At 41.1% G+C, this 55,471-nt stretch overlaps 1 protein-coding gene across 2 annotated transcripts; it reads left to right on the top strand.

Moving 5' to 3' along the window:
* Window positions 1–8,179: 8,179 nt before the first annotated feature.
* PATL1 (PAT1 homolog 1, processing body mRNA decay factor) lies at window positions 8,180–42,867 on the top strand. Of its 2 annotated transcripts, XM_002709181.5 has the most exons (19): window positions 8,180–8,543; window positions 10,421–10,532; window positions 18,458–18,675; window positions 18,979–19,059; window positions 19,607–19,801; window positions 20,733–20,834; window positions 21,264–21,353; window positions 21,556–21,773; window positions 25,563–25,652; window positions 28,245–28,425; window positions 29,544–29,667; window positions 30,097–30,194; window positions 31,756–31,815; window positions 32,651–32,799; window positions 34,661–34,820; window positions 38,359–38,514; window positions 40,578–40,669; window positions 40,756–40,905; window positions 41,192–42,867. In XM_002709181.5, the coding sequence occupies exons 1-19, from the start codon at window positions 8,529–8,531 to the stop codon at window positions 41,211–41,213; spliced, it is 2,313 nt and encodes a 770-aa protein (XP_002709227.1). In that variant the 5' UTR covers window positions 8,180–8,528; the 3' UTR covers window positions 41,214–42,867. The 2 variants fall into 2 exon arrangements, with proteins under 2 accessions (XP_002709227.1, XP_069925988.1); XM_070069887.1 differs by lacking the exons at window positions 8,180–8,543; window positions 10,421–10,532 and adding an exon at window positions 14,340–14,753.
* Window positions 42,868–55,471: the final 12,604 nt, after the last annotated feature.

The following is a 55,471-nucleotide window of genomic DNA, read 5'->3' on the forward strand; positions in this document are numbered from 1 at the left end:
ATAAATAAAATAAATCTTAAAAAAAAAAAAAAAAGAAAGAAAGAAAGAAAGAAACCACCAACAAGCTGAATGGAGGTTTGGGGGCAAGGAGGTAGAGGCTAGAATGAAAATCAAGGTATATCCTCACAAAAGATTGTTAAGCTCCCAAATTACAAAAAGATTCCAAGTCATCCCAATTCTGTCCTACCTTCATACATTATAATGAACACAGGCAATGGTGTTGCTGGTCATGGTGAGTTTTTAGGAGGAGTAAAAATATACTTCCTTCTAAGATTTGCCCTTTGTTTCAAGGGGCTTCTTAGCTTAATTTAATAAGCTATGTCTCCTATTTTGGCTCCTGTGTCACATTGTATTTTCCAAAAAAATGGCAGATCCCTTTCCACATAGTCTCCTCACATTGTGATGTTGACAGTCCTCCCACCCATTGCAACTGGGCCCTCAGGGACACTTGCTCTTGGAACCTAACCATTGTGCTATGTGGAAAGCAAGAAACCATATAGAGCCCATGTACACATTGTCTGGCAGAAAAGTCCACAGAGTTCCTGCTGACAGGTAGCTCCAGCTGCCAGATAGTGAATGAAATTTCAGATGATCCTAGCTCCCAACCACTGAGTCACTCCAAGGCTTCACAAAGCGGAAATTAGCTGTTTCCATTGTGTCCTGGCCAAACTGCTGGTTCATTAGTAAAATACATCATTATTGTTTTCACTCGCTAAACATAGGATGGTTTGATTCACACATTAGACAACTACAACCTCCCCGAAAGTTAAAGATCTTGTGTTTTATGTTATAAGTATCATAACTCAATAGGGAGTGAACAAAAGAAACCCACAATAAACATGTACCCTAAACCAAAAATTTCCCAACTTAAATTTCAGCTAATGGTGAGGGAAACAATAGTGTCTGAGTTCTCAAACATCCCATCAGGCATCTATATCATTGTTAATGGGATGCCTCAAAACTTTTGTTCATGGAATTTGGACAAATTGTTCAGCCAAATGGGCCATCAAAGAAGGAGGTACCTTTTTCTGAAGGGAGAAGAGAACTTCCACTTTGACCATGGCCTTGTCTAAATAAGACTGGAGTTGGTGAACTCAAGAGGCTTCCATAGCCTTGGCAGCTCATGACAAGAGCCTCGGGTGATTACTGACGTCATAAATAAGAGTGTCAACTGTTAAATCAACAACAGGAGTCACTGTGCACTTACTCCCCAAGTAGGATCTCTGTCCTTGGTGTGTTGTACTATGTGAATTAACGGTAAAACTACTACTACTAAAACAGTACTCTGTACTTTGTGTGTGTGGGTGCAAACTGTTGAAATCTTAGTAAATACTAAGTAGGTCTTCTGTATATAAAGATAATTGAAAATGAATCTTGATGTGAATGGGATGGGAGAGGGAGTGGGAGATGGGATGGTTGTGGGTGGGAGGGAGGTTATGGGGGGGAAAAGCAGCTATAATCCAAAAGTTGTACTTTGGAAATTTATATTTATTAAACAAAAGTTAAAAAAAACAAAAACAAAAACAAATTGTTCAGCCAAGTCTTTCTTCTTTTTGCAAGATTTGCTCAAAGAAGGAGAGACAGCAAAGGTCCATCCAGTACATCAGTCTTAATCTCTCTTTGCTTTCCCAAGTGCCCCTCAAAAAGTTAGAAATTGGAAGATAAACTACAGGTGAGGGGAAAGACAGGCGATCAATTTATGCCATAAACACACTTGAGTAAGCCTCAGACCAAGGGCCTGATCAAGGAGTTAAGCAGTACCTGCTGTTGCCCAGGATTTGCTTCAATACTACTGACCTTATTTTCCTCACCCTCCTGTCTCACCCCACTTCCTTAGCAGCAGTAATAGCCAGAAGCTTATGGTTGACACATTAGACATACTGCTGGGCTATAAACATGATTTTTGTCAGATGTATGCATTGTGTACACATTGTACAATGACCAAGTCAGGGTAATTAGCACAGTCATCAATTTAAACATTCATCATTTGTGATGAGAACATTCCCAAAACCTCTCTTCTAGCTGTTTTAAAACACACAATGTGACTAGATATATGTAAATATATAAGGTGACTAGAGTTAACAATAATGTATTACATATAGCAAGGATATATTTTTGAATGGAATGATGCCACCCCAAGGTTGTTCTGGTGATCCTTCAGGAAATCAAAATAAGCAGATACTAAAGGTTCCTTGAACAGAACCCAGGCGGACAAGATAATATTTCCTATGTCTAGTTTGTAATTCTTTTTATTTTACCATTTCTGTCTCTATATATTGGTTTATGATTAAAAGAACAACTTAGGAGTCAATATTGTGGTGCAGCAGGTTAAGCTGCCACCTGTAACACCAGCATCCCCATATCAGAGTGCTGGTTCAAGTCCTGGCTGCTCTGCTTCCAATCCAGTTCCCTGCTAATGCACTTGAGAAGGCAGTGACAGATTGCCCAAGTACTTGGATCCCGGCCACCCTTTAAGGAGACCAAGATGGAGTTCCAGGCTCCTGGTTTTGGCCTGCTCCAACTCCAGCAGTTGTGGCCTTAGGGAAGTGAACCAGCAGATGAAAGCTCTCTCTCTCTCTCTCTCTATCACTCTGCCTTTCAAAAAGGTAAAATTAATCCATTTTTTTAAGATTTATGGAAATTATGGAGATAGATCTTCCATCCGCTGGTTCACCCCCTAAATGGCCTCAATAGCTGGAGCTGGGCCAGGCAGAAGCCAGGAACCAGGAGCTTCTTCCAGGTCTCCCACATTGGTGCAGGGGCCCAAGGACTTTTCCCATCCTCTGCTGCTTCTCCAGGCACATTAGCAGGGAGCTGGATTAGAAGTGGAACATCCAGGACTCAAACAGGCGCCCTTATGGGATGTCAGTGCCGCAGGTGGTGGCTTAACCTGCTACACAGCAACATCAGCCCCATCCAACAACTCATTCTTACTGTCAAGACCTAAGTACCTATTCTGTGGAACTCTGACAGCATGAGCCTTAAATTTCTCACTTTCACTGCTGCTTCTCCTTTTAATTACACTTCATAATTGACCCACTGACAGCTCCTATTTTTCATTTTTTCATCTTTAAGTAGTACATAAAACAAATACTTAAACTTTAAAATGTTTTCTCATCATACTATCAACAGTCATTTTGTATACCTCCAAGACTCATACACTGCACATGTGGCAGGCTGAAAAAAATCACTCCTCAAAAAAAAAAAAAAAAAAAAAATCCACGTCCTAATTCCCAAGACTTGGCAAAAGGACTGCAGATGTGTTTAAGTTAAGGCTCCTTAGATGAGAAGACTATCTTGATGATCCTGGTGCGCCCAATGCCATCATAGTTTTTAAAGGAGGGATGCAGGAGGGAGAGAAAAATGTGACAACAGATGCAGAGAAATTGGAAGATTTTTATAGCTGGCCTTGCAGAGAGTGGGGCCCCAAGTTAAAGGATGCAAGCAGTCTCTTGTCTAGAAAGTAACAAAAATGAAAACCAAAAAACAACAGTAACAACAAAAACCAGATTCTCCCCTAGAGCCTCCAGAAGAGATGTAGTACTACAACCCATTTTAGACTCCTACCTCCTGAACTGTAAGAGAATTTGTGGTGGTTTGATGCAGCAGCCACAGAAACCTAATAAACCACGATTAGCACTTAACATTTATCTAATAAACTACTCAGACCTTGCTCATGACTTTCCTTATAAAACATTGTTTCCATAGATCTATGTATAGAATTGAATTCCCTACAAAATTCATGTTTAATATAAATAATATCTTGCCCAGATATAATTTTCAAAAAGCTTAAAACATATTCTCTTCCAAATATATTTTGAGCATGTATCAAAATTTTATTTACAGGCCGGCGCCGTGGCTCACTAGGCTAATCCTCCGCCTTGTGGCACCGGCACACCAGGTTCTAGTCCCGGTCGGGGCACTGGATTCTGTCCCCGTTGCTCCTCTTCCAGGCCAGCTCTCTGCTGTGGCCCAGGAGTGCAGTGGAGGATGGCCCAAGTGCTTGGGCCCTGCACCCCATGGGAGACCAGGAGAAGCACCTGGCTCCTGGCTTCGGATCAGCGCAATGTGCTGGCCGCAGCGTGCCGGCCGTGGCAGCCATTGGAGGGTGAACCAACGGCAAAAAGGAAGTCTATGTCTCTCTCTCTCTCACTGTCCACTCTGCCTGTCAAAAAACAAACAAACAAAAAATTTTTTTACCTCATTAAAGAGAGAACTAGCATGATAGTGAAGCTGATTCAAAGGAGGATACAAGAAATTTAGAGCTACCATAATGGAAAAACATGCAAGAATAAGACTCGAGCTTTAATGTAATATGGATAAATGTCTTACAGGTAATAAAATTGCCCCCTTTGAGATTATCTTTCCCAACACAATGAAATCACTGGATAAAGATAATTTGCAACTTATTAACCTTCTATAAATTAACACCTAAATCTATTGAGTCTGGGACCTCACAAATAGTAATAAGTCTAAGTTATTGTCCACAAAACTTCAAATGACCCATAGGCAGAGTTGTTAGATGATGCTCTCCATGTAACATTCAAAAGGCATAAAAATGATCCTTTTCCCTTATTTTCAAGTTTCGTAAATTTTTTCTAAACGGACTGGTCCCAGTTACCTTTCAGTAATAAAGTACGGCAAAATTTTATGGCTTAAAACTACAACCATTTTATTATATATCACAGTTTTAGAGGTCATGAATTTGGGGAAGGCTTGTTGATTTTTCTGCTCCACATGATACTGAGTGAAGCTACTTAATATTTGCTTGATAGACAAGTCAGTATGGAGATTCCAAACAGCTGCTTCACATAGCCAGTGCCGACTGGGAAAGGCTAGTAAGCTGAATACAGCCGGACCCCTCTTCCTCTCCGTGTAGTCTCGGCCCTTTCCACGTGATCTCGTCAACAGGGTAGCTGGATATCTTAAATGGATTTAGGCTATCGACTCTCAAAGACTAGATCCAGAACTGGAATAGCTCTGCTCTCCCATTCATCTTTGGTCAAAACAGTGATGGAAAAGGGGAAATAAATCCCACCTCGGGGCTGGCGTTGTGGTATAGCTCGTTAACGCCCTGGCCTGAAGCACCAGCATCCCATATGGGCACCGGTTGTAGTCTTGGCTGCTCCTCTTCTGATCCAGCTCTCTGTTGTGGCCTGGGGAGGCAGTAGAAAATGGCCCAAATCCCACAATTTAAAAATAGATTGAAAATACTACCATGGATTATTTAGATTTCTGCAGAAAACACCAATTATACCAAATAAAGCCAGTGTGGTGGATTTCTCTGATTTGTTTTCTCAGCTCTCAAAAGCCTCTTCCACCTACTTGGAATGCACAAGAAATCTCCCTTCTTATTCCATCACCCACTCCTCAGAGGTGTCAAGTTATGTCTAAAGAATCACTTGCAAAATAACATATACCTTCTCCATCTTAATAATAAGTCTATTATGCAACTCAAAAAATACATTATTCTCTTACAGGAACTCTCAGTCTTCACAAACAGGTGTTGTGTGTGACAGAATGGAAAATTTTATTAATTCTATGACACCTTGTTTTCTTTAGTTACTATTTTGCATCAATTCTTTCCTTGGACTTTCTTTAGATTAACTCTACATTTTTTTATATTGAATCTTTCCAACTTGTGTATATAAGCTGCACAAACTGTATCCTAAATTTTTTGACATGCTAATATGCTTATCACTCAGTTCCAAACACTTTCTACTCTCATTGCCTACTTACTCTATAACTCATATTTTTTCTGAAACTAAGATAATTTAATCTATTTTTACTATTGATTTCTAATATAATGATGTCAAAACATGATCTGAAACATAACAATTCAGCAAACTCTTTTTATAAAGAGCAAGACCTGGTCTCCATTGTAACTCCTCAATTCTGCCTTTGTAACAATAAAGCAACCAAAGACAGTAACAGAAAAAAGTGAGAGTTACTACATTCCAATAAAACTATTTACAAATACAGGCAGCTTGCTAGAGCTGCCATTGTGACACACCAGGTCAAGCCACTGCCTGCAACGCCAGCATCACACTGAATCCCAGCTATTCCGCTTGTAATGTGCCTGGGAAAGCACCAGAAGATTGTCCAAGTGCTTGGGCCCCTGTCACGTACATGGGAGACCTGGATGGAGTTTCTGTACAGAGTGCCAGGCTCCCAGTTTCAGCCAGGCCCAGATCCAGCTGTTGCTGCCAGAGGATGGAAGATCTCTCTTTTTTGCACCCCCCCCCATTAACTCTACCTTTCAAATAAATAAACTTTAAACAAAAGTCACCTAGCAAATCATAGTTTGCCAAACCCTTGTTCTACAGGGCGCAAGTCTGGTTAAGACTCGCTATACTTAGTACATGAAGATTTATAATGTCCCATGCATTCTATTTTTTAAAAAAAATTAATTATTTTTTTGAAAGGCAGTTACAAAGAAGCAGAGAGAAAGAGAGCTCTTCCATCCACTGGTTCACTCCTCAAATGGCTGCAAGGGTGAGATGAGTCTATCCGAAGCAAAGAGCCAGGAGCTTCTTCCAGGTCTCCCCAAGCGCGTAGTAGGGGGTCCAAGCACTTGGGCCAATTTCTACTACCAGGTCATAGCAGAGCTACACCACAACGCCAGACCCTTCCATGCATTCTTGCATGCCAATTATTATGCATGCTTTTCGGTTCAGGTCTGGCCTACTGCTGACATTTGCTTTAAAAAAAAAAAAAAGTATTTATTTACTTGAAAGGCAGAGTTGGGGGTGGGGTGTCTTCCAGCTGCTGGTTCACTTCCCAGGTGGCTGCTACAGCCAGAGCTGTGCCCATACGAAACCAGGAGCCAGGAGCTTCCTTTGGGTCTCCCATGCTGGGTCTCCCATGCCGGTGCAGGGGCCCAAGCACTGGGGCCATGCTCTACTGCTTTCCCAAGCCGTAGCAGAGAGCTGGATCGGAAGAGGAGCAGCTGGGACTGGAACCCGCCAGGTATGGTATTCCGGCACTGCAGGGGGCAGCTTTACCCCCTAGGACACAGGGCCGCCCGCCAATATTTCTTTTGTTACTTTGGCCTAGTGATGGGATTTTAGAATAAGAGGATCCTCAGCTGCCAGCTTTGTCGCTTATCATTGAGTAGCTTGAGGCAAATTACTAATGTCTCTAATCCTATCCACCTGCAGAAAATAACAGTACCTACCTCATGGTGTGAACCTAAGGAATGACGCAATAAAATAACCCACACAAAGCACCTAGCCAAAGGATGGGCAGCCTTAAATCACTATTAGTGGTAGTAGCATCATCATGTCATTGAACCACTAGTCTGAGAAAAGTATAATTATAAACCAATTTTCCAAAGAAACTAAGGATCACTGATACTTAGAAAACTTGCCTAAGTCTCACCGCCAGTGACCAAGCGCCAATTCCCACCCAGAACTTCTATTTCCAAATCCAGCGTTGCCAGTACTTAAACTGATTAATCCAGTCACACTAACTCGAAAGGAATTTACTGGACACCATCCCCAGGCAAGGCTGCATTTTAAGACAGAGAAAGGGATTACGAAACACACAAGTGTTTATTCTTCATGGTGCTAATGTAGTCCTGGGGTGGGGGGGAGGGGAGAGTTCAGGGAGCTCAAACAGGATTAAAGCGTATGGAAAGTGCTAGACCAGGTGAGCAAACCACCAGTCTTTGGGAACCGGCTTCTAAACCCGGCAAACGTCTCCGGGCTGGATCCTTTAAGAACGTGGTGTCACCCACAGGTGCACCCGGGCTCCGTGACCTTGCCTCTCTGTCCGTCGACCCCGCTTCCCTGTACGGCTCTCCCGCTCCTCGTGCCTTTAGGCGCCTGGACCCTAAAAATATCACCCGACGTCACACCTCCCGGCTCTTGCCTTCGGCTTTTTAACAACCGGCGCCGTCATCCCTCTGAGTCACGTATCACAGCCCTGGCGCGCTGCTGATTCAGGCCACTGAAGGCGGTGACAAATCCTGCCCCTTTCGAGGGCACCCAGGAGCGCGTCCCCCACGTGAGGCTCCGCCACCAGCCCCAAGGCGGGCTGGATGTAGGAAAGCAACCCCAGGAACCCTCCTGTCTCCCGGCTCAGCCGTGCGACTCTTCCAAGCCTATCTAGTGACAATTGCTAAGGCTTTCTCCGCCCCGTCCATGACGGAAAACTCGTGACTGGATTCTCGGGCGCTAGGCAGGCGCGGAGCAACCGAGGGGCGGAGCCGCAAGCCCTCAGAGCTACAAAAGCCCCCGACGGGCGGCGCAGGCGCAGTCTCTCGCCATGGAACCTCCTTCCCGCCGCTGAGACTAGGAAGCGGGACGCCAAATCTGTCCCCGCGCAGCCGCCGCCGCCAGGCGCCGAGCCGGGTGGCCGCCCTTCCCTAGGTGCGCCTGCGCACGTTCCCACGCACGCTCCGGCGTACGGCGGCGGCCAGGGGTCGCGAGCCGGTGTAGGACCCGCGCGCGGAGAAGCTCGAGGAGTCAGCGCTTCTTCCCTCCCTCCCCCGTTCCCCTCCCCACTCCCTCCCCCCCTCCCCAAGAATGTTCCGCTACGAGGTGAGTTGTTGCGACCGGAAGTGACCCCTCCCTCCCTCACGCGCCCCTTTTCCTCTCACCCCCGACTCGCCGGTCCGCGGCTCCTAAGGGGGGAGGGGGTGGGCTGTGGGAGTCGCGGGACCGAGCGGAGCTCGAGCGGCTCGGCGTCGTGGATTGCTAACCCGCGGGTTGGGAGCTGGCTTCAGGGGGCGGGACTGCCCCATCAGTTGCCGCTGGGGAGACTTGGTCTGTTTTCAGGTGGGGAGGGCCCGCTAAGTGCTGAGACCGGACCACCCCCTCACCACTGACCAGGGTGAGCCCTGGAGTAGAAAGCCTTGCAGCTACCTGGTGCCTCTTCTTGAGGAGGAGTCATCAGGAGTGCCCAGCGAGGAGTTTTCCCGCCCTGGACCCAGAATCTTACCCCCCACCCCCCACCTCGTTACACACACGCCCCCGAACGCTCAGACAGCCTTCGGGTCCGGGAGGGCTGGACTTGCCCTTTGACTGGGACCCCAGGCTGTTGGCTACCTAGGGCTTGGAGTTGGAAGGGGGGCGTGTCCGGCCGAAGTTCCTTGTAGGCAAGTGTAGGGAGCCGTGGCTTTGGTGACGGTCCCGGGAATGTGGCAACAGCCTAGAGCCCTGACCCTGTCACCGACTCGCAGTTTGACCTTGAGCGACTCCTAATCACCGGAGTTTCTAGAGTGAAGGGACTGGTCTAGGTGATCTCTTTTTCGTTTAAAAAAGTGGTCGGGTTAAAGTAGATCTTTGTGGTTTGGGAAGGAGTGATGTGGAGGCAGTTGATTGTCTCATTTGTGCAAGTTTGTGAGGGCTCTGGGATGGGTAGGACTGCCCTTTGTTGTCCTAAGGTTTCCTTGAGGGAACAACCTAGCCAAGAGGTAGATAGGCAAGATATATCACAAATCTACCCACTGTAAGTGTGGAATTCTAATTCTGAATCTTTGAAAGTTGGGAACAGATACCCTTGACAGGAGTGATCCAAGACCAAACTGACCCAGTGTAAACATGTTGAGAGATGATGAAATGCATAGGCAGAAGTTGCCAAAAGACTTGCAGTTGAATAAAGTGGAAGAGAAAAGGGAAAATGGAGTGGAAAGAGGAAATGTTTACAGTAGAATACGTCTAAGATGTTGCAGTGATATTTAGCTTTTTGTTCAGCAATCCACAATCTTTGCCGAAATCTGTTTGCCTCTCACAACTGTAAAGTATATGATATTGTTTATGCCTTATGACTTAAGAGACTGAGACACAGGAGATTGTCCCAAGGTATTTGAATTAATTTTAAAAAATCAGTTGCTGTGTTAACACTACTTATAAGAGTGGAGACAAAACTTGAACTTGGCATATCACAGCTTTCTTGGAGTTTGTTTAGTTGTGGTTGAAAACTTGGCTGTTTTATCACTAGTATAGGCCTCTAGGAAGTAGAAGGCAAAAAGGGTGGAAAGTGAAGAGAAAGCTTTAATAGTTGAAATGATAACATGAATATAACAAGGAAAGTGAGAACTCTTTAAAAAGATACAAAAATTCAAGCAAGATAACAAAGTGTTCGTTTTTAATTACCACAACCATTCTAACAAGTGATAGGCATAATTTCTTGATTGCATGAGGAGTTGCTACTATTAGACTCTTGATAAAATAAAGAAATCGGGTGCTTGTGGGAGAAGATATTAAATGGAATAAGAAAGAGGAAATGGAAACCAAAAGAAAGAAGATAACTGAACTCTTCCAGTGTCAGGGAGATGGATGAATAGAAAAAAAGTCATCATTACAATAAGAATGAGATTATTGTGTTCATTGAGAAGGTGAGATGAACATTTTTAGAACATTTTAAAAATGAGGTGAGTTTCATGAATAGCTAATCCATTTTATCTTGTTTTTAGTCTTTGGAGGATTGTCCTCTAGATGAAGATGAAGATGCATTTCAGGGCCTGGGAGAAGAAGATGAAGAGATTGATCAATTCAATGATGATACATTTGGATCAGGTGCCGTGGGTAAGTGATTTCTTTGTCTTGTAATGGCAGTCTCTTGCTCTTTTCAGGTGCTCTTATTTATACCTGCTTTATCTTAGTGGGAGTAACTTTATTCACTAACTTTTCAGGGTAGTGCTCTATTGTTGACCTCAGGATACTATATTTTTTTACCCTGCTCCTTTGGGGCTCTTATTGCCTCACCTGTAAAACCAGATCCCTTCCAGCTGTATGATCTGTGGCTCTAGGGTGCCACAAGAAGAAATTCAAGTGTTTATAGAGAAGTAGATATTTACCAGAGATTTAAAAATAATCCAAGGGGAGGGGAATTTTTTATTTGTAGAACATACAACTTGGGGAAACTAATGAATAGTAGAACATTCAAATTCTAGAATGCAGATGTGTGTTTTAGAATTCAGTCCATTCCTAGTATATTAAATAACCTTGCTATATAACAATTTCAATAAAAATTAAATGCTGTTATACCAAGAATTTTGGTGATAGATAATCTTCATAAGTTAGAAAAGTGTTGTGTGCAGATGAAATTTTTTTCTGTCCCTGGATATGGGTTAATAATCTAGGAGATGGAAAAAGTATAAAACATTAAAGAGCCAAATTAAACTTACAAACCACAATTATAAATGTTAGGATAGAAAATTTAGGAAGTAGGTTAATATGGTAAAGTTGGAGGACACATTTCATTTGAATAAGTAGACTAACAGTTAAAATTTACTTCATATGTTGTAGTAACAGCAGGTTAAGCCACTGCTTTGGATGCTCACATCCATATCAGAGTACCAGTTCTGGTACCAGCTACTCCACTTCCAATGCAGCCTCCTAATGCATCCTGGGAGGCAGCAGATGATGGCTTAATTGCTCAAGCCCCTGCCACCCATGTGGAAGACCCAGAGGAAGTTCTGGGCTAGTGTCATTTTGCCTTTCAAGAAGATGAAAATAAATAACTTGTTGGTTTTTTTTTTTTTTTTTAATTAAAAAAATGAATAGGGAAAAGTCAATGTAGGTATTTTTGCCTTAACTGTTGGTGTTGGAAAATAACAATGACAGCGTTTATGTTGGGATGTGTACATATGTGTGAATCAATCGCAGCACTTCTGTCAGTGTAAGAAATGTTCACAGTTAAGTAATAAGGGAAAAAGGAAATTTGGCAATAAGGAGCACTCAAGATCTTCAGTATCAAGGACAAATAAGGATCTTACTGGTTTTGCAGTGACCTAAACAGCTTAAGTTTATTAAAACTTAGAGTTGAATGAACTGCCAAAAATGAAAGTGTTTCCTATTGTCAATCATTTATAAAATTCAGTAGAGAACTAAAACTTTGTCATGATTTCAGAGCAACAAAATGAATGTTGAAGGTACAAGGTAAGAGTGATTGTGAGGAAATCAAAAATTTTTTGGATTATATCCATACTGTAAGGAGATGAGATTGTCCAGAATGACATGATTTAAGATGCTATTGTCTCTCTCCATGGAGATCACAGGAAAAGGGACATAGAATTGCAAGTGCACAGAATTGTGAATTTTGAAAATTATGTTTAGAAGATTATTAATAATCTATAAAATAGAAGCTAGAAACATGTGTTTTTTAAACTTTTTCCATTAAAATAATGTTCTGAATGTTATCATTTTTCAGCAAATGAAGTTGATGGAATTGATTTATACTTATTAAGATAAAGTAATATGTCCTCATTTTTGAACTTGAAGAGAGAAGGAATTGTTTTGCCTCCTCGTTGACTTCCAGAGTGCAATGAACAATCTCTTTGTTAGTTTCTCTTTGATTTTTAATCCATGGAGAGATCATCTTGAGTAATAACTTTTAGTGCAATGGATATTTTAGATCACTGTCCACATGTTTGATATCACTTTAAGAAATTAGTGACTGTCTTCTGCATGAAAAAAATGCTTGCATCATGTTGGAGCAATAAATTATATTGCAGTAAACCCAGTTCAGTCTCTAAAAATAAAAGCTTACACTTATATGCTGCTTAGTATGTGCTAGGCACTGTTCTAAATGTTCTACATACATTACTAACCTTCACAGCAACCTTGTGAGTTGGATACTATTATTATCCTCATTTAAACAAATGAAGCAGAATAACAGAGAGATTAAGTAACTATAAATACAATTAGTGTAAATCTATTATGTTAAACAGTCTTTGGATAAAGTTTGAAAAAATTTCCTGTTTTGCTTATGAGGGCTCCCCGTATTCTTTCTATTTGCCTCTAAGTGAAAACTGCTATAATTTTAGGGCAATTTCAGTCCCTAATCTTAGAGCAAGAAAAATAAAAATGATAATGTATTCTACAGCATAGATCTTTGCTTGCACATTTAAAAACAATAACTCACAAAAAATCCATTTGCACAGAATGTGGCTGTTTAACCAGTATTTTTTAAATCTTATTAAGGACAAATAGAGTATCCATATTTGGTGGGATCTGGTTAAGTTAGCCAGAAACAAAATTGAGAACTGGGGACGGAAAGCAATGCATTAGGACCAATCAATTAACAACTTATTAAATTTTGGAAGTAAGTATTTTTAAAGTCCCTGAATTCAGGATTATAACCTCTTTACTCTTTTGGCATTGTTGGGTTAGTAAAATTGCAAACAACAGTTTATCCTTTCTCACTCACTCTTCCTCACCAAAAATATTAATTCCACAGTTGATTTTTAGTTACATTGAACCTTAACAGTATTCATTTCAGATGAATGAGCACTTAAATTAACAGTGTAATTTTCATCTAATAAAGATTTTTCCTTTTTTTTGAGCACATCAAGGTTATGTTGGTCAGGAAACTATCAAAATGAAAAGGATTCCTTAAGTTCTTTGCTGTAAGACAACATTTCAGGGGCGAGTGTTATGGCATAGTCCAGTCACTGCCTGCGATGCCGGCATCTCATATGGGGGATGCTGGTTTGTGTCCCAGCTGCTCCACTTCTGACCCAGCTCCCTGCTAATGACCTGGGAAAAATGTCAGTGATGGCCCAAGTACTTTGGCCCCTCCACATATGTGGGAGACTCAGAAGAAGCTCTTGGTTTTGGCCTGACACAGCCCTGGCTGTTGCAAATATATGGGGAGTGAACTAGTGGATGGATGATCTCTCTGCTTGTCTCTTTCTTTCTTCTTCACTCTGTGTAATTTAATTTAATACTCTGTGTAATTTTTTAAAAATAGATTTATTTATTTATTTGAAAGAGATACACAGAGAAAGAAAGGCAGAGAGAGAGAGACAAGTCTTCCATCAACTGGTTCAGTCCCCCATTGGCCGCAATGGCTGGAGCTGCGCCATTCCAAAGCCAGGAGCCAGGTGCTTCCTCTGGGTCTCCCACATGGGTGCAGGGGCCCAAGGACTTGGGCCATCTTCTGCTTTCCCAGGCCACAGCAGAGAGCTGGATCGGAAGTGGAACAGCTGGGACTCGAACCGGTGCTCATATGGGATGCTGTCACTGCAGGCGGTGGCTTTACCTGCTATGCCACAGCGCCAGCCCCTAAATAAATATTTTTTAAAAAGAAATAAAGATGGGGCTGGCGCCGCGGCTCAATAGGCTAATCCTCCGCCTTGCGGCACCGGCACACCAGGTTCTAGTCCCGGTCGGGGCGCCGGATTCTGTCCTGGTTGCTCCTGGCTTCGGATCAGCGCAATGCGCTGGCCACAGCGCGCCGGCTGTGGTGGCCATTGGAGGGTGAACCAATGGCAAAAGGAAGACCTTTCTCTCTGTCTCTCTCACTGTCCACTCTGCCTGTCAAAAAAAAAAAAAAAAAAAAAAAAGATGGCCAGAGCCGTGGCTTGTTAGGCTAATCCTCTTCCTGCGGCGCCGGCACACTAGGTTCTAGTCCCGTTCGGGGTGCTGGATTCTGTCCCGGTTGCCCCTCTTCCAGGCCAGCTCTCTGCTGTGGCCCGGGAGTGCAGTGGAGGATAGCCCAGGTTCTTGGGCCCTGCATCCCATAGGAGACCAGGAGAAGCACCTGGCTCCTGGCTTCGGATCAGTGCAGTGTGCCGGCCGCAGCAGCCACTGGAGGGTGAACCAATGGCAAAAGGAAGACCTTTCTGTCTGTCTCTCTCACTGTCCACTCTGCCTGTCAAAAAATAAAAAAAGCAAAAAGAAATAAAGATAACATTTCAGAAGAAGAGTGCCTCTTGCCTAGACACTCAGTAAGAGGAAGCTGTGGTTGACGAAGAAAACTTCGCATGATTAGAAAAAACGACCCATGTCCTAGAGGCTTAGGTAAGAATATTTTTATTGCTCTGTCCCTGTTTATCCCAGTGATGGCTAGGTGATCAGCAGTTTAAAGATGTGGTTCCCATAATTGGTGTTCAGGATTACAGTGCTTCCAAAGGCTTTAGACAATATATCCTATGATGTAAGAATTATAAATTTGGAAGTCTTTTTCCCATTTTTTGGGTCACTAGTGTAAAATATATATTGTTATATAATAAAAATTGCAAGGGGCTGGCTTTGTGACACAGCTTGTTTAGCCACTGCCTGTGACACCAGCATTCTATATGAGCACTGGTTCAACTCCCCACTGCTCCACTTCTGATCCAGGCAAAGCATAGGATGTCCCAAGTGCATGGCCCCCTGCCACCCACATGGGAGACAGAGATGGATGTCCAAGCTGCTGGCTTCAGCTCAGCCCAGCCCTGCCTATTGCTGCCATTTGTGCATTGAACCAGCAGATGAAAGATTTCTATCTCTCATACTGTCTCTTTCTGTTCTGTTTCTGTAACTCTGCCTTTCAAATAAATAAGTCTTTTTAAAAATAGAAGCAGCAAATTATAAATACTTAGTATGCTCTTGATAAGGAATTAGCCTCCTTAAATATTTATTTAAAAAATATATATAGGGGTAATACTGTGGTGTAGAGGTTAAAGCCGCCACCTGCAATGCCAGCATCCAATATAGGCTCCAGTTAGTCCCAGATGCTCTACTTCCGATCCAGCTCCCTTCTAATGTGCATGGAAAAGCTGCCCAAGTGCTTGGTTCCCTGCACCCACATGGGAGACCCAGAGGAAACTCTAGGCTCCTGGCTTCAGATCAGTCCAGCTCTATCCTCTGAGGCCATTTGCGGAGTGAACTAGTGGATGGAAGACTTGTCTCTTTCTCTATCTGCCTCTCTGTAACTCTGCCTTAGAAATAAATTAATTAATTTAAAAAATAAAAGATAACCTTTTAAAATATATATATATATAAATGTTCATTACAGGGTTTTTTGGTTTGGTTTTTTTTTTTTTTTTTTTTTTTTTTAAATTTCAGAGGCAGAAAGACAGTTCTCATCTGCTGGTTCACTTCCCAAATGCCTTCAAGGGCCAGGATTAGACCTGACTGAAGCTGGGAGCTGGAAACTTAATCCAGTTCTCCCACGTGGGTGGCAGGAGACCAGTTTCTCGAGGTATAACCCCTTTCTCCCACGGTCTGCATTACCAGGAAGCTGGAGTCAGGAACTGGAACCTAGAATCTAACTCAGGCACTCCTGAGAAATGCTGTCTTAATGACTAGGCTAAATGACCACCACTTCAGTACAATATTGTCATGTTAAATTATCCAAATGTTTATCAGTAGGAAGTAAATGAAATCACAGTTTATCCTTAGAATAAAATCTTATAGGTATTAAAAAGTTTAAGATAACATTATTGGTAATTATACTTAAATTTTCAGCATGAAAAGGTGTCAAAGATGTACTGCTTAAGGAAAAAGGAACATGGATAAAGAGTTAAGCCACTACTTAGGAGCTCTGCATTCCCGTTTAGGTCCTAGCTACTCAGCTTCCAATCCAGCTTCCTGCTAATGCCTCTAAAGAGGCAGCAGATAGTGTCCCAAATGCTTGGGCCTCTGCCACCCTTGGGGGGCTCATGGAGTTCCAGGCTCCTGGGTTGACCTGATCCACACTTAGCTATTAAAGGCATGTGGGGAGTGTACCATCAAAGGGAAGATCTCTTTCTGTGTTTCAAGTAGGTAAAAATAAACTTAAAAAAAAGACAAAAGGTTTACAAAATAATTTTGAAAAATTTTAAAAACTCAAAATTTTTATGGTTTGTAATTTCAAAAACAACTGTGGAATTATGAATAACTTTTACTTTATAAGTTACTTGTTTTTGTGTTGCTTGAATTTTTAAAAAACATAGTTAGCAGTAAAAAGAAAGTCTTTATCCCTGTGTGTTGAATTGTATGGAGCATAAAGCATATAACTAAAATAAGAATAAAGTACATGACATACACAAAAGAATTTTTTTTTTTATTTTTTTATTTTTTTTTTTTTTGAGTTAAAAAGTAGAGCACACTGAGGGCCAGCGTTGTGGCATAGCGGGTAAAGCTGCTGCCTGTGACATCAGCATCACATATGGGTGACTGTGTCCCAGCTACACTACTTCTGATCCAGCTTCCTGCTGAGAAAAGCAACAGACAATGGCCCAAGTGTTTGGGCCCTTGCCATCCACATGGGAGACCCAGTGAGTCTTCTGCCTTTAGGAGTAAACCAGCAGATGGAAGATCTCTCTTTCTGTGTCTCCATAACTCTTTCAAGTAAATAATTTTTTTTTTTAAGTAGAGCACATTTTGACAAAGTGAAGGTAGAATTAAAATGAAAGTATTATTTAGGGGGAACTTCAGTGAAGGGAGAGGTTTTTGCATTGAAAAGCTGAAAGGGATCAGAATGGTGAATACAGTTTTATGATTGAAGCAGAATGGAATGATTAGGTTGAAGAGAACTGGAATTAGAGATGGGATGAAAGGAAGGTTGATTTCTAGAGGAGCCTGAGGGTTCTGAAGGGTTTAATCCATGCTGTAGTGGGACTCAAAAATGCTGTCAGCCAAATAAAATGGGAAAACCACATTAGTGTCACTGCTACATCCTGCATAGTAGTGTGCAGGAATAGCAAAAGACATAATTAAAATAGGAGAGGAGTTGACTGGTCCAAATCATTATTACTTTTCCCCTGGACTGTTGCAATAGCCATCTGACAGATTACCGTATTTCCAGTATTGTCACAGCTACCCCCATTCCCCAATCCATTTTTAACACAAAAGCCAGTGTGATTCTTTCTAAAAGTTAAGCCACAGCAAAACTTGCATTGCCTCCCATTTTGATCATAGTAGCCCAGAAGACTCCTGACTCATTTTCTATTTTTAGTATTTATTTATTTGAAAGGCAGAGTTACAGAGGCAGAGGTAGAGGGAGAACGAGGTCTTCACCTGCTGGTTCACTCCCCAAATGGCCACACTGGCTGGAGCTGAGCCAATCCAAAGCCAGGAGCCAGGAGCTTCTTCCGGGTCTCCCATGCGGGTACAGGGGCCAAAGGGTTTGAGCCATCTTCTGCTTTCCCAGGCCATAGCAGAGAGCTGGATCAGAAGAGGAGCAGCCAGGATTCGAACCAGCACCCATATGGAATACCAGCACTGCAAGCAGCAGCTTCACTTGCTATGCAACAGCGCCAGCTCCCTCCTAGCTCATTCTCTACTCTTGCCATTTCATTCCAAACTGCTCTCTTGGCTCTTTCTCAAAACTGACAGATCTCTCATTTTAAGAGTTTTCTACTGACTGTCCTACCTGTAATTTCCTTAATGTTTTGGCTTGAAATGTCATAGAATCTCAAAACAGGCAATAGTATGTGTGTGTGTGTGTGTGTGTGTGTATCTGTCACCAGTTTAGGAATCAATTTTAGAATATAGTTTGACAGCATAGGCAATGTTTTAAGCTGTTAATTCAAATACTTGAATTTTATTCCTGATGTAATGTTATTTTCTCTAAATAGTTAAAAAAAAAAAACACCTCACTTTCTGTATCCTTTAATTCAAACTTTATTTGATATCTCTAAGTGCAAATTTAACCTTCACCTGTCTTCTGGAGTTGTAGTTGTTTGGTTAAAAGAACATTTTTCTAAAACTCATTCCATTGTCCAGTATATTCCTTATACAACTGTATTGTCTTATAGATGATGATTGGCAAGAAGCACATGAGCGCTTGGCTGAATTGGAAGAGAAGCTACCAGCGGCAGTTAATGAACAAACAGGCAATGGAGAAAGGGATGAGATGGACTTGTTGGGTGACCATGAGGAGAATCTGGCAGAAAGGCTCAGTAAGATGGTGATTGAAAATGAACTAGAAGATCCAGCTATCATGAGGGCAGTGCAAACCAGGCCAGTTTTGCAAGTAAGTTAACTCTGTTTTGAGAATTGTAGCAGACTAATAGTTAACGTGCAACATTGAGCTTTGCTACTTTATTTCATCTTCTATAATGAAAGGATTATAGTGTGCCTTAGACAATTGATAATGTGATCCTTACGATCCGGTTCTTAAGTTGAAGTTGGGAACTAAGGTATATTCTAGAGCACTGTAATTTCTTACACTTTAGCAGTGGAGACTGTTTTGGACCTTGCTCTCCAAAAGCAGGTAGCTCACCCAGAGAGCCCACGCTATTCCTAACTTTGTATATCTGTTTTTCCTTTTTGTTAGCCCCAACCAGGAAGTCTGAATTCTAGCATCTGGGATGGATCTGAAGTTCTGAGGCGAATCCGAGGACCACTACTTGGTCAGGTATTAAACATTTTTTCTTTATGTAAAATTCTTAATATCCAAAAATTTTAAGTTGCCTCCTATTTTTATCCTTTCCTCACTAAAAGAATGTATACATGCATATCACTTGCCAATATTGACTACTGCATCTATTACTGTTGATATACCCTTCCTCAGGTTCTAGGGTAGAGGCTAAAAAGGAGCTCTTAGAATTCAAATTTGTCAGTGTATGATTTGAATTGCTTCAGATGTCTAGGCAAAACTGTAGGGATAGGGAACAAATGAGTATTTGCTAGTGATTGGGCTTGGCAGGAGGGGTTGATTATAAAGGGACATTACCAAGAAGCTTTCTAGAGTGATAAAACGATTCTGTGTCTTGAATACAATTGCAGGTCTATTACTCTGTGCATTTATTTAAAGAAACCTGTATGCCAAAGAGTAAATTTTGCTGTATGTGAATGAAAATAAATGGAAATTTAAAACTTATTTTTTCAAGGTGTTTGTGTCATCTGCACAGATTATTAAACATTTCATATTAACTAATTTTTTAAACCACTTCCTCAATTAGGAAATGCCTACAGTATCTGTGTTAGAATATGCCTTGCCTCAGAGGCCCCCACAGGGCCCAGAAGATGATCGAGACCTTTCTGAACGTGCATTACCAAGGCGATCAACTTCACCTATCATTGGGAGTCCTCCTGTCCGAGCTGTCCCCATAGGCACCCCACCTAAGCAGATGGCTGTACCCAGCTTCAACCAACAGGTACCTTTCATTAACAGGCACTCAGCCCAGGATATTGGGAATCTGGGCAAAATTATTTGGGAAATTGGTGATACTGGGAGGGGGGTGGAAGTTTGGGGTAGGCATTAGATTAGAAAGAAAAGTAGCCAATTAGAGCAGAAATTAGAACAAATAAGAGACACATTCCCTAATACCCTATGCTGCTGCTGCTGCTGTTGCTGTTGTCTTTTCATTGGGGGAGAAGAAGGGTAGTCAACCACATTAATGCATAAATACTTTTTAAAAATGTTTTTCTGGCTGCCCAAAGCATTGGCAGAGAGATAACTGAAAGCTGGGGGGAATGGGAACACGCAGCATTGTCCACATCCCTTTTTACCTTTAAGATATCCCTGCTTTCCCTAGAGCCTGTGCAGTCCTGTTCCATAGACTTTCCTCCACCTGAAACCAGCAGCTGAAAAGGAAGGCCAATTTGGAAGGTATGGGGGGAGGGTGGTGTTGGTATGGCCTAGTTAGGCTCAATATTCTATAAAATGGTGGAGTCACAATGTATCAAAATTGCTGAGCATGGTGGCCATATCACAGGGGCTTCAGAATAGGGCTTAGTTAATCCTCCAGCTTTCTTATCATTCCTTCTCCCTCACTGCTACCAAAATATATACTCTTGGAGAGAATTTGCAAGTCAGAGTATCTGCTGGTACCTCCCTCAGATAGCGTGGAAGGGTGGGGATAACTGGAGAATTAGCTAAATCTTCCTCAGTTAAAACTGACACATCTTGATTTGTGAGAGAAAATGACCAAAGGTTCTGTATTTGAACCCATAGCCATAGCATTTGCTTAGAAGTAGGGCTTTGCGTTGAGTTCTGTGTCTCTACCAGTACTTGAGGGGAGGGAGTATAGATGGAAGAAAAACTGATTTCATTGAGTGTAGTTGTGTATATGTTTATCCCGATAGATTCTGTGTCCGAAGCCTGTCCATGTTCGGCCCCCAATGCCACCACGTTATCCTGCTCCCTATGGTGAGAGGATGTCTCCAAACCAGCTCTGCAGTGTCCCGGTATGTCACTTTATAACCTAACAAAAATGTACAATATGTGTTTTATAATCACTACCTATATAATCACTATCAGTGTATAAAATTGACATCTCCTAAATTATATATATATTTTTATAATTGCTATACTTGAATTTGTGGATCTTATTGTTCCCAGGTTAGAGGACGTGGTCACTTGTTTCTTATCTCAACTCTTTTCTTTAAAAATCGAAACTCATTCTGATCATCTGCTTTGCTGCTACTTCCATTGTTCATTGTGTAGTTGTTGATTTCCTGTTATGGTCATAGTGTTTTATCATCTCTTTTTTTATGATTCTGTCAGTGGAGAGATTGATATTACATATCCAAGTTTCTTATACATTTTTACTGAATTCCCTTATTATATTGATTTCCTGTTCCGTAACATAGTTTTTTCCCTTTTTTTCCCCTTAGAATTCATCCCTCCTGGGTCACCCTTTCCCTCCTAATGTTCCTCCTGTTCTCAGCCCCCTCCAAAGAGCACAGCTTCTTGGAGGAGCACAGGTAAGCCTGTGTTTAGCCTTAGCCGTAAAGAACCCTTCTAATTTCCTAAGGTTCATTAGATATCACTTTTTTTGCTTTTAATCACAACTACTTTTTGTTTTTTTCACTTTTTTTTCATTGGTAGAAATAGTTTTAAATTCTCTGTGGATAAAAACAGGGGAAGTTTTCAGTGAACTAAATCTAATATTGTCCCTCCTTGTAGCTACAGCCTGGACGCATGTCTCCCAGCCAGTTTGCACGGGTCCCTGGATTTGTTGGTAGTCCACTAGCTGCCATGAATCCCAAGCTGCTGCAAGGGCGAGTTGGGCAGATGCTTCCCCCAGCACCAGGCTTCCGTGCCTTCTTTAGTGCCCCACCCCCCTCTACACCACCTCCACAGCAGCATCCTCCTGGCCCAGGACCTCATCTGCAAACCATAAGGTATATAAAACAAATGCCACTATTTGTACATTGTCAGCCAAGTCTCTTGCTCATTGACGTTTGGTTTTGCAATACAAAAGTCTCTTGATATTTGCTCAGTGATACATATTGAGTTGTTATTGGATCCTCAAGTTGGCAAACATGGAAATGTTTGATAATCTCCAGGCTTTCGTATGAGTCACATTTCCTTAAGAGTCACATGCCTCCCTTGTACATTTGCACATTACAAATTAATCACCCCTTACTTCTAATGAAGTTTTCGTTAAGTTTTACTTCATACCCATTTTACAAACACATACATGGTAACATATATACAATTTTAAGATTTATTTTATTTATTTAGGAGGCAGACTTACAGTGTGGAAGAGAAAGAGATCTTCCATCTGCTGTTCACTCTCCCAAATAGCCACAATGGCCAGAACTGTGCCGATCTGAAGCCAGGTGCTTCTTCCAGGTCTCCCATGTGAGTTCTGGGCCCAAGCACTTGGACCATCTTCCACTGCTTTCCCAGGCCATTAGCAGGGAGCTGGATCAGAAGAGGAGCAGCCAGTACTCAAACCAGCACCCATATGGGATGCTGGCACTGCAGGCTGAGGCTTAATCTGCCACACCATAGGTGTTGGCCCTCAAACAATTCTTACTGTTTTTTTTTTAATTTTTTTAAATTTTTTATTTTTGACAGCAGAGTAGACAGAGAGAGACAGACAGAGAGAAAGGTCTTCCTTTGCTGTTGGTTCACCCTCCAATGGCTGCCGCAGCCGGCGTGCTGCAGCCGGCGCATCGCGCTGATCTGAAGCCAGGAGCCAGGTGTTTTTCCTGGTCTCCCAAACGGGTGCAGGGCCCAAGGACTTGGGCCATTCTCCACTGCACTCCCTGGCCACAGCAGAGAGCTGGTCTGGAAGAGGGGCAACCAGGACAATCTGGCGCCTCGACTGGGACTAGAATCTGGTGTGCTGGCGCCGCAAGGCGGAGGATTAGCCTATTGAGCCACGGCGCCGGCCCCTCACACAATTCTTACCACTTAACAGTTGCCTTTTGTTAAGGAACAGGGATAGTAATGGTAAGAAGTCGGCTGAACTCAGCACTAGCTGAGTTGCTTGCTTCTGCTTTCTGGTTCTATAATAAGAGTTTAAGATCTTACTTCAGTGAAATTGTGTTTAATTCCATATCATTGTATCAGCCACAGTTCTCAAGAGAAACACTACCAATAGCATGGATACACACATACTTCCTTATATGTATATACACAGAGACAGTGTGTGTTTTGTTTTAAGAAATCGGCTGACTCAATTGTGGAGGCTGTCAAGTCCAAAATCCGTAAAGAAGGCCAGTAGACCATAAATTCAAGTAATAGTTGGAAATCGCGGTCTTGAAGTTGAAATATTTAGGGTAGACCAGCAGGCTGGAGGCTCAGGCAGGAATTCTCTTTTCAGTCTTGGGGCAGAATTGCTTCTCTGGGAAACTTTAGTTTTTGTTTTAGGGCTGTTAACTGATTGAGACCCTCCCACACTGTCAAATTGAATCTTGTTTTCTTAAAGATAACTGATTATAAATCATGGGGCCAGTGCTGTGGCACAGTGGTTTAAAAGCCCTGTCCTGTAGCGCTGGCATCCCATATGGGCACCAGTTCCAGTCCTGGCTGCTCCACTTAAAGTCCAGCTCCCTGCTAATGACCCTAGAAAAGCAGGAGAGGATGGCCCAAGTCTTGCACCCACATGGGAGACCCAGAAGAAGCTCCTGGCTACTGGCTTCGGATCAGCTGAGCTCCAGCCGTTGTGGCCATTTGGGGAGTGAGCCAGTGGATGGAAGACCTATCTCTCTGTCTCTACCTCTCTAACTCTTTCAAATAAATTCTTTAAAAAAAAAAAAAAAAGTTAATCACATACAAAATAACTGAGACCCTCCTATATTATCAAATTGAATCTCATTTTCTTTTTTTTTTAAGATTGTTTATTTATTTATTTATTTGAAAGTCAGAGTTACATATAGAGAGAAGGAGAGGCAGAGATAGAGGTCTTCCATCATCCACTGGTTCACTCCCCAATTGGCCGCAACAGCCAGAGCTGCTCCAGTCTGAAGCCAGGAGCCAGAAGCTTCCTCCAGGTCTCCCATGCAGGTACAGGGACCTAAGGACTGTGGGCCATTCTCTGCTGCTTTCCCAGGCCATAGCTGAGAGCTGGATCAGAAGTGGAGCAGTGCCCATATGGGATGCCAGCACTGCAGGCAGCAGCTTTACCTGCTACACCACAGCGCCGGCCCCAAATCTCATTTTTTTAAAGATAACTGATTATAAATGTTAATCACATACAAAATACTTTCACAGCAATATCTGAACTGGAGTTTTATCAAATAGCCAAAGACAAATAACCAAATACTATAACCTGTCCAAGTTGAAATATAAAATTGTCCCATATTTGTTTTCTATGTCATTCTCACATAGTGCATTTCTGTGTCATACTCACTGAGTACATTAATCTATTGAGAGACTTTTGTTAAATAAGAGCAAAAAATAATTGTAGGAAAAAAGCAATTATATTGCTTTACTGATAATTCAGTTGGATTTCATGATGATTATTTAAGAAATTGAGAACTAAGGCTTCAGGGAGGATATATTTTAAAAAATAGTCTATCTTTTGCTTCTACAAGGTCTCGTTAGAAAAGACTCTAGCAGAGGCCTGCGTTGTGGCACTGCCTTTGATGCCAACATATGCGCACCAGTTTGAGTCCTGGCTGCTCCACTTCCTATCCAGCTCCCTGCCAGTGTGCCTAGAAAAACAGCAGAAGATGGCACAAGTGCCTGGGCCCTGCCAGTGGAATGATACAGAAGATATGGAGATATGGAAGGAGTTCCAGGCTGTGGTCTGGCTCAGCTCTAGCTATGGTGACCACTGAGGCGTGATCCAGCAAATGGAAGATATTTCTCTCCCTCTTTTTTTTAAAGATTTATTTATTAATTTGAAAGTCAGAGTTACACAGGGAGAGAGGCAGAAAGAGAGGGATCTTCCATCCGATGGTTCATTCCCCAGATGGCCGCAATGGCCAGAGCTGAGCTGATCCAAAGCCAAGAGCCAGAAGCTTCTTCTGGGTCTCCCACATGGGTGCAGGGGCCCAAGGATTTGGGCCATCTTCTACTGCTTTCCCAGGCCATAGCAGAAAGCTGGATTGGAAGTGGAGCAGCCGGGTCTTGAACCAGTGCCCATATGAGATGCCAGCGCTTCAGGCTAGGGCAGTAACCCACTGAGCCATAGTGCAGGTCCCTCTCTCCCTCTCTTAACTGCCTTTCAAATAAAGTTAAAAAAAAAAAAAAAGAGAGAGAGAGAGACTGTAGAAGTCCCTTGGGTGAAACTATATGAAGTTATCCAGGACTGACTGATAATATTCTTTAAAATGTCAATTCATCAAAGAAGGCATTGTGATGCATCAGGTTTAATCTCCCACCTGGGATATCCCATCCCATACCTGAGTGCCCAATATCAGTGCCTCCACTTCCAATCCAGCTCACGCTGAGGGTCAGTAGATAGTGATGGTTCAAGTGCTTGGGTCCCTGCTTCCCCTGGGGGAGATCCAGATGAAGTTCTAGGCTCCTGGTCTCATCCTGGCCCAGCCCCAGCTTTTGCAGGCATTTGAGAAGTGAACTAGCAGATGGGACGATCTTTCTGCCTCTTTCTTTGTGTGTCTCTGCCTTTCAATTAAGTAAATAAAAATTTGTTTCAAAGTGACTGAGCACCAGTGCTTGTTTCCCCAAATCATCAGAACAGAATTGAGAACCCTTTTTTCCACTGTTCTTAGATCTCAGGCCCCAATGTTTAGACCAGACACAACTCACCTTCATCCTCAGCACCGTCGACTCTTGCATCAGAGACAGCAACAGAACAGAAAGTAAGTACTCATCCTACTCCCTTATGATCTCTTAATTCAGCTTTTGATTTTCATACTGTTAACAAGATGCTAATAATTTAGTTTACTTTTGAAGTAAATGTACTATCTTTAGCTTATTTTGCTGGTAATGTCAAATCAGAAATGTTGTCATTTTATGTTTTTAATGCACCAGCCCAACTACCAGAATTAAAAGTTTCTTCTTAACTACCTTTTTATTTTAACCTTCTCAGATTAGAGATACTCCTAAAATATGGTGGCCAACCTTGCATTTGGATCTCATGTGAATTCAGTGGTCACTATTTTTGCCTGTAATTATCTAATCCTCATTTGACAAATAGAAACATGTCTTTATGTATGGGATCCCACCTTGGTACCACACACCATGGTAGGTTTTGGGGGTTAAAAGTAAAACAATGTACCCAATAAAAATGTACAACTAACTTTAATTTTTAAAGAAGATTTTTTAATATTTAGTGAGATGGAAGTGCTAACCGGACTTAATCTTCAAACATTGAATACATGTATTGAATTATCACACTGTGATCCATAAATATATATAATTAAAATAAATAAAAAGAACAAAACAGATAAAATCCCTACCTTAATGGAACTTATATTCTATAATCATCTATATTAAATAAAAAACCAAATATATTAGCTTTTCACTACTGCATTTAAATTGCCTGAATGGAGCTACTTAGAAAGGAAAGTTTATTTCAGCTTAGAATTTTGGAGGTTCACTGTCCAAGATCAGTAGCTGGCGAGGCTGGAGGATGAAGGAAGGGATTACGTGTTGAGCCAGGAAAGATGCTCAGCTGATATAATCAGCTCTTTTTCATAGGAAGTACTTCTTGAGGGCAATCCCCCAGTGACCAAAAGACCTTACCTTTGAGTTGCCTTCTAAATGCCTTATATCAAATCTCCATCCTTAATTCAGTAACCATTAACATTAATCCGTTAAAATTAGAATAAGACTTTGCGGCCCAAGTGCCAATTCATGGACTTTTGGAAGACATCCAAACTATTATCCAAGCTGTAACATCAAAGATAACTGAGATGTCTTTAGCCTTCAAATTCTGTTTTTCTGCGAGTATGTGTGATTCCTTCTCACTTGCAGAAACATCCCAGAATATTTTTTGCGGGGGGGGGAGGGGGTAGAATAAACTAGTATGAACCCTTAGTTAAACAAGACACAAAAACTAGGGGCTGGCACTAGGGCGCAGCGGGTTGAAGCCCTGGCCTGAAGCACCGGCATCCCAAATGGGCACTTGTTCTAGTCCCAGCTGCCCCTCTTCTGATCCAACTCTGCTATAGCCTGGGAAAGCAGCAGAAGATGGCCTAAGTCCTTGGGCCCCTGCACCCATGTGGGCGACCCGGAAGAAGCTCCTGGCTCCTGGCTTCGGATCGGCGCAGCTCTGGCCTTTGCGGCCATCTGGAGAGTGAACCAGATGGAAGACCTCCCTCTCTGTCTCTGCCTCTCTCTGTAACTCTGTCTTTCAAATAAATAAATCTTTTAAAAAAAAAAAAAAAAGACAAAAAATACAAACCATAAAAAGAATTATGCATTTGACTGTTAAAATATTAAATTTCTATAAATGAACAGTACTGTAGACAAGTCATGAAACTCGCAATACAAGCAATCCCAGTGGTTCAAAAAATGAAAATACATCAGAAAAATGTAGATTAAAATTAAGTAACCAGTTAACTTCCTCAGACAGGTAAAACCTGAAGTGTTGCACCACTGTCAGTGTTGGCAAGGATGGAGCATACAGCTTATTGAGAGAGAATTTGACAGTAGAGAATAAGATTGAAAGTGTGAATATGCCTTACACTAGCAGTTCTATTTTTTGTTGTTTACCTGGTATATTATCAGTATGGTAAAATTATGAAAAACATAATATTGAATGAAGCAGAATTACATGTCTCAAATCAGATTTAAGGGCATGCAGAATAATACTGTGTAATATTTAAAGGTAGACACATACAATAAAAGTGTAAAACAGGATGCATGCCAGTAGAAAAGTGGTTCTTCTGTGAAGGAAGGGAAGCTGGAAACCAGGATCCAGAGAAGTACAAGAGGCCTTCAACTGTAAATGTAATTTTGTGTTGCTATAATAAATTATGAGCAAATTTTTTTTCACTACATCAAAATGGTGGGTAAATAAATACTTATTATTGTATATTCTGGACTTTTGTCTATATTTGAAATATTTCATTATTTTTAACAAGTTTTAAAAATGTGTATAAACTGTATAGTCAAACCAGGTGTAGGACTTTAGACAAGTTACCTGATCTTTCTTTGGCTCAGTTTGTTAAAGTGGACAAAAGAAAACTACTTCATAGGGCTATTGTGAGGCTTATACAAACATCTGTGGTGAAAGTGTTATGGTAAGATACTCAAATCTTGGTTTTATTTCCTTGATTATGTATTGCATAGCTGTTTCCTCTTAAATTCTATTGACTCAACCCTTTTTCATTATCTTTTAAACATAAGCTGAGAAGAATCTTTATTTGGCCTGATTTATTCCTCTGTTGTTAAAAGGCTTAATTAATGTGTCCACTTGGAGTGAGTATGACATGTTTGTTCTTCAGTCAGCATCGGAATCTTAATGGTGCAGGAGATAGAGGAAGTCATCGGAGCAGTCATCAGGATCATCTCCGAAAGGACCCCTATGCCAACCTCATGTTGCAGCGGGAAAAGGATTGGGTCTCCAAAATCCAGATGATGCAGCTGCAAAGCACTGATCCCTACCTAGATGATTTTTATTATCAGGTAAATACTCTGCTAATTTCAAGGATAATAATCTGCCCTCTTACATTGATGAGGGTGTTCATTTAAATATTGGTAGTTTCTTTTGAGGTAGTTTTCAGATGGGTGAAATTGACTAAGCAAATTCTGTCCTTTTCAAGTTGGAGACACTACTGTGCTATGTGACTTTGGATTCTTCCAAGTAGAGGCCCTCAGACCAATGTTTTCAATTCTTTTGGAGTCAATAATGTGGTTCTTTCTGTTAAAAATATTGATAGTCTGGAGCAGTGTTTAGCCTGCTGGTCAAAACACCCATATCCCACATTGCAACCACCCGAGTTCAGTTTCCTGCTCTGGCTCCTAACTCAAGCTCCCTCCCTGTGCTGACTTTCTGGAAGGTAATGGTAATACCTCAAATAACTGATTTCTTGCCTTCTAAACGGGAGATTTGGATGCATTCTTAGCTCTAGACTTCAGTCCAGGCCAAGCTTCAGCCATAGCAGGCATTTGGGGAGTGAACCTGGGTAAGAGTTTGCTCACCCACTTGCTCTCTGTCTCTCAAGTAACTTCTCAAGTAACTGTTTTTTTTGTTTTTGTTTTTGTTTTTGTTTTTTTGCAAAAGAGGCCAGTGTTGTGGCACAGTGAGTTAAGTGGCTGCTTGCAATGCCAGCAACCCATTTTGGAGCACAAGCTGCTCTAGTTCCCATCCAGCTCCCTGCTAATGCATCTGTGAAAGCAGTGGAGGATGGCTCAAACACTCAGGCCCAGCCACCCACATTGGAGACCCAAATGGAGTTCCAGTCTCCTGGCTTGGACCTAAATCAGGCCTGACCACTTGGGGAATGGATCAGCAGATGGAAGACTTCTCTCCCTCTGTCTCTCCTTTCTCTCTCTCCCTTACTCTGTCAAATAAATAATTCTGTTTTTAATGGAAAAGAACACCGACAGGCTAATTTTAGAGATATTTCCATGGAAAACCTTTGTGAAGGGTAGAATATTTTAATAAAGTAAATTTCTAGCAGTCTTAACATTTCTAGAGTTCAAGTTTGTGTTACTGCCACTATCCAAATTAATTATTGAACGAAAAAACCAGCCATGTTTTGTGCTTGTGTTGCAACTACAATTACCTTCTCATGTGATAGAATTACTTTGAAAAACTGGAGAAGCTCTCAGCTGCTGAAGAAATACAAGGTGATGGCCCTAAAAAAGAACGCACCAAGCTTATCACTCCTCAGGTGGCCAAACTGGAGCATGCTTACAAACCTGGTAAGATCCTAATCCCCAGGCCTGTAAGAGAAATTTAAAATGCTATTGATGTGCTAAAATTGAGTCAGACATACATATAAACAGATCCAGATATTTGAAAATTACTTACAAAATACCATTGTCTTTAATAAATGCAAAGATCAGCCTTTGTTCAAGCATAGAATGCGTGGTGTGACAGAGGACCTTTCAGGCTCTTGAAATTTCAGAATTTTTTAAAACCTGTTACAATTTTCAGTATCACTCAAATAGGTAAAAGGGGAAGAAAGTACAATAGACTTTTATTGTGATAATTATTGCAACAAAGGATAGGTCAAATAATCTGCTTTTGTAGTATACTATGAATAAAGAACAGAGAAAAGTAAAGATCTTTGAATACTGCTTACTATATTGCTGAGTTTTTACTTTATTGAAAATTTTTTATTCTTACAGTGCAGTTTGAGGGCTCCTTGGGAAAGCTTACTGTCTCTAGTGTGAATAATCCTCGAAAAATGATCGATGCTGTTGTGACATCTCGGAGTGAAGATGATGTAAGTTTAAGCAAAATTGTATTTTTAAGAATGGGTGGGCCTTCACCACTTTTTTGGGGCTCACTGAAATGAGATCAGGCATGGTAGAATTGTTCATAGTCTAACCCAGAACTTCCGTCTGAAATGTTACAGCATTCTGGTTTTCCACAGATACGCTGATATTAGTACCTTCATTTCTAAGGCATCCAGACTGGGCCTGGGGTGGCAGGAGTCTCTGGACTAGATAATTTTTGGTTCAGACAGCATCTACAAGTATATTTCAAAAAGTTTATGAAAGGGGGCTAGCATTGTGGCACATAGGCTTAAGCTGTGGCTTGCAAGGCCAGCATCCTGTGTTGGAGTGCTTGGTTCAAGTCCTGGCTGCTCTGTTTCTGATGTAGCTTCTTGCTAATATGCCTGGGAAAGCTGTAGAAACAGTCCAAGTGCTTGGGCCCCTGGTACCCATGTGGGAAACGCAGGTGAAGTTTTGGGCTCCTGGCTTTGGCCTGGAAGATGGATCTCTCTCTCCTCCTTCCCTGCTTTCCTCTCCCTCCTTCTATGTCACTCTGCCTTTCCAATAAATAAATAAAATACTTAAAGTTTGTGGAGAGGTCATAGCAGTTAAAATGCCACTTGGAATGCCCACCTGTCATTGGAGTGCCGGAGTTCACATTACAGCCCCACTTGTAATTCCAGCTTCTTGCTGATGGGCACCTGAGAGGCATCAGATGATAGTTGAGTCTCTGCCACTACTTTGGAAGACCTGGATTTGCACCTGGCTTTGGCCATGGCCCAGCCCCAGCTATTACAGGCATTTGGGAAGTCTGTCTGTTTCTCTTTATACCTTTCAAATGTGTAATAATTAAAAGTATAAATTTAAGACACCTTGTGAGAAAGAAAGGTATGTTTATTTTGGTACAAAACTTTTAAATTCATATATATCATATTTACTCCAGCTTACTGATTTAAAAAATTACTGTTGGTGCTAGCACTATGGTGTAAGCAGCTGTCTGCAGCACCAGTATCCCATATGGGCGCCAGCCTGGCTACTCCACTTCCAATCCAGCTCCCAGCTAATGTGCCTAGGGAAGCAGCGGAAGATGGCCCAAGTGCTTGGACCCCTGCACTTATGTAGGAGACCCTGATGAAGCTCCTGGCTTCAGCCTGGTCCAGCCCTGGTCATTGCAACCATTTGGGGAGTGAACCAGAGAATGGAAGGTCTCTCCTTTCTCTGTCTGTCTGTCTCTCACTTTCACTCTAACTCTGACTTTTCAAATAAATAAATAAATAAACCTTTTTTTAAAATTTACTGTTTTCTATGTGTTGAAGATTTTCCTATATCTTTATATGCTGCTGTATTCTATAATTATCATTTACCTATCTATGAATTCAGTTTAATAGTTTGTGGTTTGATTTAGTAAACTTTCCTTTGTCTACACTAGTATTGTTTTAGGTTATTAACTCTCAGAGAGTTAAGATTCTTTTCTCAAGTATTTTCACAAATGAATCTAGAAATGCACACTTCATCATTTTTTTTAACAGAGATAAAGAGTTCACATTGAATAGTCTTCATCTTTTTTAGGAGACAAAAGAAAAACAGGTTCGAGACAAAAGAAGAAAAACCCTTGTTATAATTGAAAAAGTAAGTTTTAAATTTGTTGAAGTAGTTAGTTTCAGATAAGTGTCAAACGTATATGTACACAAGAAGTGGAAGCAATTGGTGTTTGATTTTCATTAGTGAATGTATCTAAGTGCCTGTCTGTAGCACAGCACTCTAGAAAGGATTGTGATACACCTCACCTTGGGCGTCATGGAAAGAACACTGTAGTTAAAGTTAAAAGTACTGGGCATTTGTCCAAGCTTGTTCAGTTATAGCTGAATAGCTTTGTGCGGGTTATTTTCTAAGCCTGATAGAATGAGGAGAAAGATTAAATTGTTTCGTGTATGGATTAATTAGGTCAAGTCAGTTCACAGATATTCATTGGGTACTCCCTGGGTGATGGGTTGTATTCTGAGTTCTCAGGGTAATCAGATATATATAGGAAATTGGTTTGTAAAGTATAAATACAATGGCACAAAGCCATAGAGCAGAGTGGTTAAGAGCATAGAGTCCAGAACCAGGCTACCATGCCTGTCATTTCCATTCCTGACTTTGGCAAGTTATTTAACCTTTGTCTGCTGCCCTGAATTTCTTCATCTGTAAAAAAATGAGATGATACTGTTTTTTTCATTGGGTAGTGCTAAGTTTAATTATTTTACTACCTTTACTTGCTAGATGACGATCAGGGAGGAGTAAAGAATGATGTTTGAGGAACTTTTTAAGTCATTTCAGTGTTTGACTTTTTTTTTTTTTTTTTTATCTCTCTCTCGAGTTTTCACTCTTTTGTCTCTATCTGATAATCCTAAACTGGGAAGTTCTTTAATGCTCTGTGATCCTGACCTAGCCTGTGTTTGGCCTGCTTTTGTCTCTTCCTTAGACCTATAGCTTACTCCTTGATGTGGAGGATTATGAGAGACGTTACCTCTTAAGTCTAGAAGAAGAGCGACCTGCCCTGATGGAGGAAAGAAAGCACAAAATTTGTAGCATGTATGACAACTTAAGGGGGAAATTGCCTGGACAAGAGAGGTAAGCATTGTGTACTTTGAGGAAATCAGGAGACTAGCTAGACTCTCCTGAATTTTATATTTCTTCCTTTTCCTACCATAATTGTAGGTTCAGGATCTATTCTTTTGATCTAACTCAAATTCCACTTCATATAAAACCATTTCTTAATAATTTCCAGTCACAAAAATACTCTGTATTCTGAATGTATTTATTATTTAGCAAATACATGTTTAATGTTTACTAAAGACTATGCTAAGTTTTGGAGGTACAGTAAAGAACATTAATTGGGCTTTTATTTTTTAACCAGATTGTATTCTGGTTCGTGATTACTGACATGTCCAGCCTTCTAATTTTATGTAGTTGCTTTTCTGCTAATATAGGAAGTGTAAATATTTCTAGTTCCTTGAGATTCCCATAGAATATTTATATGCTATATACTAGTCAATTTTCCAATGAATACTAAGCTCTTCTCTGTCTCTCTTTATTATCTCCCATTATCTGAAAAAGACTCTTGTTAATAATAAATATTCTGTGAATACCAAATACTTGTTTGCTGAATGCAAGCAGACTTCATCTCCTAATGGCTCCCACTCCCTTTGCCCTTTCGAAGAGACTGCTTTTAATCTAGGGCAAAGAATAACACTTTCTTTTCAGCACATCTTTTTTGGAGTTGGGCTAATGGCACTGGTTGAATAAATGTGGTTTATCCACGTATTAGGGATGTTATGTAGTTTAAAGTTACGAAGTTTAAAATGTATAGGAGATGAAATATTTTTATTGACATGGAAAAGTGTTCCCAAGAATTTGAGAGAGAAAGTTATTACAAATGCCTATGAATTCCATGGGCCCATTTCTTCATGAAATAATAAAAATACATATACGATACATAGCGAAAAGGTTCTTCAAAATAGTAACAGCAAAATTAACTTTGATATAATGAATGTTTTTATTTTCCTTTGGCTTATATATATTTTCAGATGTTGTTCTGTTAACCATTGTGATACTTGTGTGGTTACTTAAAGCTAATAAAGCAAATTAATGCATATAGTTTGACCAACTTTTTTAAGATTATTTGAAAAGCAGAGTTACAGAGAGGCAGAGGCAGAGAGAGAGGTCTTCCATCTGCTAGTTTACTCCCCAAATGGTTGAAATGGTTGGAGCTGTGCCAATCTGAAGCCAGGAGCCTGGAGCCTTCTCTGGAAGGCTCTGGAAGTCGAGTGCAGGGGCCCAAGGACAGCTTCCTCAGGCCATAGCAGAGAGCTGGATCAGAAGTCGAGCAGCCAGGATTTGAACCAGTGCCCATATGGGATGCCAGTGCCACAGTGCCGGCCCCTAATGTAAACTTTTTGAAATGATAATTTTCTACATTTATGAAAAAAAAGTATTCTTTTTGTAAGATTTTTATTTATTTATTTGAGAGGTAGAGTTACAGACAGAGGGAGAGATAGAGACAAAGGTCTTCCATCTGCTGGTTCACTCTCCAAATGGCCACGATGGCTGGAGCTGGGCCGATCTGAAGAGCCAGGAGCTTCTTCAGGTTTCCCACGTGGGTTCAGGGGCCCAAGCACTTGGGCCATCCTCCACTGCTTCCCTAGGCCATTAGCAATGAACAGAGCCAGAAGAGGATTATCTGGGGCTCGAACTGATGCCCACATGGGATGTCAATGCCACAACCAGAGGCTTAACCCACTACTCTACTGTGCTGGCCCCAAACATTTACTTTTTATGTTTTGAGAGTTGGAGAAGTAATTCTCACTATTTAGCACTATAGATTGCTGTGAAAATAAATGCAGTATGTTCATACAGTAACAACTAAGCAAGACAAAATGAGAGTTTGTTATATGTTCTTGCTGACCTGGTTGGTATTTTTCTTCTTGTGCAGGCCAAGTGATGACCACTTTGTACAGATTATGTGTATCCGAAAAGGGAAGAGAATGGTTGCCCGCATTCTTCCCTTCCTCTCCACAGAGCAAGCAGCTGACATTCTCATGACTACAGCCAGGAACCTCCCTTTCCTTATCAAGAAGGATGCACAAGATGAGGTGATCCACCATGAGGGACTTGTTGCCTTTAGGTCTTTAGTTGTTAAGATTTCTAGAATCCAGATTTCTTTTCCTCTCCGCCCTTTGTGTTGTTTTCTCTGACTTTTGGTAGTATGGCTTGATTTTTTTTTTTTAAGATTTATTTATTTATTTATGTGAGAGGTAGAGTTACAGACAGGGAGAGACAAAGAGAAAGGTCTTCCATCTGCTGGTTTACTCCCCAAATGGCTGCAATGACCAAAGCTAGGCCAATCCCAAGCCAGGAGCTTCTTCCAGGTCTCCCATGTGGGTACCAGGGGCTAAGCACTTGGGCCATCTTCTGCTTTCCTAGGCCATACCAGAGAGCTGCATTGGAAGAGGAGTAGCCAGGTTATAAACTGGCGCCCATGTGGGATGCCAGTGCTGCTCACAGAGGCTTTAGCCCACTATGCCAGAGCGCCAGCCCCTGATTTGATTAAAGCAGAATCTTGAGTACTCCAGACCCATATTTCTAAGCACATATTTGATATATGGACCATGTTTCTAAACATGAAGAAAACAACAATTCCATCTTACTTGATGGAACTGTGAAGATGTGGTCTGTATCTTTATTACTTGGGAATTAAATAATTTAGCACTACCCTTTTACTGACTTAGAATTTACAAGGAGGAGGGCTTTTGTGTCTTTAACAAGCTCCCAGCTGAATCTGACACCCACTGAAGTTGAAAATTTCTAGTCTTATTACTTTGCTAGCTATAAAGTATCACTCATTGGACTGTTATCAGTAGTTTAACATTAACTGGTAGACTTAAATGGGGTCCCACAGAAATCAAGCCAGTGCTTTTAAATAATTTTTGTTGTAATCTAAATTTGAAACATTATCATCAAGTTTATAAGTTAATTCTTGGTTAGAGTTTCTGTTTATCGCTGTCAAAGCACTTGACAGATTTGCAAAATTTTCACTGATCTTAGAAAATTTAAAACAAGTTGTTAAGAGTATGAGAGAGGATTAATATTAATGATTGTGAGATTCAGAGTAATAAAATGTATTAGTGGACCTGTTGGAGTAGGCAACAGGTTGAATCGTAACTGAGTAGTTTGTCCCCAGAAAACAAGTGATGTCAGGATACGCTATAAGTGAAAAGCCATGAAAGAGTTTGAAAGTATTCTTAGACCCTTGAAATTTTACCATCTGCAGAAATAAATGAGAAATTTAGGTCTCATCATGGGAAAAAATAAAGTAGGATGAGACACTGCATTTTTTAAAGATTCCAAGAATTAAAAATGGATTGGAGGAAAGTTTAAGAACTTGAATAAGAGACGACCAAACCAAAAAGTAACAGCTACTTAGAGTACATAAATTGTAGGCAATGAGGCATTTGTTCATCATTATCTCACAGGAACTCATAAATGAAAACCAGACTGGGCATGCTTTGTTCATTCAGCAAATATTTATTGAATATTTCTCTGTACCAGATACTCTTTCATATCCTAGAAATACAGCACCTCATTCTAGATGCCAGGAGCTAGTAATACAAAAATGCATGCCTTCATGGAGTTTCTCAGCCAATGAGAAACAATTGGTTAAAGTAGTAGTAATTCCAGTTCTGAGGCATAAACTGTACAAAATAATCCTGGAATATCTCATTCTAGGAAGCTAATAGATTACTGAGGACCAGTCCAAAGGGTGCATAGATAATCTTGAAGAGGCTCCCGTTAGCCAAAAGTGAGATGATTTGTGTCAGAAGGAAAAAGTAAAGCAGTGGATTAGAATATATCAAATATATTTAACGAGTTCATAATTATACCGAAAACACATTGAACACCTTTGGAGTTCAACTCATTATTCTGAAAATTGGTAAACAAAGGAAAAGATAGAGGCATTAATCTATCCAGCCTTTCTAATTCAACTAAATGGCATGGTTACCAGAGAGTTGATAATACACAAAGAGTCCTTTATAGAAGAATTTAGCTAATAAATGCAAAAGAAGGGATCAAATTAGAAAGTGGCCATTTTGTGTGCCCTAATATAAGGGCAACCAGTCAATCTGGACAGTGATCATTTCTCATTGCTGATAGCTTTAGGTAAAAAACAGATGGAGAACTATACAGTGGTTGGAGCAGGCTGATAATAACTGAACCCACACTAATGCAGTCATCACTACTAAATGGCACAGCCAAGCACTGTGTGCTTCTGAGTGATGGGATGTAACAGAAAGCACACAGCTGTACCCAGGAAATTTTTTTCGATGCCCCTGCCACCACCAGTACCAACACCACCTCTACTCCCCATACCCCTGCAGTGAGCCTGAATCTAATCAGACCTGCAATTCTGTCAATTTATAGGGGGAAAGTATAGCAGAACCTGTTAAGTGACACCATGGAGATGCAATTAGCCCCGTCCAAACTATGGGATAAATGCAAAAAATACAAATGATAAAGGGAGCTGGGCAGTGGTACAGAAACTATTACAGATTTTAAAAGACTTATCAGCCAAATACAGTGTATGAATCTTGATTGAGTCATGATTAGAACACATTGGCTGCTAAAAGAGACTTTTGGGGCAATTGGAAAAATCTGAATTTTGAGTACATGTTAGATGATACTAAATTTGCTAATTTTGTTACGTGTGATTTTGTGAAAAAAAGTTATAGAGATGCAAACAAGTACTTTTAGAGGAAATGATGTGATAGCAATTTAATAAGTTTGGCAAAATGTTGATTTGAAGTAGGTGGGGGGTACATGAACTTCCTCATACTGTTCTTTGTGTTTTTGTATATGTTGTAAAATTACCATAAGCTTTTTATTTAAAGTAATAGGCCACCCAAAAAAGGTCTACTTTGAGTTCGTGGAAGCACTGTTGATTTTATGTTTTATAACTCAGTTTTTCTGTATTTTAACTTTTCATTCTGGGCCACTTGGCAAAAGGAATGGATCACTAGAAGGTTAGAATTTGACAGACTTGGGTTTTGTTTCTGGGTACTTGCTATGTAACTGAACACTAAGTTTCTGATCACTTAGCTTCTCTAATTGTGAGAATTGGCTAATCATCCATTTTCTCAATGAGCTAGGTAAGATATAATTAAGTCTGAAAATACTTATCACTAATTCTGGAACACTCTGAATTTATTCTGTCATACAGTGTTTCTCACGATGTATTGAAATACCAAGTCTTTCCTACTTTACTGTAGATCTCTGAGGGTCTGTGTTCTGTTTACCATTTGTTATTAGCTTCCAGTGCCTGGTACTTTGTAAGGCATTTAAATATTTGTGGAATAAGTTAAAATAGTGTTTTAGCATGAATCTTCATATGTATTAAAAAGTGATTTTATATCTTTGATTCATGCGTGTCTTGGCATTTCCATTGCAAATATAGAGATTTAAAAGTTTCCAGTTGATATCTTTGAACCCATTGTTAAGTTTCTAGTCATATCTGCTAAAATTGTCACCTTTTCCTTAAATATTATCCAAGGTGACAGCTGCAACCATTGTTGAATGGGGGTAGGCAGGCAGTTGGTCACAGCTGCCAGGATATAATGCTTTGTTTGTATTTTGTAGGTGCTGCCCTGCTTACTGAGTCCCTTCTCTCTCCTCCTCTATCATCTGCCATCAGTGACCGTCACCAGCCTTCTGCAGCAGCTAATGAACCTACCTCAAAGTGCACCTGCACCAGCACCCTCCAACCCTCACCTCACTGCTGTGCTCCAGAACAAGGTAGTGTTTTCCTCTTATATTACTGAACTGTATAGCTATCTGAGTTTAAATTACAGGTAAAAAGAGTGTCTGCTATGGCTGGGTAATTGGAACCAAAGGCTTCTTTCTGTCAGGAGTTATATTAAGCTCTTAGTAACAGGCTAGAAATATAATTTTATGTATTTCATGTGAAATACATCTGGTATAGTAGCTCAGGATGTGTCATCGGGGATCCAGTTTTTCTTCCTTGTCCTTCTTTGTAACATTTGCTGAGGTAAACTCCAGAAGGTGGGTTGGAGTCCCAGGATACTTCAGCTCCCTTTCAAAAAAGACCCATTGTAGTTGTGATGTACACAATAAATGAATATTGGTGTCACTGTTTGCATTTTCAACCTAGCCCATTGAGACTGTTTCCTGTTTTTACTCCTGAGTAAAAATTTTGTACAGTTGAGTCTCTAACGTATGTTGTTGAGTTTTAGTAGCCCTACATCTATTTATCCTTTTTCTCTTTTAGACTCCTGTTAACAACCTCTGTTTCTGGGTAAAACTGTCTTTTTATAAGGATGTTTTTTAAAGATTTATTTATTTATGTGAAAGTTAGAGTTACACAGAGAGAAGTCTTCCATCCACTGGTTCACTCCTCAGATGGCCACAAGGGCCAGAGCTGCGCTGATCCGCAGCCAGGAGCCAGAAGCTTCTTCCAGGTCTCCCACGCGGGTGCAGGGGCCCAAGGATTTGGGCCATCTTCTACTGTTTTCTCAGGCCATAGCAGAGAGCTGGATCGGAAGTGGAGCATCTGGGACTCAAACCGATGCCCATATCAGATGCCGGCACTTCAGGCCAGCACGTTAACCTGCTGGGCCACAGCGCTGGCCCCAAGGATTTTTTTTTCTTTAAAACCTAATCAGAGCCGGCGCCGTGGCTCAATAGGCTAATCCTCCACCTGGCGGCGCCGGCACACCGGGTTCTAGTCCCGGTTGGGGCGCCGGATTCTGTCCCGGTTGCCCCTCTTCCAGGCCAGCTCTCTGCTATGGCCAGGGAGTGCAGTGGAGGATGGCCCAGGTGCTTGGGCCCTGCACCCCATGGGAGACCAGGAAAAGCACCTGGATCCTGGCTCCTGCCATCGGATCAGCGCGGTGCGCCGGCTGCAGTGGCGGCCATTGGAGGGTGAACCAACGGCAAAGGAAGACCTTTCTCTCTGTCTCTCTCTCACTGTCCACTCTGCCTGTCAAAAAAAAAAAAAAAAGATTGGCAATTAAAAAAAAAAAAAACCTAATCAATCACCCTTTGTACAGTTTCCTAAGTTGTTGGTGGTTTTTTGGTTATTTTTGTTTTTGCTTTTTTTTTTTAAGATTTGTTTTATTTATTTGAAAGACAGAGTTAAAGAGTTTCCATCTGCTGATTTATTTCCCAAATGGCTGCAACAGCCAGGGCTGGGTCAGACCAAAGCCAAGAGCTTCTGGGTCTTCCATGTGGGTACAGGGGCCAAGAACTTGAGCCATCTTCAACTGCTTTCCCAGACACATTAGTAGGGAGCTGTATCTGCAGTGGTACAGCTGGGACTCAAACTGGCATCCATATGAGATGCTGGCATCACAGGTTGTCAGTTTACCCACTACACCACAACACTGGCCCCTTAACACCATTTTTATTTGTTCAGAACATCTTAACTCTGATTTTTTTTTCTTTTTGTTTACATGAATTTTAATTTTCTGTAGCAAACTTAGTCTGAGTTTGACTTTCCTGTTTAATCCATTTTGGTTCCTAGTGGGAGGAGGGGAAGAAGCCAATTCTCATATTATGGCAGGGAAAAGTCATCTTTTCCTCTCAGGGTGGGCAGCAGAGAGGACTGCTGAACATTGACATTCCATTGCCAAGGCTAAGTTCTGGCACCACTGCCAGAAGTGAAGCCTGGAGAGACAGCCTCTCCACTCAGAGTTGTCTGCTCTTTGCCTGGTTTCGCGGAGAAGCCCAGCATTGAGTTTATTTGATAGTGCAGCTCCCATCAGACATCAGGACCCTTCCACAGTGGTGAAGGATGTTTAGCTCTACTGTTGAGTTTGATTCCCTGTCTCTTTTTCTAGTTTGGCCTATCATTGCTCCTCATCCTTCTGAGCCGTGGGGAAGACCTACAGAATTCAGACCCTGCTGTAGAATCAACGCAGAATAACCAGTGGTCAGTATGAAGTGGTTTCTTCTTGAAGTTTAGGTTCTTTCAGATAATCTGGTTTTTTTCTCATAGTGTTATGGGTTTTCCCTCAGGACTGAAGTGATGTTCATGGCAACACGAGAACTCCTCCGGATTCCCCAAGCAGCCCTGGCCAAGCCGATCTCTATGCCCACAAACCTAGTGTCCCTCTTTTCTCGCTATGTTGACCGGCAGAAACTGAATTTGCTGGAGACAAAACTGCAGTAAGTTTGAAACAAGAAAGTTCCTGTCTTGCTACAGTTGGCACTTTAGAAGTTATGATGGGGGGGAAGGGGCCAAAACTGAATTTGGTGGAAGATGTTAAAGACTTTTACTAAATATGTATCTACTAGTTGTAAAGATATTGGGTACCACAGTGCCCTCACAGAAGTTGACTACAATACTAAATTGTGGGTATTATGTTATGAGAATGTAATTTTAATGCAAAGATTGCCTTCTGTTTTAAGTTATTTATACAAACAAGTTTCCTTTCTCTCTTTATACCCTTAGGCTAGTTCAGGGGATACGATAAAAGATCTCCAAATGTGTCCTGTACCTCCTTGTGGCTGCCACCTGCACTGCTGCCATCAACCAATGGAGTGTTTTTAATGAGGGAGGGAAGGTAGCTTATTGCCCAAAGCAAAGTCTTGTGGGATCAACTCCTGGTTGCAGGGGTTGTTTCCATGTGCCAGGTAGTTTCCCACTGCTCTGTGAAATTTGGCTGGGTGATACTTCTGCTGGTTTCTTCTTTACCTTCTGTGTTACAATTCTGCATGTCCTCCTTTTACTCAATTCTCAATTTTGCATTTTCTTTGCCCTAGAGATACAAATATAATATCTCCCTTTTTCCCAACATCACTACTACAATTCAAAGTAGATTATAGCCTACCAAAGGATTCCTTCCCTCATCCTAGTCAAATCTCTTTTCATTGTCCCATATTAATATGACTATAGGAAAACCAAGTAGAAATCAAAACATAGAAATATATATATACATAAACTTACCCCTAAACATGCATTAATATGGTCTCCAGAGGGTCCTTAAAGAATCAGTTTTAGATTGAAAAATATTTAATTGACACATACTTCTAAACACAAAACCAGCTGACGTATTTTTAATCTATTTCTATTCCCTCTTTTAATTAATTTTATGGGTTCTGTTGGTTTCCATAAATACAGGGTTGTAGCATGTTTAATAAAATCAGAATTCTTAATTGGCTGATGCCAACCTCTAGGCTGAGAAGTCCTTTTTCTCCTCCCACCTTTATTTCCTTTGTTTGGTCCTCTTTAATGGAAACAGCACACGGTTAAGCCTTTTTCTTGCTACAACTACAGCATACTTGAGCCTGTCCCCTCAGGTGCATTCAAGATCACCAAGATGATCCTAACTTAAACCTGCTTCTGCAGTGTAGCTTTTTGCACACTCACCCTGTCTTCCTGAGACTACTTCTGTAAGCCATGCTTTTACTTTTCTTCCCCATTTTCAGTTGATGCCATGGGAGAAAACCTCAAATGTAACCATGGAAGCTAAGTTTTACCTGTATGCTCTTCAGTTTCCTCCACACGATGGGCAGACCTGCTGTCCTCGCTATTCCATCTCACCCAAGTCCCATTCCAAGGCAGCCAGGGGCCTGGGTTTGAATAATAGCAGTGAGGGTCTTCCATGATCTTTCTCACTTACCTACCCCTCTCCTATTCAGCAATCAACCAGGATAAAGAGTTTTGGTCCCTAGTGATTATTAGCCCTGAAGAAAACTAAAACATTAATTCTAATTACCATTCTGATCTACTTTCTGCTGTTCTTACTTTTTCGAATGTAGTAGGAGGGACAGGCTATGACATTTAAAGAGAATAAGTATTTTGCACATACATGTATTGTACAACAGTAAAATCCTCCATTATAGCCAGCTGCCCCTGTTCTCCATCTCCATTTTTCCCCTTCTGAAGCTCCAGGCTCCACCAGCTGTTCCCCAGTGACATTACCTAGACTTCTTCCACATTGTCTGAACCTTGCCGTTAGGCGCCTTTCCTACCTTCCCTTCACACTGATCAAGTGAATACTTGATTATTATTTCTTCCTTACCGTGCTTTATCTTTTTTGTTTGGTTCTAATTAAAGTAAAAGTTTCTAAATTTACATTTTTATAGGGTATTGTAAATAAAAACAAATTGTATACTTGAAGAAAATGTGTGCCTGCGTTTCTACTTTTATTTTTTACTTCTGACAATGATTTGTAATGTGTTTCTAGCATATTTGGATACAGACTGGAAAGCTTCTTGATACTGAAGATTGATAAAGATATTATCACTTAGTGTTTTACTTTTTATTTTTGTTATAAGGAAGACATAAATATTATGTCTAAAACCTGAGATGCTTTTCTTTCCCTCCTCCACCCCGTTTTTTGGTGTTTTTTTTTTTTTTTTTTTTTTTTTTCCTTTTTAACAGATAGAGAAATCCCATATCCACCTGTTCACTCCCTAAATGCCCACAACAGCCAGGGCTAGGCCGGGCCAGAATTAGGAGCCAGGAACTCAGTCTGAGTCTCCCGATGTGGCTGGCAAGTTCGCAAGTACTTGAGCCCTCACCTGATGCTTCCCAGGGTATACATTAGCAGGAAGCTGGAATTGCAAATAGAGCCAGAATATAGCTAACACTCAGACCCAGGTACTCCAGTGTGGGAGCAGGCATCCCACAGCAGTACCTTACTGCTGCAGCAGGGCTCATGTCCTTCCCCCCAACCCTCCATGTAAACTACAAAACAGAATTACAAACTTTAGTAAATATACTATGGTTTATTTTCTCCATCCTATCTGTAAACATGAATAAATCTCCCCTGAGACTTTTTTGGTTGTTTATTTTCATTTTATTTGAAAGGTGGAGATCTTTCATTCACTGAATCACTTCTCAGTGACCACAACAGTCAGGTCTGGGCCAGGCAAAAGCCAGGAGTTAACTCAATCCCCAGGGCCGACGATGTGGCCTAGCAAGTAAAGCCACCGCCTGCAGTGCCAGCATCCCATATGGGCGCTGGTTTGAGACCCAGCTGCTCCACTTCTGATCCAGCTCTCTGCTATGGCCTGGGAAAGCAGTAGAAGATGGCCCACATCCTTGGGCCCCTGTACCTGCATGGGAAGACCCAGAGGAAGCTCCTGGCTCCTGGCTTCAGATCAGCACAGCTCCAGCCAATGCGGCCAATTGGGAAATGAACCAGCAGATGGAAGACCTCTCTCTCTGCCTCTCCTCTCTGTGTGTAACTCCGACTTTCAAATAAAGAAATAAAATCTAAAAACAAACAAACAAACAAACAAAAAAAACTCAATCCCTGTCTCCCTATATGATAGGGACCCAAGTACTTGAGCCATTTCTTGCTGCCTCCCAAGGTGCCCATTAGCAGGAAGCTAGAAATAGGAGTAGAGAAGTCAAGACTTGAGCCCTGACATTCTAATAAGCATGTCTTACCAACTTACTTGGCAACAAATGCCTGCACTTCCAAAACTTTAAGCAACTTGCTTTGTATTTAGCTGCTCTCATGGATAATACTCCCTTAGCTCTTAAAACACACTACTTAGAAGGGAAAAGATCATTGTATAATTACTTTAGACTTGAGTATCATTTTTATTCTAAAATCCTCAAAAAGACAACAAACAAGTAGATAAAGGCCAAAAAAAAAAGTTTAGTATAGAAAAGAAGAGGGAGATAATTTAACATTGGGCTCCTACTTACATGAAGCTTAATTTTTCCTCAGCAGGAAATGTGCTCCTTAAGGATAAATTGCTTGCCTTGGGTACACACCTAGTGGGCAGCAGAGCAGGGGACTCACAGGATATTGCTGGGAGGGAATAAAATTATCTTCAAGTAAAAGACTTATTCTCACCTCTTAACATAAATGAACGCCAAGTGTCATTAGGTAAATGCTTTTAGTGTGGGCTGACCCAGTGTTTCCCCTGCATTCCCCCAAGATCAGGTTCAGAATGTCAGAGGTGAGGAAGACTTCAGCAGTGTAGCCCTTAGGTTTAAGATAGGTGGTAGAGCTCTGAGAGAACAGTGAAGACCCACTAGTGGGAGAATCAAGGTAGGAACTCACTTGTGTGTGCACTCTTATTGTGCTGCTACAACTTGGGCAATACAAGCCCTAGACCAGAAAATTTATGTTTTCCGTGAGGAAAAAGACTAAGAAATAAGTGCTTCTATTTTATGACTATAACAATAGTTTACACTAACAATACTAATTGATGGTTGGTTGAGTCATAGAGTATGTATCAGATAAAATTCAAGAGGCTTTTAAAAGTTATTTTCAAATCTTACAGTAACCATTCAGGGTAATATTAACTTCCCTGCTCATAGATGTCAAAAATTATCAACTTAGGTGGGGGTACTAAAATAATTTACAACAATATGGGACAGTTAAAATAGGCATCAATGTTTGCAATCTTCCATAAGAAAAAAGACCCAGGGGCCAGCATCCTGGCATATCCCACATGGATGCCGGTTTGAGTCCAAGCTGCTCCCCTTTTGATCCAGCTTCATGCTAATGGCCTGGGAAAAGTAGTAGGGCCCAAGTACTTGGATTCCTGCCACCCATATGGGAGACCCAGAGGAAGCTCTTGGCTTCTGACTTTGGATCAGCGCAGCTCCCACTGGCGCGGCCAATTGGGGAGTGAACCAGTGGATGGAAGACTTCTCTGCCTCTCCTCTCTCTGTGTAACTTTGACTTCCAAATAAGTAAATAAATCTTAAAAAAAAAAAGTATTCATCAGGGCCAGCCTTGTGATGCACAAGTTAAGCCACTGCCTGCAGCACTGGTGTCCATGAGTGCTGGTTTGAGTCACAGATGCTCCATTTCCAGCCCCCTGCCACCCATGTGGGAGAACTAAATGTTCCTGGTTTCATCCTGACCCAGCCCCAACCATTGTGGTCATTTGGGGAGTGAACTTGTGAATTGCAGAATTATCTGTCCCTCTTATAACTCTGCCTTTGTTTTTTCTTTAAGGAAAGATTACAAAACAATTATACTCATCACAGCTTTATTTAAAAAATTAGAACCTAAGTGTTCAACATCACAATAATCTGTCATAGACAACAGAAAGGCAACATAATCACAGAAAGTATGCAAAGAGGAAAATGCATATATATGTTTTGAATCCAACTTTTTTTAAAGAAATATTTAGTGTCGGTGCTGTGGTGTGGGTAAAGCCGTTGCCTGTAGTGCCAGTATTCCATACAGGCATCGGTTCAAGTCCCAGCTGCTCCACTTCTAATCCAGCTCCCTGCTAATGCACCTGGGGAAGCAGCAGATGGGCCACTACACTCATGTGAAAGAGCTGGAAGAAAGTCCTGGCCCTTGGCTTCAGCCTGGCCCACCCCCTGTTGTTGCGGCCGTTTAGAGAGTGAACCAGCAGGTGGAAGATCTCTCTCTCTCCCTCTCTCTCTAACTCTGCCTTTCAAATAAATAAGTAAATCATATATACATATTCATACACACACACACAGTTGAAAGGCAGTTACAGAGAGACACTTCATCTGCATGTTCACTCACCAAATGACCAAATGGCCACAACAGCCAGGCCTGGGCCAGACCAAAGGCAGGAGCCTGGGACTCCATCAGTCTCCCAGGTGGGTGGCATGGACCCAGGTGCTTGGACCATCCTCCACTGCCTTTCCAGGAGCGTTTAGCAGAAGCTGGATTGAAAGCAGAACAACCAGGACTCAAGCCAGCACTCCAGTATGGGATGCCAGTGTCACAGAAAGTAGCCCAGCTCACTGCACCATGGCACCAGCTCCTTGAATCCAGTTTTTTTTTTTTTTAAATTCATTTATAATGAAACCCAGAGAATATTGGAAAGAAGCTTACTGATTGATACCTGTCTCCAAGTTGTAGAGTTATGGGGAACTTTCTTTTCCTTTTCAGTTTGTATTGCTCATATTCTTAGAGAAAAAATGTTTTTTTAATTTTTATTAATATAAAGAACAGATTTCATGTATTTCATAGATACAGTTGTGAGATAACCATGCTTCCCTTCTTCAATATCACCTCCTTCCTTCTTTTCCTTTAATTTTTGGAATAACAGTTTCCATTTACTTGATTATCACAAGCTTAATAACACTAATTATAGTGTTCAACAAGTAAGGGCTGTAAACAAATCGCAAAATGTCACTTCCATTCTTATACATCGCCTTTTTGTGTTCCATGTTAACTACCACATGTCAGAGAAAACATGATATTTGTCTTTTTGAGACTAGCTTATTTCACTATTCCAGTTGCATTCATTTTATTGGGAAAGGCAGATTTCATTCTATTTTATGACAGCAGTATCCTGTTGTGTATATATCCCATTGTGTATATACACCACATTCTCTTTAGTCATCAGCTGATGAACATCTGAGTTGATGCCATGTTGTAGCTATGGTGAACTGAGCTACTATAAACATGGGAGTACAGATAACTCTTTCATATGCTGACTTTATTTCCTTTGGGTAAATTCCCAGAGAAAGATATTCTTGAAAAGTATTTTTGAAAAAAAGTAATTACAGAGGCCAGTGCTGTGTCGTAATGGGCTAAGCCTCTGCCTGTGGCCTTGGCTTCCCATATGGTACCAGATCGTGTCCCAGCTACTCCTCTTCCAATCCAGCTCTCTGCTATGGCCTGGGAAAGCAGTGAAAGACAGCCCAAGTGCTTGGGCCCCCACACCCACCTAGGAGACCCAGAAGAAGCTGCTGGCTCCTGCTTTGGATTGGCCCAGCTTTGGCCACTGTAGCCGGTTAGGGAGTGAACCAGCGGATGGAAGACCTTTCTCTCTTTCTCTCCCTCTCTGTAACTCTACCTCTCAAAGAAAGAAATAAAATTTTTTTAAAAAGTAATTACATGCAAAAATACTAAGAATATGATATTCAGTAATAAACATGTTCTGTGTGTGTATACAATCTGGAGAAAAAATATATGAGAACGAAGAATGCAATTGAGGATGAACAAGTGCAATATTAGCCTTTAAGGGAAGGATTGTGAAGAATATGTGTGTAGATGATTGTTCCTGTTCTTCCATATTTTCCAAATTTGTGTTCAATTTGAGTATGTATTATAATCAAAAGTTATTCTCTAAAAGCTATTTAAAATACTAGCCATCTATTTCTAGTGAAAACCTAATTTCTACCAAGGCTAAAATGTCTAATCAAATTGTGCTTGACTTTGGAGCCATGCAGTTGACTGCATAGCAGATGAATATGCTAGGAATCTGAAAATGTGATTTTCCTCAGCGTTTTGGTTACTCCATCGTAAACGTTCAAGATCATATGCCAGTTGAAGGTGGGAAGAACCCCTTTAAATAAATCCAAGTTGCATGTTCTAGTAAGCCTCTGTATTTATATTAAATTACATTTTTTCCCAAAATGATTAACAAAGCTGTGCTGTTAAACATTAGAATAAGACCAAGACATGACTTTGAATTTGACAGACTTCTCATTTTCTGGAGTAGTGAAGGCCATTGCATGAGAAATGGGGAGATTGAAGGAGTCTTTTCCTCTCCTCCCAATTATGCTTAAATACATTGGTAGCGTGATACTTCAAAAAAAAAGTGATTTTTAGGAAACAGTTCTATAATCTGAGGATTCACTGTCTTAAATTACCTAATAGCATTGTTTTGACCTTTTTTCTTGCTTTTTTCTTCTAGTATTGTTTCAACCTTCCTTCTTGCATAAGATAGGTAGTTGCAAATAGATTGCATGTCTCATGACAGGTTTTGCTTTTTATTTTGCAAATGTTGTACATAAGGCTGTCCTAAGAAACTTATTTATCATTCAAGGTGACTCTCTAGGCTCCCAAGTTAGCTGACTTCATTCTCCAAAGCAGTATTAACCAAAGTTAGACTTGAGATCTGGGAAATATCTAGAAGGAGCTAGGTAATCAGTGATATGGGTATTTGCCTGTAGTGGATATAAAATCTCTTAATTTGCCTAGATTGTGCCAATCTAATTAATGAGAAAGAAATTTGCATATAATTTAACAGGGAAAGTATCTCAAATTCCAACCTCCAGGAAAAGCACTACTAATCACTTAGTTGTAAACCACTGTTAAGTGTATTATCCTCCAAGTAATTTCTATAGCATATGCATACAAAGAATTACAAATGTTTTAGTCTTTTTTTCCTAAACATCTTGTTATATATACACAGCTAGCTTGTTCTTTTTGACAATTGTATAATGTCCTATTATGTGCAATTGTGCTGTTATTTATTATTTAAGTGCTCCCCAGTTAATAGGATTCAATCTTTAAATACTTTTTATCAATCACCATCATTCTTCCAACACTGGACCAAGGTAAACCTACAAAAAGACCTTACATTTCTATAGCTTTATGGTAGTGTACAAAGAACACACATTATTCATTTTCTAAATCAATCCTCTTTATAACCTTTTGAAAGGATGAGCAACAGTAATTGTATGTTATCAAAACTAGATCAGCAAGAGCGTCCAGCTGATAAGGATAGCACTTTAAGCTCCATATCTGGTGTGCTGGCTTCAAGAAGGCTCCTCTTCCTGGACACATGGTTTCTGTAGGAGCAGCTGAAAAGCTGTAAGTGTAAGCTTTGAATATCACAACTGCAAAGTCTTCTGATGAGATTTTGATGTCTTCATTTTCCTTATATTAATCAGTTGCCTCTCAGAATGTCCAAAGAAGCCATTCTAGCTGTAGTTATTGGGATTAATTGCAACATGGAAGGATCAGAGTCACAGATGCAGCTGTCAACCATCCGTATGGACCTTTTAGTTTAAATATTTTGGAAGAACAAAAACAAAAAACAAAAAACTTGCTTTCACTCTTCCTCCCTCCCAATATTTTGAAGTGTAGTTTTTATATTGTATATTTACTGCATTAATATGTGAACTCCACAAACACAAAGTAGTCTGTCTTGTTTACAGCTGTGACTGAAAACTCAGTACAGGGTCAACATCTAGTAGGCTGGTCATGAAATAAATAGGCTATTCAAAAACAGAGCTTAAAGGGGTGATGCAGAGAATGGTGCTTGATGTAATAAAGATGTTTATTACATAAGGCCAATTTCAAAATCCACTGTCACCCATTTTATCACAACCGCCCCTGGGTCAGGGACAATTTGATAATAATATAGATCAGGATAAGTGATGATGAAGACCAACAGCCCCTGTTCTGGTGCAGCTTACACTCTGAGGATGACACAGTGATAGGCTCTGAGAAAAGACCAAACTAGAGTTAACAGAAGGAGGTCTGTGCTTTAGACAGAGTAGTCAGGGAAGGCCTTGATGGGCTGTGACATTTAAGCAGACACATGAATGATGAGAAAAGGACAGCACGTAAAGGTTTATGAAGACAGTCAAATCCTTGACATGAGAATGAGGAATTCCTTGAGGATTCAAGGATTGATAGAAGGTCAGAATCACCGGAGTCAAGGGAGTGAGGCAGCAAGTGACCAAACACAGCTTTGAAGGCATTTATTCTCATTGCAATGGGAAACCTTTTCAGAGTTTTTAAGGAAAAACAATGCTTTTATAAATACATAGAGGTGGAAATACACATGAATGGGGCTGTTTTAATCTACTTTCTATAACTATAACAGAACGATTATAATCTACTTTCTAAGTAAATCTATAAAGCTAAATAAATTTAGCTCTTTTAATCTACTTTTTATATAACAAAATTCCTGAAGCTTGGTAATTAATCAAGAAAAGAAGTTATCTCTAGAGTTGTGGCGTAGCAGATTAAGCCACTGCCTGCGAGGTTGGCATCCCATATGGGCACTGGTTTGAGTCTCAGCTGCTCTACTTCCATCTGATCTGGCTCCCTGCTAATGTGCCTGGGAAGCAGTAAGATGGCCCAAGTCCTTCGGTCCCTGCCATCCATGTGGGAGATCCTGATGAAGCTCCTGGCTTCAGCCTGCTCCAGTCCTGGGTGTTGCCACCATTTGGGAAGAGAACCAGCAGATGAAAGATCTCTCTACCACCCTGTAACTCTGCCTTTCAAATAAATAAATAAATCTTAAAGAAGAATGAAGTTTACTTGGGCTCATTGTTCTAGAAGTTAAAAAGCATGGCACCAGCATTTGCCTAGCTTTGGGTGAGGGCTGCTCCATGTGTAGTAGAAAAATGGAAGGGGATGTAGGCAGGTACAGAACAGAAGGGGCTGGCGCCATGGTTCAATAGGCTAATCCTCCGCCTGTGGCGCTGGCACACCGGGTTCTAGTCCCGGTCGGGGCGCTGGATTCTGTCCCGGTTGCTCCTCTTCCAGTCCAGCTCTCTGCTGTGGCCCGGGAGTGCAGTGGAGGATGGCCCAAGTCCTTGGGCCCTGCACCCGCATGAGAGACCAGGATAAGTACCTGGCTCCTGGCTTCGGATCAGCGCGGTGCGCTGGCCACAGCGCGCTGGCCATTGGAGGGTGAACCAATGGCAAGGGAAGACCTTTCTCTCTGTCTCTCTCTCTCACTGTCCACTCTGCCTTTCAAAAAAAGAAAAAGAAAAAAAAAAAAAGAACAGAAGTGGCAAAGAAGTTTATATTCTTTAGAACAACCCACTCTCTTGGAACTACATGAATCCCTTCATGAGAGCGGAGTGTCCATGGCTTAGTTGCTTCCTAAGGTCCTACAACCTTTCAGTACCGTTGCATTGGCAGTTACATTTCAACATGAGCTTCGACAGGAGCAAGCCAGCTGGAAAACATAACAGGGGCACTCATCAGAGAGCCTTACACTGCAGGCATACCTCACACATGTGGGTTCTGACCAGAACACCACAGTAAATCAAATAGCACAATAAAATGGGACAGTGTTTTGGTTTCCCAGTTCATATAAAAGTTATATTTACACTATACTGTGGTCTATTAAATAGGCAATAGCATTATGACTAAAAAACAATGACATACCTTAATTTAAAAATCTTTTATTGCTGGGGACCAGTGTTGTGGCACAGCAGGTAAAGCCACAGCAACACCTGCAACACAGGTGTCCCATATCGGAGCACCAGTTTAAGTTCTAGCTGCTCTGCTTCTGATCTGGCTCCCTGCTAATGTACATTGGAAAGCAATGGAAGATGGCCCAAGTGCTTGGGTCACTGCCACCCACATGGGAGACCCAGAATGAGTTCCTGGCTCCTGGCTTCTGCCAGGCCCAACCCCTGCTATTGTGATCATTTGGGCTAGTGAGCTAGCAGCTAGAAGATCTCACTCTCTCACTCTTTGTCACTCTGCATTTCAAATAAATAAATCAAAAAAATGTTATTGTAAAAAGATGCTAATGTCATCTGAACTTTCAGCAAGTCATAATCGTTTGACTAGTGGGGGATCTCGCCTCAATGTTGATGGCTACTGACCTGGGTGGTGGCAATTTCTTATAATAAGACAAAACAATGAAGTTTGCCTCATCAGTTGACCACTTTCACAAAAGATTTCTCTGTAGCATGCAATGCAATTTGATAGAATTTTACCCATAGGACTTCTATCAAAATTGGAGCCAATCCACTCAAACTGGCCACTTCTTTACCAAGTGTGTGTGATATTGTGAATCCTTTGTTGTCATTTCAATAATGGCATCTTCACCAGGGATAGATCTCATCTCAAGAAAACACTTCTATTGCTCATCTATAAGAAGCAACTCTTCATCGTTTAAAGCTCTATCATGAGATTGCAGCAATTCAGTCACACCTCCAGGCACCACTTCTAATTCTAGTTCTCTTGGTGTTTCTACTGCATGTCCAGTTACTTCCTCCACTGGAGTCTTGAGGCCCTCAAAGTCATCCTTTTCTTCTAAACTCCTATTAACATAGCTATTTTGACCTCTTTCCATGAATCGTAAATGTTCCTAATGACATCTAGAATAGTAAACTCCTTCTGGATGGTTTTCCATTTAGTCGGCCCATATCCATCAAAGAAATCACTATCTTTGGCAGCTATAGACTTATGAAATTTATTTCTTTAATAAGAGAACTGGAGTGTTGGAATTACTCCTTGATCCATGGGCGCAGAATGGATGTTGTTTTCACACACAACAAAACAACATGAATCTTATATAGCCCCATCAGACCTCTTGGGTGATCAGGTGCATTGTCGATATCTTAAAAAGAATCTTTTTTCTGAGTAATAAGTTCTCAGTAGTGGGATTAAAATAGTCAGTAAACCATGTTGTAAACAAATGTGCTGTCATCCAGGCTTTGTTCCATTTATAGAGCACAGGCAGAACAGATTCAGTTTAATTCTTAAGGCCCCCAGGGTTTTCAGAATGGTAAGTGAGCATTGGCTTCACCTTAAAGTCACCAGCTGCACTAATCGCTGACAAGAAAATCAACCTGTCTTTTGAAGCTTTGAAGTCAGGCATTGACTTCCCCCTAGTTTTGAAAGTCCTTGGTAGAGTCTTCTTTCAATTTAAGGCCATTTCATCTGCACTGAAATCGTGACCATCTTCCTCAATGATGTTAGCTGATCTGGACAACTTGCTGCAGCTTCAACATCAGCACTTACTGCTTCACTTGTACTTTTATGGTATGGAGACAGCTGCTTCCTTAAACCTCATGAACCAGCCTCTGCTAACTTCAAACTTTTCTTCTGCTGCTTCCTCAACTCTCTCAGACTGCATAAACTGAAGAACATCAGGGCCTTGCCCTGCATTTGGCTTTGGCTTAAGGGAATGCGAAGGTTGGTTTGTTCCATCAAGACTGCTAAAACTTTCTCCACAGCAGTAATAAGCCTGCCTCACTTTCTTGTAATTCCTTTGTTCTCTGGAGAAGCACTTCTAGTTTTTTTCAAGGACTTTTCCTCTACATTCACAATTTGACTAATTGGTTGGCATGAGGCTTAGTTTTGGCCTATACTGGTGTTCAACATGCCTTCCTCACTAAATTGTTTCTAGCTGTTGTGAAAAATGTTTATTCATTTACCCGTTTTTTATTTACTTTTTTATTTATTATGAGAGGCAGAGAGGAAATACAGACAGAGATCTCTCCTCTGCTGTTTCATTCCCCAAATGTCAAAGCCAGGAACCCAGAACTCAATCCAGTTCTCCCACATGGGTTGCAGGGACCCAAGTACTTGAAGATTCATTACCATGGGAAGACCTAGGACCTGAACCTAGGCACTCTGATATGGGATGCAGGAGTCCCAAGTGACAACTGCTGTACCAAATGGCCAACTTCCATTCCTATCTTTTTTACTTAAAGTTAGAGATGATGTGACTCTTCCTTTCACTTAAAGATGCTGAAGCCATTGTAAGGTTATTAATTGTCCTAATTTCAATATTGTTGTGTTTCAGAGAATAGGGAAGTCTGAAGAGAAATAGTGGAGCAGTCAGAACACACATAGCATTTATTAAGTTCACTCTTACATGGGCATGGTTTGTGGCACCCCAATATAATTACAATAGTAACATCAAAGATAATTGATCCTAGACAAGTATAAGCAATATAACAATGAAAAAGTTTGGAATATTGCAAGAATTACAAAGATGTGGCAGAGATGAGATGAGAGCATGTGCTGTTAGGGGAAGTATGCCCAAGGACTGGACTTGCAGAAGGGCCACCACAAACCTTCAAAATGTAAAAAATGAAGTATCTGCAAAGTACAGTAAAGTGAAGTGCACACACGAGAAAAACGAGGTATGCCTTTATAATCCCTGGTCCACAGGGCAAGGAAAATGGAACTCTAACAGGCTAAGTGACTGGAGTAGTTGCTGTGCACCAATGGGTTAAGCCGCTGTTTGCAGTGCCTGCATCCCATATTGGAAGAGTTGATTCAGTCCCAGCTACTCCACTACAGATCCAGCATTCCAGTTAGTGCTCATGGAAAGCAGGGGAGGATGGTCCCTGCTACCCACATAGGAGGCCCAGGTGGAGTTTCTGGCTCCTGGCTTCAGCCTGGCCTACCCCCAGCTGTTGTAGACAATTGGAGAGTGAACTAGCAGATGGAACACCCACTTCCCTGTGCCTTTCAAATGAAACAAATAAATAAATCTTTTTTATGAAAGGAAAAATGACTGAAGGAATACTTTTTTTTGAAAAGAACAGATCCGCACTGGCTGAAAAGCCTGTGAGAGCATTTCAGGCATGGAAAGCCAAGACACTGTGGCAAAAAGTGTTCTATAGGAAGGATCTCTGAGTGGAAAGAAGTGGCCATCGAATAAGGACGTACTCTTCTCTACAGGGAGGAGAGAACTTCCACTTTGCTTGTGGCCTTGTCCAAATACTGATGGAGTTTGTGGACTCAAAAGACTTCAATAGCCTAGCCAGTTCATGTCAAGAGCCTCAGGTGGTCACTGACGTCATACATAAGAGTGTTAATTGTTAAATTAACAACAGGAATCACTGTGTACTAACTCCCCATGCAGGACCTCTGTCCTCATGAGTTGTATTATGAGAGTTAACTGTAAAACTAGTTCTCAAACAGTTTGTGCATGTGTGTGCAAATTGTTGAAATCTTTACTTAGTATAGAGTTGGTCTTCTGTGTACAAAGTTAATTGAAAATGAATCTTAATGGAGAATGGGACTGGCAAGGGGAGAGGGAGGAGGAGGAGTGGGAGTGTGGGTGGGAGGGCAGGTGTGGTGGGAAGAATAACTATATTCCTATAGTTGTACTTAAGAAATTTGCATTCCTTAAAAAATAAAAAAAATAAAAACAGACCTACAGGGGGCAGGCATTGTGGCACAGCATGTTAAAGACACTGTTTGGGACACCTGCTTCCCATATCAGAGTGCCCGTGTGAGTTCCAGTTACTCTGCTTCCAATCCAACATCCTGCTAAAGAACCTTGGAGTCCAGCCCTGGCACCGCGGCACACTAGGCTA

Source organism: Oryctolagus cuniculus, chromosome 1, assembly GCF_964237555.1.
Source record: "Oryctolagus cuniculus chromosome 1, mOryCun1.1, whole genome shotgun sequence".
NCBI lineage: Eukaryota > Metazoa > Chordata > Mammalia > Lagomorpha > Leporidae > Oryctolagus > Oryctolagus cuniculus.

Bases quoted from the DNA above. Each gene is read 5' to 3' on its own strand.
- PATL1 (XM_002709181.5), top strand. The intron at 30,195-31,755 runs GTAAGTTTAAGC...CATCTTTTTTAG, and splicing joins CATCTCGGAGTGAAGATGAT to GAGACAAAAGAAAAACAGGT. The intron at 32,800-34,660 runs GTAAGCATTGTG...CTTCTTGTGCAG, and splicing joins AAATTGCCTGGACAAGAGAG to GCCAAGTGATGACCACTTTG.